The sequence below is a fragment of the Phragmites australis genome, chromosome 17 (genome assembly GCF_958298935.1).
Source record: "Phragmites australis chromosome 17, lpPhrAust1.1, whole genome shotgun sequence".
NCBI classification, from domain to species: Eukaryota; Viridiplantae; Streptophyta; class Magnoliopsida; order Poales; family Poaceae; genus Phragmites; species Phragmites australis.
Genome location: NC_084937.1, coordinates 18315649 through 18387737, shown reverse-complemented (window position 1 = coordinate 18387737; position 72089 = coordinate 18315649). Strand labels below are relative to the sequence as shown.

The 72089-nt window shown below is 43.6% G+C and overlaps 4 protein-coding genes and 1 long non-coding RNA gene across 7 annotated transcripts in view; 3 read left to right on the top strand and 2 right to left on the bottom strand.

Moving 5' to 3' along the window:
* Positions 1-159, top strand: part of LOC133897412 (potassium transporter 23-like) — a 4173-nt gene extending 4014 nt beyond the window's left edge. The window contains exon 9 of the mRNA XM_062338142.1: positions 1-159. This exon is cut by the window's left edge and continues 1148 nt beyond it. The gene's annotated coding sequence lies outside the window, so the exon portion shown is untranslated.
* Positions 160-21965: 21806 nt separating this feature from the next.
* Positions 21966-26971, top strand: LOC133897628 (probable alpha,alpha-trehalose-phosphate synthase [UDP-forming] 10). Of its 3 annotated transcripts, none has more exons than XM_062338423.1 (5): positions 21966-22229; positions 23362-23439; positions 23917-25909; positions 25999-26272; positions 26357-26971. In XM_062338423.1, exons 3-5 carry the CDS (start codon positions 23955-23957, stop codon positions 26687-26689), a joined length of 2562 nt encoding a protein of 853 aa, XP_062194407.1. In that variant the 5' UTR covers positions 21966-22229; positions 23362-23439; positions 23917-23954; the 3' UTR covers positions 26690-26971. The 3 variants fall into 3 exon arrangements, with proteins under 3 accessions (XP_062194407.1, XP_062194404.1, XP_062194406.1); XM_062338420.1 differs by having other exon boundaries at positions 23362-23453; XM_062338422.1 differs by lacking the exon at positions 23362-23439.
* Positions 26972-30516: 3545 nt separating this feature from the next.
* On the bottom strand, positions 30517-32282 carry LOC133896935 (RING-H2 finger protein ATL46-like; the record flags this gene model as incomplete). Its single annotated transcript, XM_062337562.1, has 1 exon — positions 30517-32282. A coding segment is annotated over one exon (1365 nt), but the record flags the coding sequence as incomplete, so codon positions are not given.
* A 16346-nt stretch (positions 32283-48628) lies between these two features.
* LOC133896723 (uncharacterized) lies at positions 48629-49160 on the top strand. Its single transcript, XR_009905822.1, has 3 exons — positions 48629-48762; positions 48830-48889; positions 48956-49160. It is a non-coding gene; the product is annotated as an uncharacterized LOC133896723 (long non-coding RNA).
* Positions 49161-66497: 17337 nt separating this feature from the next.
* On the bottom strand, positions 66498-70910 carry LOC133897531 (probable inactive receptor kinase At2g26730). The gene is made up of 2 exons (XM_062338292.1): positions 68759-70910; positions 66498-67208 (listed from the first exon to the last, which is right to left on the bottom strand). The coding sequence occupies exons 1-2, from the start codon at positions 70188-70190 to the stop codon at positions 66592-66594; spliced, it is 2049 nt and encodes a 682-aa protein (XP_062194276.1). The 5' UTR covers positions 70191-70910; the 3' UTR covers positions 66498-66591.
* Positions 70911-72089: the final 1179 nt, after the last annotated feature.

Genomic DNA, 72089 nt, shown 5'->3' with positions numbered 1-72089 from the left:
CTGATGAAGATTCACTGCTGCTACTGGCCATCTGCTTGAAATTTTAGTTGCAGAAATGGCTTTATCTTTTCTATTATATTCCTTTTATTCCCTTTGTTCAGTTGTATGTACGATATTTGTGGAGATTGAATTTGTGAGAACAGCCCTCTTCTGCCATCATCTCAAGTGTGTATTCAAATGCTCCTTGCATTTGTTGATATTATTCCCTGAAATCTTCAACACAACTGCTCCTAATATTGGTGCTGTGGCCACTGGCAACCATATCAGACTTGTAATCTGAGTGTAACATGGAACTGCAGGGATCATTTAGAAGAATTGACCTTGGTTTGGGAGGTTACTGAGGATCGAACATGCGACAAATGATTTTTGGACTCTTTATTAAAGCTCCATTTTCAGTAGCTTGACTGTTGACAATGAACTGACTAGTATGCTATTCTCCCCTTACAGGCTCAAACGACATCGCATGACAGACCATATGCTTTTGCTACTGAAACTCTGAAGCTGATTCTTTCATGTTCCATATGCCAGGGCATAATTATGCAATCAGAGGTGCTGCTTCCGCATAGCATCATGCTGACCTTGAACATCTTTTCTCACGACATAATCTGGCAACATGCCATATTTCTTCATATAATTACCAGCAATACATAATACTGAAGTAGGCAAAGAATAACCCTATATATTCCCTAAACCAAACATTTGGGCATTTTCCCCCACTTAGGGTTACCCAATTGGTGGTTCGGGGTCACCACTTAGTTTATTTTTTTCTTAGTTTAGTGTAGGGGTACAAAACTTGCACCCCTACGCCCACTGCATTATTTCCTTGTTCCTTCCTGTTCAGATATCCAGAAGCTACCTTCTGTGTATATCAATCATCCTCCTTGCCTCATCCTAGTAGCCTTAGATAATTCTATTATGGTATCAAGAGAATACTTCCATAACTGAGGGCAGCGGCACTGCACGCCTCTCTTGCAGTTGTAGGATACTCTTTTGGAGAAACTGAGCGATAGCTCAGTGGGAGGGTCATTGGGTTCGATCCTCTTGGTCCCGGGTTCAATACTGAGCTCCGGAATTTCAATTCGGTTGCTCCATAGGTAGAGTCAGCTTATTTATAGCCTCCAATAAAGACCGAGGCAATGAAAAATTAAATAGGCAATTTAAAAAACAAAAAAGAAAAAGGATACTCAATTGGATCAGTTCGTTCACGTGCCTCAGGCTGCATTTGCTCTTCCTGCAGTTGTCAATGAATGAAGTCAACTGACTATTTCAAAATGTTGCAACATGAACAGAAAAGAATACTTGTAGAGAACAAGAGTGTTGTCAAACAATAAGATCAGATTGTTTAGTAATGCACCTAACCACCATGAAATACAAATCATATAGATTTAATTGACTTGGGTTCAGGCCCTTGCAATCTGGATGAGTCATGCACCTTTGCTTCTCCGAGGAGATAGATGCTGCACTGATTGACGAAGGAATCGATGACACGAGGCATCAGATATCTATGCTCGTCTAGTGCTCCATTCCGTGGACCATAATAGGAGTACTATTTCTAAAGAACAGAGAGAGCTGGGAAATGGCCTGGGCATTTTCAGTTGTTCCTTTCAGCAGCCTTATCATACGATCATGCCATGCAGGTTAAGGTTTGCTTGGGAGCTGGGACTCTTGCTAATGATGCTATCCCGGTGACAGCGACCACAGAGTGTTAGGTTCCCAATGATCCAACACTTCAGTTGGGAGTACAGTATGGAGTAGAGAGCTTGCCTCCTTCATTTTTTTTTTTTTTTGATCCATGGCATTGGCATCCAGTTCAACAATGCCAAAGTTCATAATGTATGAACATCTAATAGTAGCATATACGTTAACTTTGATGTATCTTATGGGAACTCCCTGAATACTAAATGCTATCCTTTTTTCTGAATTTCCGTAGTTTTAGGAGTGTATCATTGGTACAAATAAATGTTTATTAAAATGTAAATACTTTATTTGAATTCTTAATGTATCAGTTTTTGTGTGTTGTTTAAGAGTTTCCCTATTTTCTATTTAAAATGAATCCTATGATTACACATTTATCTGATACATAGCGAGATTCCGTAGCCATATGTGGTTATCCGAGCCGACGCTATCTGAGAAAACACTATCTGCGTTTGTTATCAACTCGGACGGGGCAAGAATTATCCGGCCGGCTCATTCCTATTGCCAGCTTATGAATTCTTTCGTTAGGATAATGAGACTAGTAATTTTGTATTGTTAGATTCTATGACAACTTGTTGTTAGTATCTCAACGCAGAATATACATCTTGTTTTAAAATTATATCGAGCAGGATTCAGCAATGACTAACATCCAAATGAATCTTCTGGTTCACCAATGTTGATTAAACTACTGTATAGCAAATAAAAAGAGAAAAAAATCTTTTGCTTTTTTTATGAAGGCCAGAAAAGAAGCACAGCAGAAATTGTGCTCTCCAGACCCATTGATCCACTGTAATAGAAGTGCAAGATGGTCTTTTCTTTTTTCTTTTCTCTACAAGGCCAGTAACATAATTAATGTTGATCTAATCTTTGAGGCAAATATCTAAAATTAGACAACATATACGAGCGTATTTACTGAAATAGATAATATATAGTCGTATTTACTAATTTAGCATCCATATTTGGCACACGGTGTACCAAAAATTTATTTTCGATACACCGTGTATCAAAAAGGGATTTTCGGCACACCGTGTGCAAAATACGGCGCTTTTGCACGTATTCGGAATACCGTGTACCGAAAATGGACTGTATTCGGAAACATGGTGTGCCGAATATAGGCAACAATGCCGTATTCGGCACACGGTGTGCTGAAAATCACTTTTTTGGTACACCGTCGCGTCTGATTTTGCTTTGGCTGTCACGTCACGTCGCGTCTGCTTTATTCTTTCGGCCAGGTTACCTGCTTTCGGCATGTTTGCTGCGGAAAGCAAACCAAAGCTGCTGCACTTGCATAATGGTTCACTTGCAAACCAAAGCTTTTGCTATCAGGCATGCATGCTGGCTCACTTGCATGCTGCCTATAAAATGGCTCGAGCAACAGCCGAGCAGAAGCACAGCAGCAGCACAGCGAGGAGGAGTAGTGCAAGGAGAGAAGGAGTAGTAGCATTCGGCGTTTAGCAGCAGCGGAGCAGCGAGGAGGAGCAGCAGCGCGAGGAGAGAATTGCCTTCCGTAATAGTAAGTACTTAGATTATGTATATAATTAATATTTAGATTAGTAAATATAATTAGTAAGTAGATTGTTTATTCCGTTCAAATACATTGGTTAAATGGTATTAAGTTGATAAATTAGAGTACGTAAAGTATTTGCATAATTTTATTAATGAATTTGATTAGTCGGTGTAATGAATTTGATAAATTAGAGTACATAATTAGAGTATTTACGTAATGTAATCAAAGCTATTAGAGTTGTATGATTAATCAGATTAATTAGTTTAATTGAATTAATATGATTAATTAGCTTACTAACTTAGAGCACTCCAGCAGACTAGCTAAATTTGACTCCACATATGCATGTGGACAGGTGGTAGAGGAATGTACAATATGTGTGCTTGTGTGGTAATCGTAATTATGATCTCGTAACAGAAACTACCACGGTGTAACTATAATTATGATCCTGTCATATGCATGATAACCGGAGTTACGATCCCGCCACAGGCATCATAGCTGGAGTTACGAACCCACCATAAAAGCAGTTACGATCCCATAGGCATGATAACCGGAGTTACGATCCTACCACAGGCATGAATTTATGAAAGAAAAGAGAAAAAAATGGAGCTTTGAAGCAAATGCTAGCTGGTTTCTCGCTCGTCTCTCTACAGGATCGCGAGCTGGATAGCTTTTCTGCTGAAGATGCACTTATGTTAAGTAGAGTAACATGAGGTGCCGAATATGACACTGTAGACCAAATTAACAGAACTAATTTGATTGATTAGCTTTATCACTTATTTTAATGTATGGGGTGTAATTAGTTGTTTATCGTACATACATCTAAGTAGTTATTTTTTTACATTTATGTTTGTTTAGCAGAGACGCTATGATTGTCTATGTTTATTATGGAGAACATCCCGTTGTTTTGCATGGGAGGCTTGTATCAGTTCAGAACTGTCAGCACATAGAGAGTACGGTTGAGCTACCTATTGATCTAGATTACCTAAAATCACATGTTATGAGTCTTTTGCGTGTGAACCAGCAGTCCTATAATGTTGTCCTAGAGGGTCTGCAGCCACGACTTGTGCCAAACAGCTCGATCATTGTCCATATGTTGTTTGATTTGAGAAGGAACAACGCATGGGCTTTGTACTCATGCAAGGCATTGGAGAAGAACTTTGAAATGGGGGTGTATGTAAATATAATATCACGACTAGTGCACGGTGAAGCGGTGACTAGCGTGGAAGGATTATGCCATCATGTGATGCATGATGAGGAGGGAGGTCATGTCGGGGAGGGCAGTTCCGGTACAGAGGGACCTGGAGTGGATCCTACTGAGGTAGATGCAGGATGCATAGATGATAAAGCCGGTGGTAGCGGGGATGAAGAAGCTGCTGACAACGATGACCCAGTGTCGGCGATCCAGTAATTTCATGGTGATGGGCTGCTTAGATTGTACCATCGTTGAGTATAACACCTTATCTAACTGGGGATACTAGAATAGTGACATCCAGGTGAGACAACGGTTTTGGAACAGGGAGGAGGTTGTCGGTGAATCAGGAACCGGGGGTCCCCGAATCCCGAGGCTAGGCCAGCAATCCGCCACATGGCGCCATCCCGCGGAGTCTCCTCCGCGAGGTAAAAAAGATTAAGTCCCGGGAGAGGGCGCTCGGGGCCACAATCGGTGGTCCCCGAGTACCCAAGTTCCCCGATGATCCACGAAGTCTAAGTGCCGGGAAGAAAGTGCTCGGGAAGGTATACGGTGGCTCTCGAGCACCCGAGTCCCCCGACGGTCAGGAAAGCTAAGGACCGGGAGAAACGTGCCCGGGGCCGCGAGCGGTGGCCCCCTGGGCACCCAAGTATCCCGAGGACCCACTGAAGGAAGTTCCGCGAGAGAGTGCTCGGGGCTGCGTGTAGCAGCCCCCGAGCACTCGGTCCCCCGAGGATACGTACAAGCGTGCCCAGGGGGGTGCTCGGGGAGGTGAACAGTACCCCCGAGCACTCAGTTCCCCGAGGACCAAGAAAGGGTACTCTCGGGAGGGAGTGCTCGGGGAGGTGAACAGTTACCCTCGAGCACTCGGTTCCCCGACGACTCAGAGAGCCCCCTGACAGTGGCCCCCGAGGGGCCCACTGATGAGGTGTCAGCCAGTCAAATGCCCAAGGCCGCATTTAAAGAGCGCGCATGGTCTGTCAGCTCCAACTACTCCCGCCACGCTCAGTGTCAGTTCCTGCCACATTCTGGCAGAAGGGCGTGGGGTCATTGAATGCACGGGTCCCATCCCGTGCCATCCGGCCCGTCTCAGGATAACGTCGTAAGGGCTAAGGCATTCCGTCTGCCGCGCTGCTGTGGCAGGAGAACAAGACAGGGCGGGCACGCCTGGCCGCTCTGCGGCTGCCCGGTGGGCCCTCTCCACAGCGCCCGTTGCCAGTGCATTTATGGTGACGGATGACCGGGCGTGGGACGTATTTTTCACCTCCGGTCACTTCGCACAGAGGCTATGATGACGCCCTTTCCATTTATGGTGTCTCAGAACTCGTGCCCCCCCTCCCGTTCGGGGCACGCTACTGCCGGCGGGTATTTAAAGCCGCCGGTAGCACAGACAAAAGGAGAGCTCTCGGGCAAAAGAAGTTTTTTCTCTGAAGAAGTCTTTTTCTAAATTACTCTTTGTGAAGCATTGAAACCTCTGAGCAAGCTCGGCAAGTTAGACGATCCTTGAGAAGTTTTGGAAGTAGCGAAGAGAAGAGCAGACCGAAGAATAAGGAGCCCTAGGCTCTAAGATAGATAGACATTCTTGTAACCAGCAACATCCTTGAGGGATATTCTCAAGGTATTTATAGTATCCATACAGGAGTAGGGTATTACGCCTCCGTGCGGTCCGAACCTATCTAAACACCAGCCCATTTACTCCGTTCCGTATTAGATCATTCCACCCCACCAGCCATCGCATTCATACCCACTTATTCCTCCGGTGAATATATTCAGGATCATCCCCCCGACCGAATCTCTGAAAAAGGGTCCCTCAGAATCCCTGCGACAGGAGTTAACCCTCCAACAGAGGTCATCCACTTTATTAACAACTATGCTGTAATCACAAGAAGGAATCACAAGTGCTTCCAGTCTAACCCTACAGAGTATGAGGATAGGTGTATCAAGCACCCGAATTGTCCTTACTTCGTACAAGCACATAAGCCAAAATACGAGAACTATTTTGTACTGAGTAGACACACATCACATACATGCAGTGAAGAGGTAGTTAGGAATCTAAGCCACGCCGTTGATGTGAGGTTCATAGCCCAACTCCTCATCACCCTTGTTGGCACGAACATATGTTTGCCACCAAAATCCATTATGAAGGAGGTGCAGACTAAGACGGGTATGCTGATCAATTACCACACCGTGTGGCGAGCGAAGTAGAAGGCGTTGAAGATGTTGTTTGGAAGTTTCGAAGAGTCTTACAACTATGCCCCGAGGCTGCTGCAGAAGATTACCATGACGAATCCAGGGACTCAGTGGACCATGGCGGATGAGCCGATCAAGTTGGAGGATGGGTCATACAGCAACACTGACCGATACCTCATTAGATTTTTCTGGTCCTTTGCACAATGCATTGAAGCTTTCAGACATTGCAAGCCGGTTGTTTATTAGCGGCAAGTATCATGGTAATCTTATGACAGCGATGACAGCTGATGCAAATAATCAGATCATTCCTCTCGCGTTTGCAATGGTTGAGAGTGAGAACAATGATAGTTAGTTGTGGTTCCTCACCTTGGTGAGGACACATGTTGTTGGCAATAGGAAACGAGTTTGTATCATCTCAAACCGTAACAAGGGCCTTTTACATGCGTTGGACGCGCTGCATGACAGAACAAACTACTCCATTGCATGGCCTGATGTGGAGAGAAGGTGGTACATGCGACACTTGGATTCGAACTTGTACTCAAGGTACCACAACAAGGGTATTGTAAAGAGGTTCAAAGGGTTGTGTCTTCAGAACTAGCAGACGAAGTTCAACGAGATACGACGAGAGTTAAATGAGATCACTCACAAGATGATGGCAAAGCAGGAAGCACAGGAGGACCATATACGGACGCAAATGGTGGGGGGCCAAACCATCATTAGTCGTTCACGTGCTACGTTTAGCCAGTGGATAGCAGAAAAGCCGGTGGAGCGTTGGGCCCTAATCTATGACACTCACGGTGCCAGGTTAGAACATATCGTTTCAATGATCGTATTTTACTCTTGGTTATGCAAATATCCCATATAAAATTGTTGTCTCTCATGTTAGGTATAGGATCATGACAAGGAACATAGCGGAGGCGTTCAACAATATCCTAAAGGGTGTACGTGACCTCCCGTTGTGTGCCATCATTGAGCTCACATTCTATAGAACAGCTGAATCTTTCAAGACTGTGGTATAGCTGCAATGGAGTGCAGCACGCATTTTGCACCTAAGGTGGAGGAAATCATATCAAGAAGGAGGAATAAGGCATACTTTCATCAGACTAGGATCTACGATCGGGCCAACAATGAATTCGAGGTCATGTGTTACCGCCGGTACACTTCAGGGTATAGCGCAGGGGACACCGTGCAACAATGTCAAATTGGTCCTCACGAGGTGAAGTGCACATGCAATAAGCCAAAACTGCACCATATCCCATGCTCCCATGTCTTCGTCGCTTGCAAGGACATGGGCGACAACGACGGATCACAATACGTATCACCCTACTTCACGATCGATGTATTGAGGTGCACATGGCTTTCAAAGATGCGTTCCTTGAACATCAGAAGCAGCTACAAAGCGATCGGGGGCCTAAGTGGGTACCTTATCCCCGAGAACGACGCATAGATCTTGGAAGGCCTAGAGCCACGAGGCTGCAAGGTGACATGGATGCAGCAGATGCTGTTGATGGCCTATGTAAGTGCAAAATATGCAAATAATCTGGTCATGATAGGAGGACTTATCCGACCTGACGGTAAACTATCAGGCTATGATCGAACTGTATTGTATTAGAGTTGTTGCATTTTAGTTTGTTTTATGAAGTTAATCGCAGACATGGTTTGTATTGTAAATAGTTATTCACCTATTAGTTGTTGTACCTATTTTGTAATAGCTGTTGTCTTACATTATTTTTTTATTGAACCATGAGGGTTGAAATCATTGGCATGGCTCATGTTCATCTTCCTGAGCTTTTTCAGCTATGGTATGATGAGAACCACAAGGGAAGGATGATTTTCACAGGGCAACAGATACAATGATAATACGCGATTTTCAATTACCCCGATAACTTGGTACTTACTCAATAAATGTATTGATACCTTTGCAGTTGGTTCCGTTGCGTTCCAGGAGTGTGCGCAAGATTAAGGAGTTAGACACTCGATTCTACGAGCCACTCGCACGAGCAAGACTACTAACGTTCGCTCTCATGATGGCCGGAGCTCCCATAGAGGGCGATGGCAGGACTCCCCTCCCGCCGATTGAGGTGTCACTGCTCACAGGTCTCATCGATCGCTGACGTCCTGAGACACACATGTTCCACTTTCCTTTTGGAGAGATGTTCGTAACTTTGCGGGACGTGGCCATGCTGATCGGGCTGTCGATCAGGGGCACCCCATTAGTACTTTCGCGATCAGCAAAGGAGCAGTGGAAGAGTTATATTCAGGCCGGGTAGTTATTTGTTATGTAATGCACTTCATATGTTCTAGTGTTATTCATGCTTCATTGAGTCTCTTCATCTTGTAGGTTTGGTGTGTAATATGACATGAAGGATGTTGGTCTCTCCATGTCATGGATTCATGGGCTGCTATAGTTCGATCATGCCCACCGGATGCGGACGAGGCTACAATTATATAGCATTACGAGATGTACTTGTACATCATGCTGGGAGACATCATTTTCTGCAACACGACAGGCGATTATTTACTTTCTCATATTGTATGGTTAGCGGGTCAGCTCACGTTACATCCTTACGAGCCGGCATTTTACAGTTAGGGATCTGCTGTGTTGGCTGCTACGTACAAATGATTGTGTGCCGCAACCCAACTGTCAAAAAAGACGGGCTCTCTTTTAGGCTGCCTACACCTTTTACAGCTATGGAGCTCGGAGCACCTCCCGATTTGTCGACCGTGGGTGAGCAAGAACTACTATCCAGTCCCCATCTCTGATAGCGTTGCAAATGACATGAGGCCTACGATAGGGTATCGATGGATTCATGCCAGGCTGAGATGGACTCACCAGCAAGACCATGGTAACTACTCCCAGGTGATCAATGAACTGGACGTTCGTAGCGCCGATCTCGTGGAGTGAGATCCATGGCGTATGGAACAAGTGGCCAAAATTATGACTGGAAGCCTCATCGCATCCTCTTGTTTGTGTGACTTAGACTTATGGATGACCAAATGCTTCTTGTTGTACATAAATAATGTGGAAGTATATTCTCCTGAGCGTGTACAGAGGCAGTTCGATCACCGATAGTTGGTGCCAGTACCTCCCTCACGAGACGCTGGTCGGGCGAGTAAGTGTGTTATTGTACGTACCATTATTACGTTAGGTGATCTATGTTACGAAATTGTAACTGTTTATGTCACGTATAGGAGGAGCGCACAGGGGAAGCAGGCATGCAGGACTGATGTGTGATTAATGCGAAGCACATAAACAGGTGGACGGAGTCAGTTGCAGTGGATGTCGTCATTCCTACGGGACAGTACGACGATGGGACGTACTGGGAGTACCTTTTGTGGTACCGTTCCCGCACATGTGCCACCTTACTCAGTGGACTAGTACCACCGACCCCCAGACTCTTCCCCGAGGATCGTGCCTGTCTTATTCATCTGGTGGTAAGTGATGTTATACTTCTAACGATTTTCATTAGTTATCATGTGGCACGTTCTTGTGCTGAAGCCGAGGAGTTCATAGAGGCTCCTGATCCCGAGCAGTGTACACTGGGTTCACAACCCCTTCAGTGAACATAACCTCCTCAGACTACGATGATACCTCCACCAGTAGTATCAACTCATCACAAGGACATCATTGACTGCACGCAGCAGACGCCAACCTGGAGCGGTACACAAGATTTTGACTAGGCTACTGCATTACAGGCGGGCAGCTTCACCAAGCTCCTAAGCGGCCAGTACCCCTAATATCTCAATGCACTTGGGGGTTCACAGTGATACCAGCATGGTAAGACTTCGGAAAATCGAACTCCATCGGAGCACGTACTACCGGCGTCCACACTTCCGCATGAGGATCCTACATCATGGTACATGCAGGGCCGAGTTAGCGATTCTGGATACACGTTCGATGAAGGTGCAACAGGACACGGCGATGATGATGACGAGCAAGGGCACAAGTGGCAGGGGCCAGTGCATGCCGCTAGGATGAGGGCCACACCCGCGAGACGCTTACACTCCTGGAGATTGTGTGCAGTGTCATCATCGTTGACGAGCCAATGCAGTTGTTCGGTGCACTTGCAATTGTTAATGACACATGTGTTATTCACTATATTGTGTAGTCATCTGTACTATGTCTTATACACTGTAGTGTTAAAGTAATTACATTTAATTTACATAATATTTGTCAAATAATTAGGACACATAACTTCATTAATGAGTTACTTATTAAGCATATGCGTATATTAATTATGATATTTAATACTTATTTAATGTTTATTAAATAATCAGGGATTCATGCTTTAGTGCAAAGCAAGAACGTTGTAGTCAAAGATCAATACATATATGGTGGTATATTCTAGTACAAGCTATCCATGGACACCTACAATGATCGATATAGTACTAAATATCTTCTTGCAAGTTGTGCGTAGAGGGAAAAATGATCCCTTCAAGGAGAACAACCTAATCCAAGTTGTGTCCAAATTGCATGCAAGACTGTCCTATTCTGCTTTGACGGCTCCACTCCTACATATAACAACCAACGACCTCACGGCCCTCTTGCACGAGCGCTGCTAAATATACCTCAGGGTGTGCAAACTAGCCAATCATCCTTCTGTGCTAAGTTTCTCTATGAGGCAAAGAAGGATGGCGATGTTGCATGCATCCCACATACAGGTTCATTATTTTCTATTTGGTCACCCTGCTTATCTTATTATCATTGATTCGAATGCTCATCTTCTACGTCAGGCGTTCCCAGAAGACCCAGAGTTGAACAACAAAGAAATCCCACATTTCTTGGTGATGCATATGCTTTTCGATGGGGTGTGATGCCTGGTTCACGTAGAAGACGACGGAGATCAGCGAACCTAAGGGGTACAAGGGCGCCCTCTACTATTCTACTTGAAAATAACGAGACCGATGAGGACGATGATTTCATGCCATAAATGCCTCGACGTTCTAGCAGCCATACAGGAGAAGGTTCAACGAACACTACAAGAGGACGTTCACACACCACATCGACATGCTGTCCAACCAACAACGAAATAGGACGTGCTCCTACCGTGATAGCTCAAGATCACGACGACGACGAAGATTTCATGCCACTTCGACCCTTCCTCCGAGGCCTCCATCTCTAGAGGACACTGATGACTGTGAAGATGATGGTGGATTTGCTTGTACCCGTCCTCACAACTTCCAACCACCACCTTGGAGACGATAACCATCTTACCCTGATAGTCTTGACTGGCACAACTGTCATTCCTTCGCTAATTTACGTCATCACTTTCTATCGTCATCTTGAGATGATCAATGATACAAGGGTGAATGTTGTGCATGTTCAAACATACCTAAGTGTTAAGGCTGCCCACCGCCTTAGAGACTACATGCATGGTGAATTACGAATTTTGAAATGTACAGTTAAATTAGCAAATAATTTCAAATTTTGTTGAAAGTTGGTAATTATATGAAATGACAACACACCGGCAAATAATTTTAAATTTTGTTGAAATTTGCCAATTACATGAAATACCAACACACCAGCATCAAATGACAGTTAAATTAGCAAATAATTTCAAGTTTGGTTGAAAGTTGCCAATTACATGAAATAACACCATGCTGGTATCAAATGACAGAATCAAACCACAATCGGCCACGAACATATTTGGTAATTACATGAAATAACAACACACGCAAAAGAAAGCAACAATTTTATCAAGAAAAAGCGTTTTTCGGCACACTATGTGCCGAATACGGCACTGTTGCCCGTATTCGGCACAGTCCATTTTTGGCACATGGTATGCCGAATACGGGCAACAATGCCGTATTCGGCACACGGTGTGCCGAAAATCACTTTTTCGGTACACGGTGTACAAAAAGAATTTTCAGTACACCGTATACCGAATATAGATGCTAAATTAACATATAACTATATATTATCTATTTTGATAAATATGCTTATGTATGTTGTCTAATTTTAGATTTTCGCAAATCTTTGAAAGCTAGATGTCGCTGTTAAGTGCCAGATGGTCTTTTGCCTTTTTTTTTTTCTAGTTATAGTGTCCAACTAGACAACCATCTTTGTTAGTTCAGGATAAGCTAAACATAGGTCTCGCATATCCCATATGAAAGTGAAAGATTTGTGCAAGGCACCGAAAAGGTCACCAATCACCAGGTCTGGCGATTGCTAATTGCTGCAAGTAGTATAAATATATTGTATGTTATACTTATTATTGCAGAGACAAGACGTTGTATTTTATTATTAAAAATATATGTATTGCATGTTTGCATGAGCTATTAGTGATAAATCGCTAATAATAGGAGGATATATTATTAGTAATATAAGAGGAGGAGATATTTGTTCCTAATAATCTTATCTTCCCTTCTCGTAGAGAACAAGGAAAACAAGTTAACTTCTTTTGAAAGAAATAAAAATGTTGATTACCAGTAGCTGGAATCCGTGACGCAAAGCTTCGAAAACTTTTCTATTAAAAAATAATAAAGAAAAAGAAGTCGATGTCAATTAGTATAGGCAAACAAATAATTGACAAACCGCCTCATCTTGTAATTTACTTCCCTTTTTTTCTCTTGACAACCCATCCTATCCTTCAACTAAAAATCAGATAAAACAACAACTTACTCCGTGCCCAAGTCTGCGCATACACTTTGAAAATGAAATTAATTCTAAAAAATTGGGGTGACATCGATCTAATCCATGGCCAAGTCCACGCAAAAATTTAAAAATAATAAGAATATTATATATAATAAGCAAGGAGATTAATAGCTAAAGCACCTGCAAGCCCCAAGCTTCTAAATTTTTCAAATAATATTATTTTCTTGAAAAATTGCAAATATAATACCAAAATCCAATATTTTTCAGCATGCAGAATGCCTACTAGGTACATGTTGGTACTCAGGTGCTGACATCCTATGTGGTAGTAGGTCCAGGGGATTGTCGGTACTCCGTGTGCTGATGGGTCATATGTCCCACAGATGATATTTAAAGAAAAATTCATAATTTTTTATGATCTCTAATAGATATTATCTTTATATGAAAATTATGTTCCTAGACAAGATCTACAACTTTGTAATTGAATTTTTTTTCATTTGAATCATTTTATATACCAAAAAGTAGTTACAAAATTTTAGATTAAAAAATTAGATCTGAAACTTCTAACCAATTTTTGGTATCTAAACGAATTTGAATGAAAAAGTGTTCAACTATAAAGTTGTAGGTCTCAACGATAGATACAATTTTTATATAAAGATCATTTTCATCCGAAATCATATAAAAAAATTATTAATTTTTTAATATTATCTGTGGGACACAAGACTGTTGGCGAGCCTACTATCATGTAGGATGTTGGTACATGAAGGGCTGACAGGTCCCTAGTCAGCACTCTGCGTGCCCACAAATACTTATTTTTCCAAATATTGGATTTTAGCTATTATTTTTATAATTTTTTAATAAAATAGTATTATTTAAAAAAACCTCTAAGCTTCTGGCCTGAAATTTTTCTCCGAATATTGAAATAATAAAGATTAAAGTGCACAAAGGTCCTTAAACTTTTTTTATATCATCTAGATCCCTAGACTATCAAAATACAGAACTAGGTCTTAAACTCTTTAAGACCTCTTTTAAATTGCGGGATTTTTTTCTTGAATCCTGCGTTTTTCTTGTGAAATTAAACTAATTCCTGTAAAAAAAATTATTATTCCTATAAAATTCTTGTGTTCTAAAGAAACGCTAAGTGTACCACTGGATCCAAATCTCCCTGATTAGCAAGTCTCTACCTACGTGACACACCAGCGTGGAGCCTGACATGTGCGTAACTAAGTAGCGACTCATGTCTCTCCTTTCTCAGTTTCTTCTGTCTCCTCTTTCTCATTTCCTTTCATATTCTCCCTCCACACTAAAGATCTTGGAGCACCGCTGCCCGAGGTCTTTGATGCCGACACCCTACTGGATCTCTAGCCGCCGTCGCTAATGGATTCTACTGCTCTAGATCCTTGGCATAAGGGGTAATGGTTGGTCGACGGGACACTCGCACAGTGCCGCCTTCACCGGTGGCAGGAGGACTGGAGCGACGGCCGAAGGTGGAGAAGGCAGAGGCTACACCAAAACTTACTAGTTCTGCCAAAAATATATTTTGCTATGTTATCTCAATCACTGGTTCTGCCAAAAAAAAAAATGCTAGTTCCGTCGCTATCGCTCCAAAACGAGAAGAAAGAAAGAGTTGGTACTGTTTTAAAATCACGACATTTAGAATTTTTTATCTCTGCTTGATTGGTTGGCTATGCTGCGTCTATTCGTACTACGGTGTAAATAGAGGTGCAAAAGAAAAAAATTACATATAGAGGTAATTAAATAGTAGCATATCATATAGATTTATTGTCTAAAATTATTTTGCAAAAAAACAGATAGTACAGTAAGAATTAATAAAAATACTAATTTTAAAATTTTGTTTGAATCATTGTAGTGATCAAATAAAGTGGTGCATGCACACATTTTTTGGTTAACGGTCAACTGATGTATGCCATTGTTGTTGATGTTTCTCTCTGGTAAACTATTGGGTACATAACTGGATTTCAACGCTGGAGGAAGAAAACAGAAATAGATAGATCACATGAAGGATCAAGAAACTGAAATCCACCTATCTCATACGCATCAAGGATCATTTAGCACGGGCAACAAATTCAGATCACACAACAATAGAACGCTGCGTGAGTGGTTTGGAGCTCTGGGCAACTCCATTAAGGGAGAATTTTCTTGACGCAATAACTCAGGGTTTGCAACCAACAAACAGGCAGTAGTTAAGTCCAAATACCCATATGAGTTGATCATTGTATGATTGTAGACCGTTTAATACTTACAGTTGTTGCTGAAGTTAAACAGGTCAAACCTCATCAGAACCTGATCTAACTATTTGAAATTGCATCTAGCCCTTATATGTGATTTTGGTAATTAATGATAATACCTATGAACTAATAACATTGTTGAGAATTGTTAGTAAGTTGTTCTATAGATGATGCATAGAGAAGAAATATGTACAAGCTCTAGGTAAATGGGGAAATTGAAAATGCATCAAGATGAATGAGCTCTTAGTGATGCTTATAAGGTATAAAAGTTGTCAATTGAGTTTTATGGACTAACTCATGTGCTTTGTGCTTGAGATTGAGTAGAGATTAGAATCCATAAGAAGGTATGAGTTAAGTTGAGATATTTTATATGCCAAGAGTGAAGAACAAGATTGAACTCCATATATGATAAAGTGAATTTATTGAAGATGTCAACTACAAAGTGGTTTTCTTTGCAAGATGATGAAGAGCAAGCAAGACTCAGCTATGATTGACCATCTGGTGGTGAAGGGCAAGCAAATGTCTTGGCGTCGAAGGATCAAGGCGGTGATGAAGAGCGAGTGAAGGCTTTGCGCCTATACCGTGTGAGGTCATGTGAAACTACTAGTGATTCACATTAATCACATGAAAAATCAAGAAGAGATGGAGTAACGATGATATAAAATTTAGCAACCCTCTAAGTTTGAAGGAAAGAAACAATACTTAAAAGTATTCATAGGCTCAGTGTAATTCAAACGTATTTTATCATTGAAATTGAGTATAGGTATGCCGCATTATTAAGAGTGATGCAACATGAGCTATTTATCGTGTCTCAGTGCTCAAGAGTTTTCTAACCAACCCAAAGTGAGAGTTAGCTTAAGGAGCCCGGTGCGGAAAGTATGGAAGTGCCTAAATCTGGTTTCGGAGTGTTCCTAGTTTGATCCAATATGTTTGAGGTTATGAATTTAATTTTGATGTGTTGCCCTCTGAATAATCTTTTCATAGAGTCCAAAATCGTTGAAATAGGATTTCGGGATCAAAAGTTATCGTCGTTTTTTAGAGTACCAGTTGTGCTAAACTCGTATACTCCAGGTTAACCCGGATACTCCGAGTTGTCTGGAGTCTCCGGGTGAGATTCCGAGCCGAGTGGTCTGTTATGGCCTAAGTGTTTCACTCGGATACTCCGAGTTGACCCGGAGACTTTGGGTTCCGGACCCTCCGAGTTGTACTATGGCCAGGTCTCTCAGTTACGCGTTCTAGTGCCAACCCGGAGACTCCGGGTTGACCTGAATACTTCGGATCAGTAGAAAAAGGTGTGTAATCGCTAGTTTTTGGGGGTAGGGTATATATACCCTCTCACCCCCATTCTTTGTTGCTGCTGTTTGGGCATGAAAGAAAAACATTTTAGAGCCAAAAGAACTCTTCCCCATTTCAATTTAGTGTGTGATTTGAGAAGAAAAGTGAGTTGGATTGAGAGATTAAAAGATTGAGTACAAGTGAGATGAACTCTATTCTTGAGCACTTGAGTTCATCAGCGAGAAGTTCGTGAAGTGTTTGTTACTCTTGGAGCTTAGAGCTTCTAAACGGCTAGGCATTGCCGGTGAGCACCCAAGGTTATAATGTACCGCGAGAAGTTTATAAAGGCTTTGATTTTGCCTCCGAAAGGGAAGAAATCAAGAGTGAAAACCCAAGATCAAGTGTGATTGAGCTTGGCGAGGAAAAGGGTTGAGAGACCCGGCTCAAGTATAACCGAACCTCTTAATGGAGACGTAGGAACCTCTAGAGGAGGTGTTCAAACTTTAGAAAACAAATCGCGTGTCTCCTCTTTTATTTTCATGTTCTTGTGTTCTTGCTTAATATTTGTACATTTTGCTCGATCTACTTATTCATGTGCATTTAATTGTAGATTCTCTGTAGATTTACTTAGAATCATCACTTGGAACACATTACTTCACTTGATTTAAGCTAGAACCCTTTATACGCTATTTAATTTTAATTTCGAGTTCATTCTCTGTTAAACTCGGAGGTTCTGGATTTAACTTGGAAACTCCTGATGCTATACTATCAGCTCTAAACCCGAAGTATCCGGGTAAACTCGGAGTCTCCAGTGAACAGTATTTTCAAGATTTTTTAATAATATTTGTTTTGTATATCTTTTACTACATTTGAGTAATCTTTGTCACCTCAGGATTGTAACTTCCATACCTATTTTGGGTGATTGTGCACTAGTTGAGTCTAGCATATTTAGAATTTTCACTTGTAAAAATCTGTTAGTTTATTTTTACTGCAAGTTTAGACCAACGATAAAAGGAAATAATTTTTTGTAAAAACGTATATTCACCCCCCTCTAGGCAATATCATTGTCCTTTCACTATCAACAGGCAAGCCAAGCATCTTCAGGACTATTTTTTTGGATTAACTTGTTTGGCAACTAAGAAAAGTAGGCATCATTTTTATATTGCATTTATGTAACATGATCAATCATCATAACCAAATCTATCAAATGAATTTAGAGTATTGTAAGTTGACAGGTTGAACTCACTCAGATTATTTGAAATACAAATTGAGCTTCCTTTCCAGTTCTACAGAAAGAGGAAGAAACTTCCAAAACAATGGAAGGAGGTGAGTAAACCTAGTGGTTAAGGCTGGATTGGAAAATTTACTGGAAAAACAACATTTTGGTAAGGAGATACTTACAATTGACAAATAAGTATTATTACATGTTGACAAAAGCATGCCATATATAAATAATAAGTATCATCCAAAGGGAATAACAACAAAAATTACTGTCAGCAACAGAACTGTAAAACTTAGTGTAAAAAAATGAAAGTATGAATTTTAATATTCTTGGATCCTCAGTGGATTGCATTGGCCTGAAGAAGTAACATTTTGATCAAAGTGAGTATTATTACATATTGACATAACCATGGTATATACAAATAATAAGTATCATCCAAAGGGAATATTTATAACTACAAAAATTATTGTCAGCAATAGAACTGTGAAACTTAGTGTAGAAAAAAAAGAAGTATGAATTTAAATATTCTTGGATCCTCAATGGACATGTATTTCTTTCAACAAAAACATATATTGTAAAGATTTAAATCTGCTTCAGATGGTTGAATGCTAACCTGCCAACTCTCAAAAAATCCCAAACTGGCAGCAATTTTGCACGTTCTAATAACCTGTTGTCACCATAGCATTAAGATTTTGTAACAAAATAGAATTAAAGATCTTTTGTGTACGGTACAGGGGATGGGAAATTAGTCTCTAATCTAAATAAGTGAGGACAAATCTATATTTTATTCTAATTTCCGATGATTGGATTTCAACCCATGTAAGAAATCCTAAGCAAGTCTGTGACCTTGTAGCTGCCATAACGGCCAGTGGCGATATGAAGCGATGACGACACCATAGGAGATAAAGGGGCTCTTACCTCCTAGCAGCTCCGATGGTCGACACCAAGCAACAACCACGATGCCCCTCTAACGATGGCAATGGATAGACAACCACATGGACAAGCACTAATCAAACACCGACCTCAATAGAACGGAAGCACAAAACCCTCAATGACTAAGGGCAGTCAATAGCTGATCAACAACCCGCCATAAGGCATGGAATCGAGAATAGGAGATCCCATGAGGCCAGATCAATAGGAGGACACAAAGAAGGTAGATAAAAAAGTAAGGAGCCAGGAGGTACAAAAAGGCAACGTGCTAGGACGCATCCGACGAAAGGACACATGTGACGACCGGGCTGAAGCAACATGACAATGGTAGTAGTTGAGGTCTGCTCAATGGACGCCTGGGATCGAGGACGCATGAGGCATCAGAGGTAGAGGAACCGTGGAACGATGTGCTGGAGTGAAGTGGGGGCTCATGGCGTCAGAATCTTATTCGGATTTGTCCCAACTCGGCAGTGGCAGACGGCCTCGTCGAGGAGGCTGGATTAGGGAAAGAGGATTGCATAAGCGCCGAGGGCCACCCTCCAATGTTAGTACGGTACCACTGCTGCCCTCCACCACTAGTGCTGCCGTCGGCCCCATCGCCTTCCTCCTCTTCGCCTCCATCTTTGTAGTTATCGGCCGGCCCAGATCCACCATCACCTGAGCTAGATCTGGCCGATGCCGTCTCATTTTGCCGGTCGTCGAAGTCCATCGCTGCCCTACACCGCCAATGTCGTCGCCGTCCCCATCGCCTTTCTCCTATCTGTCTCAGGCTCGAGGAGGCAAAGAGCAGCGGGGGACGTTCACGAAGGGTCGTAGTGCACGATTCCTTTTGCTATTACCATGATCGTGATCTGATGGGCGACGAGCGGTGAACAGTATCTACAGTAACTAAGAGTTTTTGAGTGCATCGATTCTTGGCTGGTTAGAATATGTAATCAGATTCAATAGAATGACATGGAGACATCCATGCTAGCGCCACCTAGACATAACGATGCTAATAAGGGAGATTTAAACATCAGGTTACACACTTTAAAAGTTTATAGACCCATATTTGTATTTTTTAGAGTTTAGAGATCTCGCTAACAATGCAGAAAAATTTTAAAGACCGCGGTGCACTCTACTCAATAATAAAATAGTACCAGCTACTACCAGTGCGTTGCAACAAAAACACAAACATTAGATACGATAACATCAATCACAAACTCAAGATGTGGAGATGGATGCGCCATGGGAGCATTGTCGAACAAATACGTCGGGAGCGATGTCATAGCTTAATTTTAGATGGGATCCGAAAAATGAAGAAGAGATTTATCGCTGATTTTCGTTCTAATTTTTTTTATTATTAGTAAAATGAGTCTCATATTTGTAGTCATGAAGGATCGAGATACGATCTAGAGGGGGGTGAATAGACGCTTTTCAATAAATAAAACAGAACACCACAACGGAAACTAATATCGGATATTCCGATCCATATAATCAGATGTTCTGACACACACCGGAACTTCCGATATACATGATCGGAACTTCCGATTTGCTCAAATGTAGAACATACCTAAGTATAAGAGCATCAATGAGTTAAACTATGGAATTTAAGATGCAACAAGATAATATACTATTCAATTTGAAGTAAAACTACCAAGCATAATGTCTAACTCAAGATATTAAATAAATTGATCGAAAAATACATAAGAGGTAAGAAATAACCAAAGAGGGGAGACGTCACAAATTTGCTCCCAAAGTTCAGATCCTTGAGGGGATCCTACGTCTCTGTTGAGGGGCTCGATCTCACTTAAGCCAGATCTCTTTCAAACTTTTTCCTCGCGAGGTTGCACAAAGCACTCCTCGACTCCACTTAGTATTCCATCCCTTTCAGAGGTGAAATCCGGCCTTCACAAACTTCTCACGGCGCATCACAAATAAATTGGTGGCTCGTAAGTGACTTCTAGTCATCTAGGAGACCTCAATCTCCAAGAGTAATAAATGCACACGAAGAAAGCTTGGAGATGGAACCTAGTGCTCAAAGATAAATCAATACATTTTCACTAGATCTCTCACTCAAATCCCTTTCTCAAAATGTAGCACAAGGCAAGGGAGAGAAGAGAAGAACTTTAGGGCTCTAGAAAGGTCTTTAACTTCTCAAAAGCATCAGCAACCCGAAGAGGTGAGAGAGGGGGAGTATTTGTAGGGTACCTAAAAAACTAGCTGTTATGCACTTTTTTAGTCCACATCGGAACTTCCGATTGGATGATCAAAACTTTCGATTAGTGCAAAGTAACAGAAGATACTAGCCCTGCTCAAACCAAATCAGGAGAAAAACATATATCGAAACTTCCGATCTTAAACATCGGAACTTCCGATTCAAGTGAATTTTTCGAGCGCTAGAAATTTAAACACATTAGATACTTCGATATATATCGGAACTTCCGACCTAAATATCAGAACTTCCGATTCAACCTAAAACTTCCCGAGTGCTAGAATTTTAAACACACCGGACACTCCGACATATATTGGAACTTCCGATATCAACAGAACGATTTTCAAAAAGGTGTCCATGAACAAGAAAAGTGACTCTCATCTAAGGGTTAACTTTGAGCACTAAGTTCATAACAAAATCTCCAACATTGCATCCCTCTTAATAGTACGATATTCTTATACTCAATTCAAGATAAGATGCTATAGCTATAGGAATAACCATGCATTATCTTCTTTCTTCATTTTTGGGATCACTAACGTCATTTATCTTTCGTCATCGGAACTTTTACCTATTAAAATACTAATTAAACATATTAGTCACTTAATTGTTTGTCGTCAATCATCAAAGCCTATATAGGGGATCTAGATGCACTTTCAAGTCGGTAACAAGGTAGGAAAGCTGGAGGATGAGAGTAGATAGTAGAAGTGGATAAAATATTCAAATTTTAGTAGTTTTTATTAGGTAGAAGGAGAGCAGAAATAATATGGAAATCAAATCGTGTTTCACATAATAGAGATTATGTGAAAGCAAAACGGAGACGTGCAAAATATAAGAAGCACGAGGGGAAAAGCGCAATCTTATCTGCAGACCGCTGTGGCGTGCGCGTAGATCGGCATAAGAATCAGGGGCATAATCGTCCAGCGGATTGCAATCTTCCAAAAGAAAACCTCCGAATCCGCAGTGGCAAAGCAAAACCTCACGAGTCAGAACTGAGAAACATTTCTTGTTTTCCTTCCTTCCCAACATCTCCTGTAGTCCCTGTGTTCTTGTTCTCTCTCCCTCATGCTTGGGTTTGCTGTGTTGGGTAGAAGCAGAAGCCAAGAAACATCCAGAAAGAGAGGGGGAGAAGAGGAGGTTCCAAGGAACAGCCATTTGGAATTCGGGAGTGGCTAATTTTGTTGCTGTGGTGAGAAACGCTTCCGCTACTTCTTGATCCCTATGTTCATTGTGTCACAGCAATGTTCTTTCCGGTGGTTCTTGATTTCTTAGGTTAGAAAAGACCGATTTTTATTTTTGAATTAGGGAAAGAGCAATCTTTGGTGCCTACCTTTCTGATTAATTTGCTGGTATTATGCGATATGTTTCCTTATAGAAAATTTCGTTGGTTCCTCTTTTGTTTTTTTTGGGGGGGGGGGGGGGGGGCGAGTATTGGTGCGAAAAAAAGTCTTCTACCAATTATTAGGCAGCATCATGTGTTGTTTCCTTAGCAAAATAATCTTCAAGACCTAATAGCCATGCTGAATGGTGTTATGTTGGGCAATAATCGTTGTGCTGTAGGAGACTGTAGTAGAACATGTAATAGACTGGATTTTAGACATGTGTTACTTGTATTAATGGCAACACAAGTTGCATTCGCCAAATAGGATGAGCAGGATTGGGAAATCTCAAGTTTCCTTCGACCACCTTGCCTTGTCTGTATCATTATGTTGTAGGACAGATCTCACCAAGTAGGTGTTGAAGTTTGTGTACGAACCAATTCATTTGGCGTGATGACATGTCCTGATTGGCATGTCAGGTCGTACAGGTAGATACGTGACGTTTGCAAAGGTGGTATGCATTGTAGTTATAAGCTAATTTTTGTGATTTGAGGGGAAAATGATTAGTTCAAGTATTGTTTGTGTCATGCTGCTGTAAGGTGGTCCTTGAATTCTTCCTTCTGTGTTTATAACGGTAGGAGAGTGTGGTCCAATTTCTTAAATGATGGTTGTATTGAATATTGTGGTCCTAAATGAGAAGGTAGATGTGCTTTATCTTGGAGCTCTGGAGAAAAAAAAAATCCTGATATGCTTTCAAGTTATACTGAAACACCTAGGCTATAAACTGGAGTGTTGTAATTTCTTTTTTGATATGCTTTGCATTTACTCCCTGGATTAATTTTTTTGTTTTAGCACTGTAATTTTGTACCAGCTGGACATCCAAAGGAGACTTTTGTTCTGTTGTGCACTTAATTTGTGGAATTAGATTTTTTAATTGTGGGCACTCTAATATAATTTATTCTTGGACATTAATTGGTTACCCACTTTTGTTGGCTTCTACAGTTCTACCATCAAAATATCTTGAAGTCTTCCAATGCAAATTGAGAATGGATATTGTGAACGAGCTCAGTCCCTGATCATGTTAGCCAATAGCAGTTAGTTACACCTTGAGTTTTTCCTTTAACTACATTAGTTGGCTTGCATAACTGCTTGGTGGGGAATAGTGTGCTACATTGCTACTCTTTCACAAATCAAATTTGACTTTGAGCATATATTAACAAGAGATATTTTTACGTTTCAGTTGCTTTTCCTTATGTATTGAGTTCAAATAGTCCATTGCTGTACCCTTTTTGTAATTAGGGTCCACCAGATTTTTTGCTGAATGTTTCTAGTATTTTTCTCTCTCTTTTTTTGTCAAGGTCTGAACCATGTGTTAGACTATTTATTATATAGTGGTTGTTCAGTAAGTGTTTTTGATGTTTGGAAGATACAGAGTGTGTGCTAGAAAGCTCATATGTTATTTTCATAATTCATGTCCCTGAGTACATATATATATGAAGGTGATAAATTTTGTTGTGAAGGCCTAAATATTGGTATTATTTGATGTTCGCGTTGCAGGAATAACGGTTTTGAAGTCGTATTCAAATTTTCTAGATATGAGTAACGAAGATGTGTTTGACTTCCAACAACCTTTTAGATCTCTTCCACATGTGGTGACCTTTCCTGGCATCATATCTAATTCTGATTGGGAAACTACTAATGATGATGATTCAATTGGTTCTGCCCATTCTTATTTCAAGAGGAAAATAGTTGCTGCCAACTTCCTTCCTCTGAATTGTATGAAAGATGAAGCTACCGGACAGTGGTCCTTTGCAATGGATGACGATCAACTTCTTGTCCAACTTAAAGACAGTTACCCAATTGAGAATGAAGTTATTTATGTGGGTAGTTTGAAGGTCCAAGTTGATCCTAGTGAGCAAGACCAAGTTGCTCAGAAGCTCTTCAAGGAACTCAAATGCATACCTACCTTTCTTCCAGCTGACCTCCAGCAGCAGTTCTATCATGGCTTCTGCAAACAGCTATTATGGCCACTTTTCCATTATATGCTTCCTATTTGCCATGACAAAGGCGAACCGTTTGACCGCTCCCTTTTTCAATCCTATGTGCGGGCCAACAAAATCTTCGCGGACAAAATTATGGAGGCAGTCAATTCGGATGATGACTGTGTGTGGGTTCATGATTATCACCTTATGCTTGTTCCAACCTTTTTAAGAAAGAAGCTGCACCGGATCAAAGTTGGTTTCTTTCTCCACAGCCCATTTCCCTCCTCTGAAATCTATAGGACACTGCCAGTGCGGGATAAAATCCTAAAAGCCCTGCTTAATGCTGATCTCATTGGTTTTCAAACATTCGACTATGCTCGCCACTTCCTTTCATGTTGCAGCAGACTGTTAGGCCTTACTTATGAGTCAAAACGTGGTCACGTTGTTATAGAGTATTTTGGCCGAATGGTGAGCCTAAAGATCCTTGCTGTGGGTGTACATGTTGGCCGGCTTGAGTCTATGTTGAAGTTGCCTGCTACAATAAGCAAGGTTCAAGAAATCGAGAATAGATATAAGGGCAAGTTGGTGATGTTAGGTGTAGATGACATGGATATCTTTAAAGGAATCAGTTTGAAATTTCTTGGCTTGGAGCTTCTTTTGGAGAGAACTCCTATGCTTAGAGGGAAAGTTGTCCTTGTACAGATTGTCAATCCTGCAAGAAGCACTGGAAAAGATGTGGAAGAAGCAATAAAAGAAGCTGCCTCTGTAGCTGAAAGGATAAATGATAAGTATGGTTCTGCTGATTACAAGCCTGTTGTCCTTATTGACTATCTGATACCTTTCTATGAGAAGATTGCATTTTATGCTGCATCTGACTGCTGTATTGTAAATGCTGTGAGGGATGGTATGAATTTAATACCATATGAATATACTGTCTGTAGGCAGGGAAATGAGGAGATTGACAAGCTCAGAGGTTTTGATAAGAGCTCGCCTCGCACAAGCACACTGATTGTGTCCGAGTTTGTTGGTTGCTCCCCATCTCTTAGTGGTGCTATCAGGGTAAATCCTTGGAGTGTTGAAGATGTGGCTGATGCATTTTATAGTGCAGCAGACCTCACACAGTATGAGAAGAAGCTGCGCCACGAAAAGCATTATCGCTATGTCAGTTCTCACGATGTTGCTTACTGGGCATGCAGCTTTGACCAGGATCTGGAGAGAGCGTGCAAGGAGCACTATAGCCAAAGGTGTTGGACCACTGGGTTTGGTTTGAATTTTAGAGTTATTGCTCTTTCACCTGGGTTTAGAAGACTGTCTCTAGAACACTTAGCTTCGTCTTATAAGAAGGCTAACAGGAGGGCGATATTTCTGGACTACGATGGAACCCTTGTGCCCCAGTCATCACTCAACAAAGCTCCAAGTGCAGAACTCATTTCTATCCTTAACAACTTGTGCAATGACATGAAGAACACTGTGTTTATAGTCAGTGGAAGAGGAAGAGATTCCCTAAGCGAGTGGTTTGCTTCATGCGAGAACCTTGGTATTGCTTCTGAACATGGCTACTTTATCAGGTATCAATTACAATCAAATAATCTTTTGTTCATACACCATTATGTGACTTCCTTTCAGCATGTGTGATTAACAATGTTTGTTCTTACAGATGGAACAAAGCAGCCGAATGGGAAACAAGTTCATCAGGTCTAGATTCTGAATGGAAGCTCATTTCTGAGCCTGTCATGGAAGTATATAAGGAGACAACTGACGGGTCTTTCATAGAGCCAAAGGAAAGCGCTCTAGTATGGCATTATCAGAACACAGATCACGATTTTGGCTCCTGCCAGGCAAAGGAGCTAGTGAGCCATCTGGAGCGCGTCCTGGCAAATGAACCTGTTGTCGTGAAGCATGGCCATCAGATTGTAGAAGTTAAACCTCAGGTCTGTATCATTTCAAATATTCTACAACTGTTTGTTGTATTTCATCATTAGATGTTTGTTGGGGCTTGAAATACGTTGATACAGGGGGTTAGCAAGGGGACTGCTGTGGACAAGATCATTGGGACACTGGTCAGCAACGGGGAAGCACCAGACTTTTTGATGTGCATCGGTAATGATCTGTCGGATGAGGACATGTTCGAGAGCATCAACAACGCTACCTCCCGTGCTGTTTTTCCGGCCATCCCGGAGGCCTTTGCCTGCTCTGTTGGCCCGAAGGCTAGCAAAGCAAAGTACTACGTCGACAGTTGCAGTGAAGTGATCAGATTACTGAAGGGTGTAACAGCTGTTTCGTTCCAAAAGGATACTGTCAACCACAGCCATGTGACCTCCAAGGATATACTCGAGGTTGCCAGTTGATCCACGAGCAAATAGCTCAAATCACCAGCAGCAAGCTTGTTCAGGCCGTCGTTATAAAAAACAAGAATAGATGAAGGCGAGTATTTACCTTGATGTACAGATTCCTCGATGGCTCCTTCAGATCGAGTTGTTTTTTCTGTGAAGTTTTGCTTCAGTCTCTGCGGATTGGTACTGAGAAAAAGGGCGAGATGAATAGTCTAGAAGAGTCTTGAGTTTGCACGTTTTATCTCTGTGCATTGATCTGGTGAAATTATAGAAGGCTGAGTGCTTGATATTTCTTTACTTAACCTGGGCTGACCAGTTGAGAGTCCAGTGGTTACCATGGGCCGGCCTATGAGAGTGGGCCACAGATTCCTTTTCCAATCTGGGCTTCAGTTGTATTTTGATAACGATGAATTTTGGCCTTTTGGCTTATCTACTGATCTGATCAAAATGTTGATTCGACGGTTCCTCCTTTTCTACTTACGTGGCTCAACGTCGTGTCGAGAAATCGACTCCGTTTAGATATGAAGAAGATGATATCCAACGTCCGCTAGCTACTCATGATTCAGAAACAAAAACTATAACGTGAAGTTTTAAATTAGCTGACATGAAGCATCGCCATCGATGATGCAAACAGAAGCAATCGCAAACCGTAAGTTCCTCATTGAAAGTTAAGGTTACCGCCAACTAGTGGTGATAATATGCATTTGTAGGCAGTTTTGATGGCGAAACGAGGTTCCTGCTAGAGCCCCAACTCGCAGCACGAGGGAGGATAGCCCTGGACCTGTACAGCTCTACTGGTTTGCATCTACCTTCAGAATGATTGCTTCAGTACATCCATTCTCTGATGCTTGTGGTGCACTATTGTCAGTGTATCAGGAACTAGGAGTCCCTGAATCTCGAGGTTAGGTCAGCCACCCGTCACATGGCGTCATCCCGCGAGGTTTTTCCTGTAGGATGAGAAAAAGCCAAGTCCCGGGAGAAGGTGCTTGGGGCCACGGTCGGTGGCCCCTCGAGTCCCCTAGTTCCCCGATGATCCAAGGAGTCTAAGTATCGGGAAGAAAGTGCTTGGGAGGTGTACGGTCACCTCCGAGCACCCTAGTCCTCCGATGTTCAGAAGAGCTAAGTTCCGGGAGAGAGTGCTCGGGGCCGCGTGCGGCAGCCCCCGAGCACTCGGTTCCCCGAGGGTCCGTGTAAGAGTGCTCGGGAGAGAGTGCTCGGGGCTGCACGTGGCAGCCCCCGAGCACTCGGTTCCCCGAAGGTCCGTGCAAGAGTGCTCGGGAGAGAGTGCTCGGGGATGTAAACCGTACCCCCGAGCACTCGGTATCCCGACGACCCAGGAAGACCCCCGAGGGACCCACCGTCAAGGTGTCAACCAGTCAAAGGCCCGAGACCGTATTTAATGAGCGTGCGTGGCCTGACATCTCCAACTGCTCCCGCCGCGTCAGTTCCTGCCATGTTCTGGCAGAGAGGCGTGGGGTCATTAATTGCACGGGTCCCGTCCCGTGCCATCCGGCTCGTCTCGAGATAACGTCGTGAGGATCAAAGCGTTCCATCTGCCGCGCTGCTGTGGCAGGGGAACAAGACAGGACAGGCACGCCGGGTTGCTCTGCGGCTGCCCAGTGGGCCCTCTCCACGGCGCCCGTTGCCAGGGCATTTATGGTGACGGACGACCGGGCGTGCGACGTATTTTCCACCCCCGGTCATTTCGCCCAGAAGAAATGATGACGCTCTTTCCATTCATGGCGTCTTGAAACTCGTGCCCCCTCCTTTCCGATTCGGGGCATGGCTCGGTCGGCAGGTATTTAAAGCCGCCGGCAGCACAGAAGCAAGAGAGAGAGGAAGAAATATCAAAAGTCCATCGAAGAACAACCAACAACGGGCAACAAAGAACAAAGAGGAACCGGAGACGACGAACCGGGATCGAGAATAGACACAAAAGAAACACTGTGAGGAAGGCTGAGCTCAGTCCCAACCGAAGAACAAGGAGCTCCAAGCTCTTAGATAGGCCATTATTCTTGTAACCAACAACATCCTTGAAGGACTTCCTCAGGACAGTTATAGCATCCATACAGGAGTAGGGTATTACGCCCCCGTGCGGCCCGAACCTGTCTAAACTCCGGTGCATTTACTCCTTTTTGCACTAGGTCCACTCCCCCACCACCGGCCGTTGCATTCATTCCCATTTATTTCCCCGATGAACTTATTCAGGATCATCCCCCAGCCGAATCTCTAAAAAGGGGTCTCTCGAGATCCCTGCGACAGGAGTTAATCCTCCGACAACTATAGACTCTTAAAAAAACCCTGGATCTAAGGAGAGACATCTCGGAGGTATTGAGACGTGCACAATCTGAACTCTAACCTCGACACGATTACAAAACTCGATAGAGTCTAAAACAGTGACGCGGCACCTTATTTCTTCGACTCTGACTAAACTATAAAGAATATTTAATCGAGCATAGATCCATTAGAAATGACTTGACATAAGCTTTCTAGCAAGTCAAAAAACGCATAAAACGAATTTCGTAAAAGAGAGTTATGCCTATTTTATTGACATGCTATCTTGAGACTCGATCACGACCATGACTTCGACTATGTCCACGACTTCGACTAGAGTTCAGCCTCGAGTCTGAGTAGACTTAGCTTTCGAGGGGTGACATCCAGGTAAGGTTGTAGTACTTCTCCTATGTTTCTAAGCAATAAAATATCACAAGAATTTAGTAGTAATTTATCAAGGAAACATGAACAGCGAGAAACGAGTTCAGCTGGTGGTCTAATTGTCGTGCACATGCTCTTCTAATTGGACCTTGTATGATTTAAGAATTATTGGTAGTATTGATCGTATCCGAAGGAGCCATGGGCTCATCATCCTCCCCCTCTTGAATTGGAGTCGTCCTCGACTCAAGCTCATCTTCTTCTCCTAAGTAGGACTTCAAATCTAAAATATTAAATATGAGACTAACCCTAAAATCTACAGATAGGTCCAATTTGTATGCATTGTCATTGATTATCTCAATTATCTTAAATGGTCCATCAGCTCTAGACATCAACTTTGATTTTCTTAGTTCTGAAAATCTATTATTCCTCAAATACAACCAAACTAAATCACCCGGTTCAAATTTCATTTCCTTCCTACCTTTACTTCCAACAATCATATACTTTTCAGGCATGCTCTTTATAGTCTTTTTAGTTGTTTCTTACAACTTAAGAATAAATTCAGCATATTTCTTAGCATCTAAATTAAGTCTTTTCCTTTCTTATGTTTTATGACATATAGAAAAGACTCAATAAATTCAACCCATTTAGCATGTCGTTTATTCAATTTAGCTTGTCTCCTAATGTGTTTCAGCGATTCATGATCAGGATGTATAACAAATTCTTTAGGTCATAGATAATGTTGCCAAATTTCAAGCACACGAACTAAAGCATACAATTTATCATAGGTAGAATAATTCAGAACTGACCCACTTTTTTGTTTTACTTAACTAAGTATTTAAACAAATATTGTTAGTTAAAATTTTAATAGTAAAAATTAGAGTTATAAATTATTCTAAAAATTAAAGTTGCCAATTAAAATACAATCCATCATGCATGTCGACTAGACCGTGGTCCAGGGGCAGTGAGTGGCAGTTAGTCAGTGTACTATGCAACTAACTCCAACAGCAGGGAGCACGGATGTCAGCTAGAAATGGAGTGAGCAGCTTGCAGGGTTTTATTGTTAGTAGATGAGTTAGCTGGCGAGCTACTTTCATGAACCATTAAACTCTTTCCTAACCATCCTCTTCACCTTCCCTAATTACTAGCAGCAGTGAACATGAACATGACAGGTGAGAGGATACCTGTCAAACCACCATTGCAGTGGGGGTGGTACTGTACTTGGCAGTGCTAGTGCCACAATAAACTGACTGACTGAACAGGAACAGCCATCCTTTAGTTGCACAGTACAAACAAGCTCGATTGCTCCAGTATATGCGTAAGGAGATTGATCAAACAAGAATATTCCGGTGAAAGTACAAAATATATAGCCTAGCAACTGGGAATAAAGTCAGCTATGATATCATGATATTGTACAGTAAAAGATCAACACAAGATAACCCAAAAGGTGTTTTTGTCTGCATGGTTACTCGAATGATTTTACCTGCAAAATTCTGTCAAGAAACTCTTGTTGCTAGCCGCTAATCGACGAGAAGCTAGGCATACATGTGTGTGTATGTGTGTGTCGGTACTCGGTAGGTGTCTATGATGATCAAGTGTCATCGATTCCTCGCCTCGTGCGTGCGCTCGCCGGCGGCGCCCACGGCAGGCCGTTGTCCTCGCCAGCGCAGAGGCCCGGGAGCCGCTTGCCGCTGCCGCGCCATTGCCAGATCTTGGACACGGAGAAGCTGTCGCCGCGGGCGAACACCTTTTTGCCCTGCTGATCAGCATTGGTGCTCGCCACGGTTATAACACCGGCGCCGGTGCCCATGCTGCCGGCATTGCCGGGCCTCAGGTGTACGGAGACCAGCAGGTGCTCGTCGGCAAGCACGTACTGGTACGAACCCATGGAGTAGCACCTCCTCGCATCGAGGCGGCTGCTGGCGCTGGTGCTCGCCTCGGCGTCATCCCCGGCGGCGGCGTTCTTGAACCGGCCGAGCCTGACGGGGAGCACGACGCTGCCCGCGGCCGTGTTTGGCGCCTCCAGCTGCTTCTGTTCCTCCCCGACGTCCGGCTCGACGGACGACGTGTCCGCGGCGGCGAGGGCGCGCGCGGAGAGCGAGGCGCGGCAGAGCGGGCACGTGGCGCTGGAGCGGAGCCAGACGTCGATGCACGCGACGTGGAACGCGTGCCCGCACAGCGGGAGCAGGCGGAGCCGGTCGTCATCGGTAAACTCGCAGAGGCAGATGGCGCAATCGAACGGCCTGTCCGCGTTCGCCTTCCTCTTCCCCGGCCTCCTGCCGCCGCCGGCGGCGGACAGCTCGCTGTACGCGAACTCCGGCAGCGCGCCGATGGCGGCCTGGTCGAGCCCGCCGCCGGCGCCGTCCTCGTGCGGGGAGGAGAACAGGTGCTGCAGCTGCCGCTCGGCCCCACCGGCGTCGGCATGGTGGCTCTTGAGGAAGAGCCGGCGCAGGACGTGGAGCAGCCCCGACGCGAGCAGCACCACGGCCAGCACCACCGTGACTAACAGCAGCGCCGGCGTGATGCCCGCCGCCATCGCCGACGCCGCTGCCCCCGGCGGGGCCGGGTCCCTCCCCGCCGTCGCCGGCGCCGGAGCATCCACCGCCGGCGCCTCCGCCTCCACCAACGCGCGCGACACTCCAGCACCACCGCCGACCAAGAACCCATGGGCGCCGCCGGCCTTGTTCTCCCGCGCAAGAAACCGGCCGCCCGCCCTCCTCACCCCCGCCGCCATCTTGTTCTTCCTCCTCTCGCTCTCGTTCCGTTGCTCACCACCAATGCAGCCGCGCTCATCCACGGCAGCAGCGAAACCAGACAACCGGCCAACTATATACACGATCGATCGATCGATCAGTTGAGGTCGAACAATCAGGCACCAAACCCGACGACAAAGAAACGCCCAAATCACCAAACAAGTCAACCGGCGAGCGAGCGAGCTAAGCTTCTCCGAAACGAATCACGAGGCGCTCGTCCTGTTGGGATATATGCCGTGGCGCGTGTGCGTAGCTTGACCGTGCTGCGGTTGGGGAGGCGTTGGGGGGCAGCAGCAACGGCATGTGAAGCTCTCTCTCTCTCTCTCTCTCTCTCTCTCTCTCTCTCTCTCTCTGTTGTGTGCCTGTGGCCCACTGGCCCTGTGCTGGTGCGCGCTCGTGTTGGGTTCGGCTCGCCTCGCCTCGCGCTCGCTTGTGACGCACGGGAAGCGCGGGGAATTAAGCTCAGCGTTGAAGGTGGTTGGGCGCCCTTGCCCTGCACCGCCGCGATGCCGATTTGCATGCATCGCCCTGGCTGAAATCTCGGGGCCAAACCATAATGGCTGCGACAACGACGCGGCCCTTGACGGTGGCCTGCTTACGCCGAGCTAATAGCGGGGGACCATCGGATGGGCCGTAGAATGGTTAGGATTTCCGGTAACTTAACTCTACCCATAACTGCTGTCACTGTAGAGAAACCGATCACATCAACGGTCCTTTGGATCCGGTGTCACCGCTTGTTTTGTCTAACCGGGCAAGAAATCAAACATTTTGTCACGTACTTTGCCGCTTACTTTGCCTAATTGTAAATAAAATAAAATATTTAGTTCCTTTGCTAGCTGTCTCGATACATGTATTGTTTAGCGGACGAACATAAAGCCTGGATGAAACCGAGTCAACAGGGGTTCGAGTCTTTATCCCACACCTCCTGGATCTGTAACGAAGACCGTGCTGCGAGAAAACGCCGTTAAAAAACCATGTGCTGTTTAGTTTTTTCTTTGACAACTTAAATGAGTTAAATTGACTTTCCATCAAAAACAACCATAGCCTCGCTCGATAGAAAGCCGAGCGAAGAAACCAAACGTGCCCCGAGTTTCAACTTTCAAGAGCATGCTCGAAACAGATGCTTGGTACGGGAAACCCACAAGAGCTTCCTACGAAATTCCTGTCTCGACGTGCACGGACCACCTGTAGCAACGCTATAATCTCCCTCGAGTTCCCCACGGAAATTCGATTGGTGACCGGTTGATTCTGTGGCGCGTACGTAAGTACCGTGACGGGTCAGCATCTGATGGGCCCATGGGCACCGCACGTGTCAGGACGGTTGGGTCGGGCCGGGGGGTTCGGTCACATCTCACTCGACTCGTGGCTGTACTCGCACTGCTCGATCGACTCCATTCCCTGCTCTGTGACGCCAGGTCATCAGCTTGTTACCTCATGCAGCTCGCTGAACATGCCAGGTTTGGACGGCATAGTCAGAGACCGAGTGGTGTGTCGTGACCAGTGCTGGGCCTGGCTGGAGCTGCAAAGTAAACCCATGTTCATGATTATCTTATGGCTTTAATCTCATTGAGAATTTAGTTTGGAGTTATATGGCTCATATCTTAATTATTATAGATGATAGAGATAATTAGTTTCTATTTTAGAAAAAAGTTTAAAGTATTTTTTTTTATTATTTAAACATCCTTAATTTACGTCAAATCTAGTCTATTGATCTTATTAACAAGAATATTCAAATATAAGTATATAATATTAGCATTTTTATGAGGTAGTTGTTTGATGTTATTGAGCTTAATAACTAGCATATAATATTTTTTATTGCACACATCCTTTATACCTTCATGTATTTCAATGAGACTATTTTAAATACCATATATGTTGAGAAAATAAACATGATTAAATACATCAACGTATAAAGATGATAAATGGATACTCTTTGCTAATGCATCAAATTATCGTTCCTTATTGGTGACACGTGGTATCATCCCTTCTTCGATGACTCTTTAAATATCTAAACCTTTAGCTTACAAATAACAAGTCATTAAAAGTTTTCATCGGGAAAAATTAGTGTTATTAAAATATAGAGCGTTGTGGTTATCCATCCCAACCCAGGATGTCACAACTCTAGAATGTTAAGCCTATCAAGAGCACAAGTTTTTGATACTAATTGTAAGGAACAATAACGTCTTAAAAAAGAGGTGAATTATGACACTTAGAAACTAATAGGTCTAAACACTTCATAAGATAAATCTATCTTAATTTCTATCTAAATGTATTCTAGGTTGATCTAGTGTGTCTACTCTACTGCTCAAGAGAATTACAACCTACTCTAGTAAGGTAAATTATAAGTACGTTAATACAGAAATGTAAATAAGGTAGAGAGTTAAACTCGACACAAGAAATTTTTATCCTGTGATATCGGTGGCACACAAGCCACCTCTAGTCCACGTTAGACCTCCACAAAGGGTATGCTTACAGTCACCAAGTCTCTTTCGGTCATGACTTTTGAGCTTCTAAGTCACCAAAATAAGACCTCAAGTATGATGAGCCACCAAGCCACCTAGACAATAGCTCACCACTTATCTCTCTCCCTGTTACTTGTGTATTGTCTTCATTTCGGAGCTTTAGTCACAAGGACATGGGCATCCACGTTCCCACACAATCTTTTTACTGTCACTCCACACTAAGTCGGAGGGCCAACAAGTTACCGGCGAGTTGCTAAGACTCTAAGGCACCGGCGTATCTCTCAGTACACAGTTGAATCACTCCTTGATCCACTCTCTAGAATGCAGCACCTAGCAACACTTCTCTTTAGGTCTATAAGCACTAATCACTCTATAATAGTGTGCTTAATCGTCTTGGATGAACACTTTAAGCACTTGGATGGTTTGGATGTCTTCTCAGGTGTGTATGAGGTTCTTTGGAGGAAGATTCAAATGACTAAGTGGGTTGGTATTTATAACCTCAAACCTACCAACTAGCCGTTGATCTAAATGCTCAACTTTACTGTGAACACTAGATGATCCGATGCAGATATTTTGTACTCACCGGACCATTCGGTGTGTACACCATCACAAACTAGCCGTTGGAACTCCACTCAACAAATCTTCTGAACAACGAATGTTGCAATGTATCCCTAACTCTATCATCGGACTATCCGGTGAGTTATCTTGAGCCAACTGAGCCATTTCTCTTCTTCTCTGCAAGAAATACTTCGGTGTGTTAAACTCAAAGCGCCGGACCTTCCGGTGTGTTGATCTTCAACTCTCTTGAGAAAAATCCAATGTTTTATTAAATGCACTGGTGTTCTTACTCTTCTAACACCAGACCATCCGGTGAGGTGATCCTCACCCTCCATCAGAAATACTCCGGTGTGGTCACCGGGGCATCACTGGACCTTCCGATGAGTGCAACTTCACTGAACTCCACTGACAGAATACTTCAGCATTGCCAAAGCTTTTATCACCGGACCATCCGGTGAGTTTAACAGCTCTGGATAAAATGCTCCAGTGAGTGCAAACTCCTCTGCACCAGACTATCCGTTGAGAATAATTTCTCTGGTATTTCTCCAATTCAATCAAACTATGTCTCGGATGCGGTGGTTTCTTTATGTATTGCATACATGATACCTACTAACATATATTATTTACAAACATATTAGTCTTAATAACTATATTGTCATTAATCTCTAAAATCACAATTATGACCTAATATGGTCATTTTTACTACAATCTCCCTCTTTTTGATAATTGATAACAACACAACCAAAACAAGAGGCAAATGATACCAATTAAAAAAATACATGATTTTAAAAGTTCACAAGACCATACCTCTTTACTTGGATGCATGGTAAGACCAAATTATGATACAAATTGTAAGAACAACTATGTTCTTACCAACACTACATCTCCCTTTTTGCTACAATGTCTCTCAACATTATGTCTCCTTTTTTGTTGTGGCTGCCATGTAGATAGTTCTTCCTTTTTCTCCATTTTCACTATCTCGCTTGATCGACCCATGCAAGAGTTTCTTTACATTTGTCAATCTGAGATGTATCCCCATTTGTCAATCTAGCTGAGATAGTTCTTGCATCTTACTTCTCCCTTGCATCTTGCTGACTTCTCTTGCATCTTGCTTTGGTCTCAAAATTCTTTCTATTTCTTAGCAATCTCAAAAATGCTACAAACACATATTGAAATTAAGGAAAAATATTAGAGCATTTGGGAGAGAGCTTCATAAAATATGATGCTTATGAATGATACCACTTATGAAGAATTATGAGAAATTGATACCAATTGCAAGGATAGGAGACATTGATATCAATTGAAAAAGACAAAACAAGGATCATAATTCATGAAACTCATATTATATAATCTAAACTCCCCTTATATGTGTGCATATATATAATGGGATCCACTTGTGAATATCACTTGTAGGAATGTAACAATATATGCACAACTAGACAATAAAAAGAGGTAGAAACTTTAAGCCATATCATACATTGAGGTACCTTAAATGTAGAAAAACCTGAAGAGATCGAGGCTTGGCTCGACCTCGATGAAATTCTCGCATATATGGGCAAAGACGCTAAGCATGATAATAGAATTGGGGTCGAGGTGAAGGTGGCAGATCTCGTAAAAAGAAATAACGGTGATAAATAATTCAGATAAGGGCGACACGAGGTCAGCCAAGAAAAAAGGAAATAAACATCACGATCTCCCGCTGACAGGGGGCCGGCACGCTCTCGCTGGTGCGGTACCCCAAGGACAAGCAGCGAGGGAGCTGGTAGTTGTCATGCATTTGGTTCATCTTCGCCATGTTGCACTTGGATTTGTGGAAATCTGGCTCATTGCGGGTGCAAGTACGAGGACGGAGAAGAAGGGCTCTGAGCATAAAGGCTTGAAAGCTATAGGATGTGGTGAAAGGATTCGTGGGGAACTTTTGGCTTCCCAATATATATGGCTGACGCAATATCCTAACCATCGCAGAGTCTAGCCGGTTCAAAATTCGAAAGGGTGCGTGGGGGGAACTGAAATTCCCTCAGGTCCGACGGCACTTAGTGTGGGGAACTGAAATTCCCTTAGGTCCAGTGGCACATAATGTTTCTCTCTCCCACGATTCTCTCTCATTCACATTTTTCTTTCCCCCATGATCTCTCTCTGTTCAGATGTTTAGCCTCCCCTCGAGATGAGGTTTAAAAGCGGGCCGCATCTACGACAACTCCCTGGGTGAACTTATGTTCATGCGGGGTCAAAGTGATTCGACCAGGCCCAACCATGGCCAAATGGTGTCTAGCGACCTTAGAACCGTGCAGTGAGCCGCTCAATCCACCCCATCCATGATGGACCTTGTGGGATACTTGTCGATGCAAAGAATAAGGGGTCCCCTGTTAGGAGGGCCCACACTGACAGATACCAGCTGATAGTTGATATTTTCAAAATCATGGCTCTACCGCGTGACTAGGCGGGACTCGCGCGACCAGTCCCCTGATCACAGATGGAAACCCCATGACCATCCTTTGCTGGTCGCTGGGAAGGTACACACCTAACCAGTCTAATTGCATTTAATGTCATCCATACATTCATTTTCCTTCCCCAGGCACCCTTTCGACAGACAAAGTCATGGGCTGGCTACATGATGGCCTGATAGGCGAGCGTGACGAGCTTGTAGGCAGGCAGGACGACCAGAGCGGGTCAGGTGGGTCCACTCCCTATAATGATGACCTAGGAGTAGCTGTATTCGTCAGGTACAGGATAGCCACCGTATTTGGTATGGTCTACTTAAACATACACCTCATCTCCTGCTATATAAAGGGGGAAGGACCAGGCTTGTAAAGAAGGACACTCTAGATATGTTCATCCAACTCATAAGAAAATACACAGGATATAGGGCTATTATCCTATAGGAGATATGAACTAGGATAAATCTTAGTGTTCTTAAGTTCCTTTGACACACATACCCACTAAAAACGTTGATCGCACACCTATCGTCCGGTATACCCTAGATACATTATCAGGGATTAACCCGTGACAATCATCTGTCTCACTGACGCATGAGGCCATCTATATCAATAATATATGAATCAATATAGCAAATATTCGAACACAACTAGATTAGTGGCATACAAATAACTTTCCCACATTATTTGCCAGCAAGTAGCCATGATTACACATTTGGTTGGATACAAATGGAGAATTGGAGACACATGAGTGGGATCGGGATAAAGAGGGAGACTAAGGGTACGTTTGTTTAGGCTTCTATTTTTAGATTTTTCTGAAAAGTTATTTTTGAAATAGGTTGTTGTCTTCTACAACAAATTTTTAGCTTCTCAGCACATAGCTTCTCAACGAGCTTCTCAGCTTTAGTTCATTTTTCTTAGAAGCAAGCTTTTGGCTTCTAAAGCTAGAAGCTAGAAATCACTTTTTCAGAACTCAGTTTGTTTTGACTTTTGATTTCTGGCTCTTAGCAGCACTAGAAATATAACCAAAAGCAGAAAACAAACGGAGCCTAAATGTTGAGTAGTGGTTAACTCTAATTTATTTTTTGGCATGTTCCTAGGTTGGCAGCGTTCTTTCTTTTTGGGTTCTTGGCTTATCCGTTGGGCACAAGTAGAATGAAGTAACATGGTACATCCGTTGGGCGTATCTAAGAATCCATGTTAAAAAGTTGCTAGCTGAAACATAGTTTGGTGCCTACATATTAATCATCTTGCTTTTGTCTGGTGCACATGTGAAATGCAACCGCAAGGAGAAATCTTAAGAGAAGAAAAAAAAGACTTACCTAAGCGGCGAAACTCCAACCATTTCAAGTTAGCTGTGCTCACAAGTGACTTCTCGTATGTATGAATTCCCACAAGACACTGAATAATCTCCGCAAATCCCACAGATGTATAAACAATCTAGAGGAAAATAAATTATTATTGCCGCTAACTGATTTCCATTATTTCAGACTTCCTGGTGATGTTGTTTGCCCTAAGAGGGATGTCATTTTTTTCTAGTTATTAGTGTCTTCACTTCTCTCCTTATGGCAAATTTGACTTTAGGTTCAAGTGTTGGCTATTGGTATTTCCATTTCTCAAGTAGAAATTACTCCACTAATGAGTCCTTACTGGAAAAAATGGAAATGATAGCAGGCAGCCTAAATGGGTAAGTGGGGTATTTATAGGCATACATCAATCATTCTCGTTGTTATTACACATTTACCCTTTATCTATAAGAATATTCCTACTAATGATAGGGAATATTTCAGGGTATCTCAAAGGATATTATGGTCATTGTCTATATATATTGCCCTAATCTTGAAACGTGTCTTGGGGTCCCGCACTGGATACTTCATCGGGACTGCTAGCGATCTTACTTAAGCCACCCCTTGTAAGGTCCTAGCTGATTTGCGGGTCCCTCTTTAAGCTAGCCTTCACTCTACTACCAAAGGGTCTCGTGCCGTCTCCCTTCAGTCTCAGGACTTGTGCTGGATCCTTTGTCCTTCGGGCCTCGTCGCACCCCTTTAGCCTCAAGGTTTCGCTATACTTTTTGCCCTTCGGGTTTCATTGCACCCCTTTTGCCTCAGGCTTCGCTACACTCTTTGAGCTTCGTTCCTTAGGTCGTTACGCCTTATCGAGCCTAACTCTTGTAGAATATAAAGTGAACTATTCCTACCTTGACGTCAGTCTCTGTTTTTGGTTTTTAGGATTTGACCATTATGGTCGAAGTCAACAAACGGGGATCCACGTGGCACCATTCCCTAAAAATCATTGTATTGTAGAAATTAGTGATCAAAGTTGTCCAAAGCAATACTCTTAATATAGAGCTGTTCTACGGTGTCCTCAAATGAATAAGAATCATTCATTTTCTTCTATATCTCAATGGCCAAGATTAGTAGGATTTTCATATACTCCACTGCTAGGGAAATGGCCCGATAGCCTACAATTAAGCCCATGAAAAAAGTCAACTCAATCATATGTAATAACACAAGTTGTAATTCTCGTATATCATCAAGATAAGAGAATAGATTTACCTCCCCTCTCTCTCTATATAAATAAAAGATCCTAAAGGGTCATGAGCTTACGAGCTCATCCACTTGCTCCACTTTCACACTCTCTCTTGGCCTGGGTCATCATAATCTTAGCCTTGAGGAATCTCCGATAGTTTCAACATCCACAAAATAGTTGACATAGTACAACCCTTGATGGGTAGATCCGTACATTTGCAAAGCAATTAGGCAAGGGACATGTTGCACCCGATCAATTTCCACAACCATTAGTCTTAGACTTGAAACCCTAATATCTTAAAATTAGATATCAATGGCGCCATCATCACCGCTCCGGGAACTGGACTGGGTATTCACCCGGAAAAAACTAGGTGGAAAGGGGAGGCACTTCGACAAACGCCTCCATGGAGGGGAACGGTGCCCGAGGGTGTCATCGTCATTGGCACTTATAGGAGCTGAGCAAGACTTTCGCCCCGATCTCTACCTATCCAGCTATTGTGAAGACAGCCTGACCCTAACCGCCCTACCTTTGTAGCGGTCGCCGTCCACGTGGGTGCACCACACCCCAAGGCCTCCCGAACGTCCAATTTCTCCCCACAGGCTGGATCTAGGGGAAATAGACAAATTCGACGAAGGGAGGAGACCGTAAGCAAGTCAGCCAGAGACAACCGCACCGCGAGGGGACCAGCAGCCACAACAGCAAGCGCAAGCTAGCCAGGAAAATCCAAAAGGCGCCCAGCCATCGCTGGCACGAACCTCGCCATAGGAACCCGACCAGCAGATCATGAGGCCAACACAAAGAACCGGTCATCGACATGTAGGAACATGATGAAGGGGCTGGGAAACACATAGATTAGCACAACAGCACGATGACTTCAAAATCTTATCTTCACCAACGGCTTCTCACGGAGACGGGCAACAGGAGAACGACATGACAACAATAGGTTGGGCAGCATCAAGCAACAACCCACCAAACATCGCAGCAACAAAACAAGAACAGGATGACGACGGCACTGGTCAACCTCATGTCTTCAACATCGGTGATGACCGTGCAATAGATAGGCAGTGAGGGCAACATAAGACACACCCTGTCAGCCGACGGTGGGAAAAGGCAGCGAAGAGCTAACCTAATAGAGTCGAGGACCCACCACAGTGGATGACGACGATAGTCAATCTCTCCATTGATGGTAGTGACGAAGATGCCTGCACATGCTGTCTCGCAGATCCCTGCCTGGGCGCACAACAACCGGTGGTAACAACCAGAGCCCAACAGTAGCACGTAGATCTAACGACCGGGCATTACGTCGACACGCCACCAGGCCAAGCCAGGTGCAACAACACGGGAAGCCAAGCGTAGAACCCAACGGCGGGACAAAGATCTGACCTCGCACTCGTGCATCGAGACCATATCCCAATGGAGATGATCAGATCCAACCGCCACCAAGCCGGCCAACTTCGCACATAACCTAGGAACCCGCCGACGTGCTGAAGAAAACGGCAGAGAGGAGGAAGCGCAGAAGAGGAGAACAGAGGGAGGGGGACATGAGACGCAAGGCCAGGGGCTACAGCGGCGACGAAGCTTGACGGGGTGCGGGTGCCGCGCCGCTCTGTCGCTCCTCATCCCAGCAGATAAGCTTGCGGATTTCTACAAACACGGGAGCCGCGGCCATGAACGTCGACTCCGATCGATGGACGCCACTGAATACGAGATGGATCGAATGATAGAAACCACACAACCCCTAACGCTATATCCCATCTCAGGCGCTGAACAGAGGCGCCGAGATAAGGGAGTGTACTAGGGCGTTAGGGTGAGCATGGGCGACGATGGTAGAAAAGGCTAAGGGCTTATTTGGTTTCTAGCGAAAGTGAGCGAAGTCAAAATTTAGCCATACCTTAATAATTTGTTTCTGTTTAATTTGAGGTCAAAATTTAATCATACATCCAAAAAATTTAGCTGGCCAAAATTTTTATATTGTGTTTCTGAGTACAACTCGGGCCAGGAAAATGGGCACTCGAGGCTTGACCTCAAATCAAACATCATTTTGGCAGCTAAAATTTAGCACTGGCCTAACTTGGTCTCTGACTAAATTTTGGCTTGGCTGGACTGGGCACAAAACCAAACAGCACTAACTGTTTGTTGATGTGCAAATTAGGTTTAGATCCTGTTTATTTTTTATTTTGATTATAGATTTTAGCTCTAAAAATAAAAGCAAAAACAAACGGTCACACTTTAAAAACTGAGTCTCACAATTCATAATCTATGTTATACTACAAAATCTTACAATTCATAATCTAGTGATAAATAACTTACCCACCAAATTCAAATTATGACAATCCACCGAAAAACCAACCGGGCCTTAGACATTGACTAAACCAAAAGGTCTATGATACCCCTACAAAATGAATCGCTCGATCTGATTTCTACTTGGTGCTCTTTGTAGGAGTAGAAGGTACTGTGAAACTCTTAATTGTTACAAAGAAGCCCACTTAATTAGTTGCAATTTTAGTAGCACGATGCATTTGAGCTTATTTGGTCGCACAATACTTTTTTGGAATCAGGAAGGAGTTCGGCTGCTTCATTTAAGATAGGAAGGAAATGCGGTTTTTTTTTACCATGCGACCGTCCGACAGGCCACGGACGACCAAAAGGCGCAGAGTGGACTCACGCTAGGGAACCCAAAATCAGCGCCTAAAAAAAAAGGAAGAAATACAAACTGGCAAACTACTTGAAGAAGAGGGCGTGCCAACTTTCCTTTACATCTTCCATAATGATATTAGCGTCACATACTACTTTCTGTAAATACTATTCCCTTAACTGAGGAATATATATATATATATATTCCATTACTTCCCTTTCCTGTATTATCGATAAAACCATCTGCTAGTGATTGCTTGCTGGACCATTTTTCATTAAAAGAACACAACAAAACCAATAAGGAATACAGATGTACATGATGGACAAAGAAGCAATATCATACCTTGAACCATACTCCATCTACATGATGGGCGTTCTTAAATGTATGTCTTCTGGTGTAATTAGGTGTGTACATGTTGCTTTCGTCGACGTACGCAAACAGCAAGAGGTGATCCAGGTCGATCAGATGACAGTTAACAATGAACCTATTGTGTCCATTGCTGCTTTTCGGTAGACAAGGTCTTTTTATATAGTACCATCCGAGATTTTAATATTAAAATATTTATCAGAGCACTGGATAAGTCGAGTGCTCGACCCGTGTCACCCTCCTCGAGGATGGCGTTGGCCATGCCACGACTTCCTCTTCTTTTATGCGTAAAATATCTAATCAGGGTGACGAATGATTGCGGAAATTAAATTTAAATTTAAATTTATCATGACAAAATATTTAACTTAATTGCGAAATCAGTTCAGGATAGACTGCTATCACATCACTAAAATCGATGTAAAAAATATCCAACCGTCAAATTGCCCTCAAATTTTTTATAGTAGAAGCTAGGCAATCATGTAAAACTATGTCAATAAGAATCAAGTAAATCGAATATTTTGATCTAGAGTTATGATTTTCTCAAACAGACTTTAACACATGGGGACAAAAATAGTTTAAACACCAATTTGGCAATTATGCAAGAATTACGAAAATTTCACCAGCCAACCAATCAAACTTTTCAAAACGTTACCTCGATACTTTAGAATAATTTTGGATAGATCAAATCATGACAAATTGTGATCAAAAGATCCACCGATAATCAATATCGAGAGACAAAACGAAGAACACAGAAAAATTTACGAAATTTAATCTTCATTGTATGAAGGGGTTCACAATATGCATCTCAAAGCATCATTAAAAGTTTCCTCCATGCAACCCTATTTTTCTATCTAATTTTAATCTCTTTCTTCTCTGGTAGATACTATTCAATTACGAAAAAACCTACTTTCATCGGCATAGTACACAACCTATGTAAAGTCGATCGAAGAGTTTTTTTTAAGCTAGATTGCATTTCTTTCATACATACATACATACATACATACATACATATATACATAATATATATACATATACATATACATATATATACATATACATATACATATATATACATATAATATTACATCATAGTTCTTATAAAGACACCTCTGAAAATTCAACAATAACATCTTAGTCTTTGCAAAGAACTCCCGCTCATCTTTGTCACAGATAACGGAAGCTTGTAGCCTGAAGCCAAATACCTTCCTGACCAAGAAATTTTGAAATTTTTCTTTGCCACAACAATAAGCACATCAGACTCAGATATGCTCTTGAACCAGACACTTCATTACGGCCATCGGCCGTATCATCGCTGAGACAAGGAATCAGATGCCTCAAGTAGCGCAACTATCCCAAGCTGTCAAACGACTAAATAACCCAAAAGAACAACACCTCCACCCACAGCAATGCTATAGATAGAGTGTCAAACTATAATTTTGACGCCGATGGTGTGAGAACCGACGATCCAAAACCAATTTGTACTGCTGGTGTGAGAACCAACTACCCAAAACCAACAATCTAGACACAGAAACCCACACATACATACACATACTAACCAAACAAACTAAATTACGGAAATAAACACTAAATACTACTAACCACCGAGGGGTCAGGCCACCCTCCAACCATATCGCTAATCCGACGGGGCAAGGGGGCCGGCTGAATGGCCGCTGCATCGCCTCAGTCGCCTCTCTCGAGTCTCCTCTGGAACCTCAGCCGATCGAACAGCTTGTAGTCTAGTCCAATTCAACCTCTGTTCGCCGACTGGGCCATGGGAACGGACAATCGAGCCCACCTGGGCCATGACGTCCCTCTGGCCCACTGAACCACACCAGCCAATTGGGCCTCGGCCTCCAACGCAGCGCACCTGGGTTCTCCACTCACGCCGAGGCCACGTCCTGCGAGTTTTTTTTATATATATTTTTTCGAGTTTACATTTAAATAAATAGATTCCCGGCGAAAAGATTTGCAAAAGTAGGCGCCCACCGCCCTCTCAGAGGGCTGCAGCCCTCTCAGAGGGTGGGTACGGGTGTTAACCACCCCCTGAGAGGGCGGTAGGCCTTCCCGCCTGGGCCCCACAGCTTACCGCCCCCTCAGGGGGCGGGTAGAGGTCCTTACCGCCCCCTGAGAGGGCGGTAAGGGCTCCTCCCACCCGCCGTCCCGCGCCGGCCCCCTGCGCTCTGAGTCTATAAAAACCCCGAAAATTGGAGAAAAAATCAGAAAATTCGGAAAAAAAGAAAAGTTGAGAAGAGAGACGAGAAGAGAGGAGAGGAGAGGGGAGGAAGAGAGATCGGTGAAGCCCTGCTGCATTTGGGCTGCGGATTTGGAAAAAAATTTCAGGTCAATCTTTTTATCCTTTTTATTGTTGTTAATTAGTGCAGTAGTAGTATATGACCTAGATTTTAGATAGTTAGATCTAGGGTTTAGAAAATTGTAAAATTTAGTTAGAAAATTGCACGATAATAGTTGAATATAGAATATTATTTTTAGTACATTATTTTCAATTTGTTACCTGTAGTATATTATTTGTAGTATATTATTTTCAGTATGTTGTTTGTAGTATATAGTTTATAGTATATTACTTGTACATGCAGACGTATGAGTCAACAGTAGATGATAATTTGCGAACCTAGGGTAGCATTTAAAAACTATTTTATCCGATAATCAGAAATATAGTTTGTTGTCTTAACATGTGTTATGTTTGCGGGTGTTTCTAGGAATGGGAGATAAATTAATTTTTCAGATATATTATGGTGAGGGTGAAATTATGTACGGTTCCAACGGTGTAGATCTCTCTGGATTTCGCCATGTTATGAAGGGGCTTAGTAAGGCTAATGAGAGGACTATTGTGGGGGTGTGCAAATGGCTCATGCGGTTTTTCCAACTGGATCCGCAGCAATATGAGATGAAGTTGAAAGGTGTTCTGAGTCGTGCTAGTCATGGATACTTTGGTGAGCTTGTTCCCATCGAAGCCACATCAACTTGGAGGCAGTATGTAGATATTTGCTGTGAACGTGGCATGCCGCTTGTTTTATTAGCTGCGGCGTACCTGAAAGATCAAAATGAGGTGAACTCTGAAGAAGCAGTAGCAGGACCAAGTGAGGCAGTGGAAGATGAGTCAGAGGCGACTAATGTAGGGTCCAGAGAGGAGGTTGGTGATGTTCCAGACCTGGAGCCGATGGGTGTAGCTGATGAAGGGGAGCACATCCCTAGCATCATTGAAGATATGGATTTGGAGGATGAAGAGTTGGAGAAAGATCTTGCCGATGGGGATTCTTCTGATGAGGAGGGTAATGCTGGAGTTCTCGCGGAATGGCGGGATCAAGAATTTTTGAAGTTGGTGGTTAGCGAGGATGACCAGACACCGTGGCCATACCATGAGAATGAGGTGTCACAGGGTGCTATGTACCCTATAAAAGAGGCAGTTATTGATGCTGTGAAATTCTGGTCGTTGTCTCTTCGTAGGCAATTCAAGGTTGTTAAATCAAGTAAAAGAGAGTACGATGTGAAGTGCTTGGTTCCTGAGTGCCCTTGGCGGGTGCACGCATTTAGAGGGAAATGGGCAGACTACTGACAATGCTCAATAGTTAAGGAACATAATTGTCATATTGAGAAAATAGAGTTCGCCCATCGGAACCTGTCTTCTGCTTTCATTGCAAATGTTATGTACGGAGAGATTGTGGACAACCTAAGGTATGAGCCACGATCAATAATCCGTGCTATTGAGCAAAGGTTCCAGTACACAATAAATTATGCGAAGGCATGGAGGGCGAAACAAAAGGCTATTGAGATTAGGTTCGGTACATATGAAGATTCGTATCACAATCTACCTCGTCAATTAGCCACAATTTGTGCAAGAAATCCAGGCAGCTACTATGATATCAAGCATTACCCCTCTACTGATGTGGAGTACAACGGAAAAAGAGTGTTGCAGCGTGCTTTCTTTGCATTCGGTGCAACTATCAAAGCATTTAGATATTGCCGACCCATCATATGCCTAGATGGAACATTCCTAACTGGGAAGTACAAAGGGCAGATATTGTCTGCAATAGGGGTCGACGGTAACAACCAAGTGCTGCCACTAGGGTTTGCGTTCGTGGAGAGTGAGAATGGGGACAGCTGGTATTGGTTCCTAGAGCGGGTGAAGCATGCAATTGTTCTTGACCGACCAGCTGTGTGTCTCATTCATGATAGACATGCAGGATTGTTGCAGGCTTTGCTGGATATGCAACACGGTAGCGTGCGACGGGGTGTACCAGTACAGTGGCCAGATCTCAAAAGCAGGTGGTGCATGCGCCATATGGGTGCGAACTTCTACAGACAGTTTAAAAACAAAGAGTTAATGAAGCTCTTCAAGAAGTTGTGCAGTCAGAACCAACAACGTAAGTTCAATGCATTATGGGCAAGACTTGATGAACTGACTCTTAAACAAACTGCGGAGGCCGCACCTAACCGTGAGGAACCAATAGCTCTCGGTCGGCTCCCAACCGATACTCCGCAGATTGTACGGAGATCTGGCTCATCTATTAGGAGCTTTTCACAGTGGATACGCAATGAGCCCAATGAAAAATAGGCTCTGTTGTACGACAGTGGTGGTGCCAGGTATGGAGTAATGACTACAAACCTTGGAGAGGTTTATAACTGGGTCATGCGAGGAATGAGGTCCCTACCACTAGTTGGAATTATAGAAGGCATTTTGCATGGCACCTGCAAGTACTTCATTGATCGGTTTGCAGCTGCTAAGGTTGTAATGGAGGACAATCGTATGCTTTATGGCCGGATGCTATGTGAGTACATGGAGAAGGCAAATAGGAAGGCCCACATGCATCGCGCAAATCAAGAGGGCACAGCAGAGCACAGGTTCAGTGTCCTGTGTCGGGATAAGGGTCGGAGGGGGGGTAGACGTGAGCGGCATGTTCAAGAGTGTGTGCTAAGGAGTGGGACATGCATATGTAGTTGTCAGAAGCCACAATTACTCCACAAACCTTGTACACATGTCATAGCTGCGTGCGCGGAGCACCATATGCTTCCAAGGCAATATGTGTCACAATATTTCACGAAAGATCAAGTACTGAACACCTGGAACCAGAAGCTGTATGGTTACGGCATTGTTGACACTTTTACAAGTAACCCAGGGCCTTCAAGAATATATGTGCCTGATTTGGGAAAGATGAAGAACGCACTGGGCCGAAGACAATCTCGGCGGATTCGTAACGATATGGATGAATCCGAGGCTGGCCCTAGGAAGCAGCGATGCAGTCAGTGCAATGAAGTAGGTCACACTTACAAATATTGTCCCAAAAGGACGCCGCTTTAGCAGTAAGTCATTTTTTGAAGTCCGTACTACATATTGAATGAACATAACCGTATACTTTAATTGTTCACTATTGTTCGTATTCGCAGACAGATATCATTTATGATGTAAATAGGGATGCAGCTGCTGCCATGGACCGCGTCCGGCAAGGGCATCACCTAAGTGCGTCGGATGTTGCGAGCTTCATTAGACGAGTTTTCGACAAGACGACGCGCGCCCTGAAACTCACCTCCTGCCGATCTACCACAGATGTAGCAGGGCCGCCTCCCAGGACGAGTGGTGCACACGCCGAGTCGTCTCAGCCGTCAGACGTGCACCGACGTTCTTCAGTGTCGGCACCCACACGACCCCTTCTATCACGTCTTGGAGGGTCCGAGCAACATGGTACGAATTATACTTTTGAAAATTATTGATCAATATCCTTTACTTATTGTTATTAAACATTCATTAGGTCCGTCTGCACAAGTCTCGACGCAGCCTCGCAGATTGAGCCCTGTACGTCCACAGTCAGGTACTCCGGGAATCCTTCTTCCTAATTTCTAGTACTTTCAGCAAAATAAGTTACAACTGTGCTCAGATTACTTCGGTGACGAGGCCGGTCCGTCTTCGGCGGCCCCACACCCTACCCCCCCCCCCCCCCGCAACGTACTACGGCACGTCAGCGTGGCCTTCTTCTGCTGCACCGTCGTACCACGCAGGTACAATTATACATTTTTTACTACTACTTTCAATACCATATTGTTCGTATCTAACGTGATTATTTGTTCACAGGCCCCTCCAGCCAGTACACATGGACGCATGCCGAGCCTTCACAGTCCTCCTACCCTAGTCAGGAGGATGAGGCTGGCCCCGACACCGCATACGACATCGTCCGTGACTTCTTTGGGGGCACATCTGACTACGACGTCCTTCAGCGGTCCCAGGTTTCCAGTGCACCGCTTCGGACCCAGCCCACGCATGACGAGCCCTTGACACCGGTGGTCCCTACTAGGCCTAGCAGACACGTCGGCCCACCTGACCCCCTCACCTACTCCAGGGGTCACGTGAGGGTTAACCAGCGGCATCAGGACCACGATGGGGCGCACGGACAACGGCAACGAGGGAGGCATGAGTAGCATTTTACATTTTTTGTAACTAACATATGCGTATTCGCTTCGTGATGTGCTCATATGTATTAAGACACGTTCACTTTGTATGGTCGACTTAGCATTTCGTAAATGCATTTCATATTCAGACACGTTCAATGAACAAGTGACCACACCACTAAACTTTAACCATGACTTGACAACACATGCCTCCTGCCGCAGGCTTTAAACAAGATGTGACAACACTACCCAGCTTTTTCAAATCAGTAAATGACAACACGGGTACCAATAAACGTGGAATCTCTGACCATGGGCAACGACAAAACTGTCCTATTCTTCAAGATGGAATCCGATGCTCCTCCCGCCAGCTACGCCGATGCCCTAATTCCTTTCTTTAAGAGCGAATCCAATGCTCCTGCCTCCCCCAACTATAAGTAGCCAAACCTCCTTACGGAGAAGAATCGCTCATTTCTCAAATATCTCAAGTGCAATGTCTTCCTCAGCTCCATCGAGCCCACCAAAGAAACATTGGGGGACTACCGTACCTGAAGGTCTCGAACCACCAATGTGCTTCTGTGGTGACCTTTGTAAGCTCCGCGAGTCGCAGGACATCTCATACACCTATGGACTACGCTTCTTCATGTGTGCCAACTACGAGTATGACAAGCCTCGCAATGCAACAACTGGTTATCGACCGGTACGGTAACAGATGTCCGCCTCATCTCTTCCGATTACGCACCCTCTTTTACTAACCGCTCATCTTGTTCCATTTGTTCAGTCCCCTCCACCGCTCTGTGATTTTATTCAGTGGCTCGACAATGAGCAAAATGACTCACAGAAGCTGTGGGTCGACATGAACATGAGGTGGAGAAGGGAAGCGTACGCACGTCGGGAGTACGAGCAATAGCAAGAGGAACTTCGTCTCAAGCGGGAGGAAGAAGAGCGCATGAGGAAGGCGGCGCACGACCGTACCGTGGCTCAGGCTCGAGAGGCTGAGAGGGAAAGGAAGCGGGAGAGAGCCCGCCGTGCTAAGGCGGCAGGTCCCGATGCCCTCCGAAAGGGAAAGTATCCTAGATGCACATAGTAGAGAGTACCTAATGTAACCCGACATACTTTCCTTCCCTAAGGCATGTTATGATTAGGATCGGCGCACTAATAAGGTCTTAGTGCGAACCGTACATGCCACCTTTATTTCCTCATCGTGTCGTCGCGGTTACAGTGTATTGTAATATTTTCACCATGTGTTCAATACTATGTTTGTCCTTGTTCGCACCCCATGCCCACGTAAAATGCTGCAACTACTAATTACTGATTTTTTTCCTCCCGTTATTACATAACCTACTCCAAATTTAATTTCTTAATTTCCTTACACCTCTTCTTTTTTTTCCTTCAATTAAAAAATAATACATTTTTATAGGATAAAATAGAAAAAAATTAATTTTACATGAAAAAAGCCCCTAACCGCCCTCTCAGAGGGCGGCTAGGGGCTAACCGCCCCCCCAGGGCCTAACCGCCCCCTGAGAGGGCGGTTAGCCCCTCTTGCCGCCCTCTGAGGGGGCGGTTAGCACCCGTATCCGCCCTCTGAGAGGGCTGCAGCCCTCTGAGAGAGCGGTGGGCGCCTACTTTTGCAAATCTTTTCGCCGGGAATCTATTTATTTAAATTTAAACTCGAAAAAATATAAAAAAAAACTCACGTCCTGCTCGATGCCTCGCCTATCGCCTCCTGGACCCCGCGCCTGGGCCGCCTTCTGCCACACATTAGCGCGCTCTCGGCCGAGTTTTTTTGCTTTTATATTTTTTATCATTAATATTTAAATAAATATATCTCTGATAGCAATATTTACACAAAGACGCATTTACCGCCCTTTAAAAGAGTTGTAGGATATCACGGTGGTAGTACCACCTCTAACCGTCCTCTCAGAGGGTGAGTAGGGCCCACCCCCGAGAGCTGTCGTGCAGCGCCCCCTTATTGCCCTCTGAGAGGACGGTTAGCCCTCGCCACCCTCCCGGGGGCGGTTAGTCCCGACGCTTGGAAATTTAATTTTTTTTAATTTAATTTTTATATACGTCAATTTAAAAAATAGTGCACATTCATTCGACGGTAAATGTTAGTTGTGCAAAAAGTGGTCAAAACGGCATCACAAAGTAGTTACGTTTTAGAAATTTTGGATCAATATAAATTTGTCGATATTTGTTTATTTATTTGATGTAAAATTATATGAGTAATTTTTTAGTGACTTAATTTTATGAAGATACAAAATCTAATTTTTTTAATAATTGTTGTTGTGAAGCACTATTAGCATAATACTCAACACGGAGGTTACATATGCTGACAAATATTACATATGACATGGGGTTTACCGTTGCTGTGTGAATGGACCCTAACCATAAAGACATGATGACAACAAACGTTAGCATGTACGGTACTCCTAAAGACTAACCTAATAGCGTGTCGCTGCTAATCCTAATATGTCTTAGTGAGTGAAAATATGCCGGGTTACAGTAGATGCTCTCTACTGAGTGCATCTCAGATATTTGCTATTTCTCAGGGCATCGAGGCCACCTGCCTTAGTGTGATGAACCCTCTCCTGCTTTCTTACCCTCTCTGCTTCGCATGCTTGAGCCGCAGTGAGCTCCTCCGCTGCCTTCCTTATGCGCTCCTCCTCCTGTTGTTTCAGCCGTAGTTCCTCCTGTTGTTACTCATACTCTCAGTGTTCGTACGCTTCCCTCCTCTACCGCATGCTCATGTCGACCCACCACTTCTGGTCTTCATTTTGCTCCATGTCGAGCCATTCCCTGAAGTTATAGATAGGTGGAGGAGACTGAACAAATGAAACAAGATGTGAGATTAGTAAAGCAGTGCATGAAATCTTATGGAAAGTGCCACATTAGTGATCTATGCCGCTATACCGGTGGGTACTCATATGGTCCATGTTGAGACTTGTCATATTGGTAGTTGACACACATGAAGAAGTGTAGGCCATAGGTGTAGGAGATGTTCTAGGACTCACGAAGCCTACAAAGGTCGCCACAGAAGCACATTAGCGATTCGACTCCCTAAGGGATAAAAATCTCTCAATATTTCTTAGGTGGGTTTGGTGGAGCTGAGAAAGACATTACAGTTGAGAGAGCTAAGGAAGGAGTAGTCTATCCATGGATGAGGGTAAGGGTTATTTATGGTGGCTAAGGGCTGGTGCATAAACTGAGTGCATGAGCTTGGCTGGGGGCTGGAGCATACGATTCTTTGTGAAAGATGGAAAAGTTATGGCATTGATGTTAAGCAGAGATTTCCTATATCAGAATAGAGGTGTTGTCATTTAATTTATGATTAAAGCTATGTTGTGTGGTCATGTCCAAACAAAGTAGACACGTTCGAATATGTAAGTATGTAAGACTAGTTCGTAAATCGAAGATGCATCATGAAACAAACATGTAAGTTATAATAGCAAAGGTAAAATCCTACTGTTGTCTCCACCGCTGCCGTCGGCCATTCCCACCATCATGGTCCCGTAGCCGCTGCGCTGGTTCGCCCTCACGTGGCCCCTAGAGTAGGTCAGGGCTTCCGATGGACCAACCTGCCTAGTAGGCCCAGTAGCGATCATAGGTGTCGAGGCATCCTCTTGGGTCTGCTGTGTCGGTAGTGGAGCACTGGGCAACTGAGATCGTGTGACGACATCGTAGTCCAGTGTAGCACCGAAGAAGTCCCTCATGAGGTCGAACGGGGGGTCTGGCTCAGGCTCAGCCTCCTGACTCGAGTATGACGACTGTGATGGTACCGCCGTCGTCCATGTATAATCACTTGAGGGGCCTGTGAACGGATGAATTTATTAGATATAGTAAATGTGCAAATGAATGTATTAGTATAAAATACAATGTTGTACCCGTATGGTATGCAGGTGCATCAGTAGATGGCCAGGTGTGAGTGCCGAACGGTGGAGGTCCGAACGGTGGACGTGCGAATGGTCGAGGTGCAGATGAAGATATCCCGGCTTCATCACCGTAGTAAACTGCAGACTATATTAGTTATACTATTGAATATATTGAATGCGACAATATATTAGTGCACATTACCTGAGAGGCATGTGAACGGTGAAGGTGTTGGCACTGTCCATGGTCTAGATATCAGCGTCGATAAGTATGTAGGTGAACCTAATACATTTTTTGAAATTAATGCATCAGTAACAATAGAATATCATTAATCACCATGCGTATGAAAAATACGTACCTATTGTGTCCAGCCCTAGAGGCCGTGGTCGAGGTGGCAGTGTGGATGTCGGTCCCGGTGGAGGTCGTTGTACATCAGACCTCCTGGATGACTTTGCGTGGATCTCACTCGACCTGGAAGGAGCATCAGCAACGTCTACGGTGCATCAGCATGAGGTAAGCTTTAGGACCCGCACAGTGTTGTCAAAAACCCGCTTGACAAATCCTGCTACATCTACCGCACTAAGTTGCATCTCTTGCCTAAGGCGCTTCATGGTTCCAGCCGTGTCCCTATAGATATCGTATATGATATTGGCCTGTTGAAACAAACGTGAAATGAGAATTTTAGTTTATAGTGGTTTTTATGGGATTATATGATAAATAAACGAGACGTTAATTAAACATATCGCTAATGCAAAGTCCTCATCCCAATGTCTTGGGTAGGCCTCCATAGTCAAAGCAACGTGCTACTGGACAGTATCTGGGGTGTAGGTGACCCGTGTAAGTGTACGCGGGACGTACCACCGCGGGTACTCCTCGAAGCTTGAGTCAACGAAAGGATGAGGCTCCTCGATGACATCCTCAAGGGCATAGGCCCATGCCGAGACGTATGGCGCCAAGCGATTTCCCCAGAGGTTGCCACCTAGTTAGCTCGGGGTCAAGAAGCTCAGGGGTCTGTGGGTGCGTTATATCTGCATTGAAACCAAATATAAGCAGTCTATTACATAAAAATATATACATAGTTACACAAATAGCATATAGCATACAAGTAAACAAAGTTACATGAACATATTACAATATATAGGTACACAATCAAATACAAATGTAAGGTCTAAATACAACGTACATATGTAAGACAAAAACCTTACAAATATAACATTGAGATATGCTAAATACATTCACATTTGACCACCGTCATGACCCCATCTACACATCAGGTGCATTTTTTGATAGTACTTGTATGTGTGACCTATTTCATCGCACTTGCTGCATTGCTTCACCCTTGGTATTGCCTCGGATTCATCCATTTCATTTCAAATCCGTCGATTTTGTCGACGTTCCAGCGTGTACTTCATCCTCTCAAAGTCTGGCATATAGATTCGTGAGGGACCTGGATTACTTGTAAACGTATCAACAATGCCGTAGCCATAAAGCTCATGGTTCTATATGTTCAGTATCTAATCCTTCATAAAGTAGTGGAAAATATATTATCTGGATAGCATATTGTGCTCCTCATATGCAGCTATGATGTGTGTACACGATTTGTGTAGCAATTATAGCTTCTGGTACGTATAGGTGCATGTTCCAATCCTAAGCATGCATTCTTGCATATGGCGCTCACGTCTGCCACCCCTACGACCCCCTATAATCCGATTGTAGATCTCAGCAAGATTAGTTGTCGTTATCCCATACCTTGTCCCTCTAGTGTCATACATCAATGCCCCTCATTTTGTATCCACTGTGAAAAGTTCCTAACAGCTGACCTTGATCTCCTTACTATCTGGAAGTATCTATTGGGATGGGTCCAAGAGCAACCAAGTCATCTCCTGTGTCTGCTAGCTCAGCTATCTACTTCGTGGTTAGTTCGTCTAGTCTTACCCATAGTGTATTGAACTTTCTCTACTGATTTTGTACTGATTTTGACTACATAATTTCTTGAAAAGATTCATCAAGTCCTTGTTTTTGAATTGTTTGTAAAAGTTTGCACCCATATGCCTCATGAACCACCTGCTCTTCAAGTTAGGTTACTTTGCTCTTACACACCATTGAACACTGTCGTATTGCATATCTAACAAAGCCTGCAGCAGCCTTGCATGTCTATCATGAATTAAACATACATTAGGCCGATCTAGAACAATAGCATGCTTGACCCGCTCAAGGAACCAATACCAGCTCTCCTCGTTCTTACTCTCCACGAAGGCAAACCCTAGTGGCATGACTTGGTTATTCCCGTCTATCCTAATTGCAGATAATATCTATCCTTATACTTTCCAATGAGAAACGTCTCGTCCAAGTAATTGATGGGTCGATAGTGCCTAAATGCTCTCCTCTCCTCCCCCTCTCTTTCTTTTTTTTCTAGATTTAAATGGTTATTTTGGCTGATTTTCAGCCTTTCCATGCTGTGAGGGTAGTGGGGGAAGCGGGGGGCTAACCACCTCCCTCTCTGTGGGTGGTAAGGGGCGATACGGCTGGCGGGCGTGGGGGTGGGCCCTACCAGCACTCTGAAAGGGCGGTAAGGGGTGGCACTGCCACTGTGGCATGCTTACCACCCTCTGAAAGGGTTATTGCCATTAGGTATCTATTTATTTAAATATTAATAATAAAAATAAAAAGTAAAAAACTCCTCCTGGTCGATCCACCAGCTGGGCCTCACCCAAACCTCTACTCGGCCTGTCTCGTCAGCCTGGCCACACCAAGAACCATGTTGCGCAGGCTTGATATACTGGGCCACGCTCATCTGCCTACCGCACACCCTCTACCGCATGAACTCTTAGAGTTTTTTAATTTTTATATTTTCTAACATTAATATTTAAATAAATAGACTCCTGATAAAAAGATTTGTAATAATAGAACCCTACTGCTCTTTTAAAGGCGGTTAGACCCTTACCACCCCTTGAGAGTGCGGTAAGCACCCATGGTACCGTAGCAGTGCCTTAGCTGGGGCAGTTAGCCCCTTGCCGCTTCATCAGAGGGTGTGAATAGTACTGTGCTAGAAGTACTGCACATAACTCTATTTTCTTCTCCTATCTTCTCTGTATAAAACAGTAGTCTTTTGTTACTCAAAAATCCTAGGAATTTTTGTATGTATTTTATAATCTATGTGCAACCCATTTTAATTGGATTCATTCAAAAAATATAAGTAGAATTTAAACTAAAATTCTCAAAATATGGCTACATTTATAACTTTTAACAATTGTTAGGGCCTCAAATAAATTTCCAAAAATCTAGAAAAATTCACTAATATTCTTATTATGTGATGTGCTAATTTCTAAAATTATTTTTAGCTCTAAGTTATATGGTGAAAAGGTGAGTTCCTTTGTAATACTCTATTTATATACATTTTTATCATTTCATGTGATATTCTTCTTTTTATTCAATGTGAATTCAAACATGTACATCCCTTGACTGTGCTAGAAATACTGTTCATAGCTCTATTTTTCCCTCTCGTCTCCTCTCTGACCTGAGATGTTAAAGTACTAGTCAGTTCCATTTATTTCTCATTACATTAAGATTTAACATTACACTGCATGTTAATACTAAATATAAGCACAGACACCATTATCTTAAGGTGGTTAAGACTCATTTCCATTTCATTCATTTTCATGGGCACTTTCTTCAAAGCAGCCAGTTGCAACCCCATGTCATGTATAGCTTCTAATTTGTATCCTACATCTGCATTCTGGTTCATCGATAGTGTGGCTTTTATTGTCCTCCAACACATCTTCCCACATGAAAAAGTTGCATTTCTGCAACTCATGGAGAAAACAATAAGAACCTTCAAAACCCAACGGATGTTGCACACAGGAATAAAACTCACCCTAGCATAGCATCTGAGGAACACCCTATCATAGTTGGCCAGAGTTCCAGTCCTCCACCTTATAACTTTGCTCTTGCTCTTGCAATCGTAACAAAATCTAGACAAGTCCAAATATGCAGAGCCCTTGGATCCACTAGAAGCCTCTCTCTCTCTCTCTCTCTCTCTCTCTCTCTCTCTCTCTCGCTTCTGTTATGTTTTGCAGCCATGTTCCCACCGTCGGTTGGCTATTTATAGTCATGCAAGGGTAAAATAATCTAGTTTCTAACTTGATGCCATGAACCGTCCATTGCAAAGTAGGGGCAAGTCGATGGATTCAAATCGGAAAAGCAGGGGCACTGACGTTTTTGCCCTATTAAAGAAACTAGAAGAATTAGGGAAATGAGTTCAAATGGAAGATAAAAATCATTTGCTAAATGAATCCCAATTTGTTGAACGCTAATTATGAGACATTGTTCTACTATCTGGTTTGATCTTGTAGTCCAAAAAATTCCATACCATGACATATTTGGGATAGTAGTCATTAGTGAAAAAGGAATAGTTAAATAAACGAGTGAAGTAAACCCATCTCCAATAGTCTAATAATTATTATCTTTAGATCAAAGGTATATTTATTTAAATATTAATGTTAAAAAATATATAAAAAACTCAACTCACTGCTGCACACTGGGGGAAGCTGCTCCAAGGCCAACCCACAAACGCAACCACCTGGGCCATCGCGCGCCAGCACGCCAACACCAACACCAACATAACCAGCAACAATGTCATATATACTGTACAAATACCACAATACCATGTAACCTTTTCCATAGTGCGCATGCACATGCATGCCTACAGAATAATATTTCCACACCATACTTCACGTGATGCTCTAATCCTCCACATTACAGATTTAACGTGTATGTCTCTTGATATAGTCTATCTCCATCACATCATAGCATGTATATCTCATATGTACATCTTATGTTATGATTATATTCATGTGCATCGGTATAGTCTAAATATCCTACGTGACGTCTTTATCAGTTTGACCTTAGTTCCTTCCTTAATCTAGTTCTGATCCTATCACTGACCATGTTCGTCCTCAAGATAACACATACGTATGAACAAAACCAACAACCAATTCCAAACATAAGTTTTCACAAACTTAATTTATATCAATCCACACAACATCACTCGTACGAATATATTACATATATTAAAACCATAAATATCACTATACTAGCAGACACATATTCATCTTATCATTACATGCACCTCATCTAAATATAATGTTGGGGGTAGGGTGGTGGGCGTCGACGCATCTCATGGCAACTTGCAGCAGCTGTACCAGGCGCTGGTCGCTGGACCCGTCGCCGTCGGCGAGCAGCGCACGATCGAACACCGTCAGGCGAGTACGTGGCGTGCGCGCAGTCACCGCGTCCTTCGGGTCGTTGTGACTGCATCGAGTCTGTTCGGCATGTCCGCCTCTATGGGATCAGAGATCCATGACGTTGTACAAATGTTGTTATAATAGAACACGATCAATGGATTAAATGGTGGTTTGGCGACGTCCTAAGGTGGCTGTGATCTATGTCAGATTGGAACTGGTTCCTGTGTTTGTGTAATTTAGTTAATCTCTAGGATTCCTTTTTAAAACCAGGATTGTAATCACTTTATTAATTTAATATAATGCATGTCCTGCTTGTTGACACACCAGGATTGTAATCACTTTATATTAATTTAAAATAATCACTTTATTAATTGTAAAAAAGACGTAACAAATATAATTTGAAGAAGAAAAGGACATGTGCTTACTGAAGTACATTTCGTAATAGCTTGTGCTTTGTGTTAACTAGGTTGATTGACGCGCTTACTCGCGCCCATGGGACTTTAGTACTTGGATTAGAGCGGAGGAGATAATATCTGGACAGTGCGTATATCGTAATGTTATCTGAAATTAGATGGATGGGTTAAAAAAGCAATCAATATTTTTTTTAACCTGAATCATGTATTAAAACTCCGAAGACGGAAAGATATGAAAATTTACATGACACAGAGCACAATTCTTTAGCTTTAGCATAAAACATAACAAAACATGGCTGCTACTTTTCATAAGTTCATATAATACTGCCAGTACAGTGTAAGTACTAAAAAAGCAAAATTCAGTGCTAAATAAAATCTACGGACATAACAGGGCAATGTCGAAATAGTTGTGTTTGTCTACAATCCTATTGTAAGTGTTTCACACATCGATATGAAACGCTAAACACCGGCGACGTATCGCATTGGCTGGGCCAAATTACCTTGACCCCTGCAAATCGCACCTTTCCTGCAAGCAATCAAGCATAATAAACTCAGAGCATGTAGATTTGGCAATGAAAGTTATCCAGCAACTAACAATAGTAAGTCGACCAGGAGATGTGCTTCTGAGGCTCAGGTTCAAAATGATTATTCTTGAGACAAAACAGAGCAGATCAAGCACAGTTTAACCGGTAACATAATTTTTAGGAGGCTATGCTTCATTTAGCAATTTCCGTGAGTACATGGGTTACGGAATGTAGATTTGGCAATGAAATCTACCTAACGACCAACAGAACAGAGGAGCACTTGGCTGCTGGGTCTCTGTCCTGTGCAGCTCGGGTGAATTTGTTTGTTGAAGAGGCCGCAAAGCAAAACAAAACACTTATGGCCTCACCTCGGCGCCGCAAGTGTCCCAGTTGTCCAGTTAGTCGGTGTTCTTGGGGTATCGATTAGCTTCAGCTACCTGCTTGGCTCTATCGCTCATCGCTTTACTTTACAGCTGCTATGTGCTACTCCTACTTCACAGGCCAGCTGGTTCCACCGGTTGGAGTTTTCTCAAGGCAGGGCACGGTCGACGGTATCATTTCATCGAATAGCTAGCGAGAGAAGGGCAATAAAGCACAATCTCAATATCTCACGTTGTCAGCAACACAGAGCAAAGGAGGCAGCTCATCACCTGATTCTTGCAGCGCTATAGGCGCACAACGATCCGGGTGCTGGAGGAGCCGGCGAGGAGCAGGAGCACGTGGTCATTGCTCGAGTGCTTGCCGCGCTGAAGCTTCGAGATGACGGTGATGGCAAGGCGTTGCCTTTGCCGAAGTGTTGCGGCACAGGCTCTTCTTCATCCACTCTTCCGAACCCATTGCTGAAATGATACGCCTCGGAATGCCCCAGCTTAGCCGAGGACGGTCCCCCCGCAGCCGGCTGGCTCCAGGATTCTGCCTCCTCTTCATCTGCTGCAGCAACCGGCGTCCAACTCCAGGGACGTTGTGGCAGCTGAGTTGGTGCGGCTGCTAGAGATGGCCATGGTGAGGGACAAGGCCGCAGAGGCAGTGCCACTGTCGCCGTGCTGCTATGCGCCTACCTCGGCGTATCACCACAGCGGCGCGTCGAGATCCACGCGGTCATCCAGCGCCAGCGGGTGCTGCGACTGCTAGCCACGCTCTTCGGTGAGGACGACGTCGTGCGCCTATGGTGCCTCCACGAGGTCCTCGAGGACCCTACCTCCACGTCCTAAAGCTGTAATTACATAATTAAATTTAATTATATTTCATAAGTATTAAGTTTAACTTTGAGTAATTTTATTTCAAAGTATTAGAGCACTTATTTTAAATTTATTGGACGAGAGAAAGAAATTCGGAAGAGAAAAAAATTAATTCGCAGTTGAAACTGACTACTTTCTCTAGTATATGGGTGGCCAACCACTCCCATCTCCTCTGGGGGCAGCAGCCTTCAACAACTCTCTCTCTCTTCCTCACTCTCCTAGCTCTCACTCCCACCGCGCAGCCCGAGCCCCTCCCTCTCTCAAGCACTCCTTCATTCTCTCCAAAATTCCACCTCAAAGAAGGAAATGAGTTATACACTTGTTATTAATGCGATCCTTAGCTCCTAAGCTCCTTATCCATTCAATTTATTTTCGTTTTTTCGAAGAATTTGAGCCAGTTTTGATGTCTTTTGTATTATTGGTTGAAGCACGAGGAGTACCGGCGTTCTTCTTCTTCCCGAGCTTTTCCACCTTCCATCGACAGTCACTAACCTTGGCAAAGCGTCTTGAGTGAGTCTCCTAGGTTCTCATGGCAAGGATGCGCATTTTGGCGGGTCAATTTCGAATTTGGAGCTAAGTTTGTGGAGTTCTCAAGTTCTTGAGCTTTGGAGAAAAAGAGAGGATTCGAATGAGATTTGTGCTAGGAATCGTATTGCTAGCTTGGTGAGTGAGTTCTAGACTCTATGAACTATCTTAAATATATTTTCCTTTGGTTTGGAGAAGCTCGCAAGTCAAATCAATCAAGTTTTCCCCCTCAAAGCAATCTCTTTGGACAACCCGGATAGTCCGGGTAGCCCAGTGAAAACCCTGATGAATTATGCTAAAAAATAGTTAGGGTTTAGGGTGCTAATTGAGTCTAGAACCTTTTGTATAGTGTATATGTATATTTATGTAAGATAAATTTAACATGCGAGTGGAATCGGCCGAGGAAGATCATTGAGAAGTGCAAGTCTGCCCAACTCGAATAATCCAGGTTAAACTCGAAGGGTCCAGATAATTAGCGGTGCTTTTAACCGAGCATCCTCACTTGGATAATATGTCCAACCCGGATAGTCTGGGTAATACCCAGTGGGTCTGGATTAATTCAATTTAGGTTTAGCAGAGAACCCTCGCTCGAGCCTCACTCGGACATTTCGGCCTAACTCGGAAGTTCCAGACTCAGCCCAGACCTTCCGAGTTAATTCAAAAATGGCTAACCGAGAACCCCCGTCTAGAGTACAACCCCGATGTTTCGGAACTCAAAGGTTTCGAGTTCAACCTGGAGTCTCCGATCTTCTGTTAACTTTTCAAAGTCGTTTAAATCGTAAAGTTTGCTATTATTTCGCATGTCTTGCACTTTTAGCTTGTTGTTATGCATATTGTAGCAAACACTGTTGCACTTCATTTATATTCATTATTGCATGCGTTTTTCTTTAGTGAACGAGGATCCGGAGCGTGATGCGTGTGTGGTTGAAGGTGACACCGAGCCACACAAGTTCTATGAATTCTATATGGGTAGCATCAGATAGCCACCTAAGCAGCAAAGGAAGCATCTAAGTATATTCTCCCATTAATTTGGATCATATGTGTCTAATATGATAAAATATGCTTTATGTATGTTTGCATGTTATCGAGTTAGCATCAGGTTTTGGTATAGGTAAAACCTATATTGATGTATTACATCCCTTGTCTTGAGATATTGATGATCCGTATCCTTATAACCAGGGTTTAACTTAATGTTGTCTAATTCAAAGGTTAACCTAATTGCTTAGCCATGATTAGGTTCTTTGGTAGAAGTCGAGCGGCGAAATGAATTCATCGCTCGTGAGCTATAGGCTTTAATTATTGTCACATTGATAACAATGTTGGATTGATGGTGTTGGTTGGTTGAGTAGTGAGGATAAGTGAGATGTGGTCGGTGCTAGGTGTGTTTCTCCTGCCCTAATGTGGAGTTCCCCGAGGTAGGTCAGGAGAGGAACCCGAACACAGTTGATCGCTTGCATCGCTTAATCATCGATCATTGTTACAGTTGACTCTAGCACTTACCGTACTTATCACATATCGATCTAATGGTAAGATAAGCCGAATATCTCTGTAGCTATGATCATTTGAGCTTTCATATCGACTGTGTGAGTGGACGGACTTGTAAGAGACAGTTGACGTCGTTCCAGGAGTTAACCTAAGTGGGCTCCGCACAGAGCGATTCCTGATTCAAATGGTTAAAGCTTATTGGAAATGAATGACACAAGTACACCCTTGGGTGGACCTGTGTGGTCACTCAAGCTGTAGTGTCCTCGAGTCTTGTAGGTAAAGTTGTATCTCCTGCAGGGTGTAAAAATATTTTGAAATGACACACTCTCGGTCATGAGCATGCTTTTGTCAATTTGCAGGAGTCGTAGAGTTTCGAGTTTGATTTGAGGTGGTTGATGGGTTGAAATGGTTCTTTACAGATGTTATTACTATGGTTCTTTTTATATATATGTTCAGTTGATGGTTATGGGTTTGATAGTTGTATTGGTTAAGTTTAGATTCTCACACATGTTTTTGTCAAATTTTGCTTTCGCATATAAATTTACTTAACCATGTGGTTGTATTCTTTCTAACATCCCAATTCATAATTCTTGAAGTTGGGTTATCTTTAAGTACATAATATAGATTAAGTCTTGCAAGTACCTTCGTACTCACGTTACTCTTTCAGTTGCTACCGGCGAGTAGGAGTTGGTCTTTGGCTACTTTATGCCCGCCGAGGATGGTGACGGGCACGAGTAGGCAACTACTTAGAGGTCGTGCTTTTGTGATAGAGCCTAAGGATATATGGCTCTATCCTCCTTTTTTGTTTATAGTTTTAGCTTCCGCTGCATAGTTCTCTTCTGTCTAGGAGTTGGTTAGTTTCAGTCTCCTTCTAGCTCTTTTTTTCTGTAAATTGTAAGAAATTATTGATGCTTAAGAACTTATAATATAATTAAATTACTCGCTCTTTATTAAGCCTTTTTGTGATGTAATATGTTGAAAAGGCATGTGTTCCGATCTTGGGCACAAAATACGTGTTGGGACTACCGGAGCGGTATTCTGATTAATTATTGAAGTCATGATTAAGTAAATGATCGATTTAATGATTAATTAGAATACTGTTTGAATTGTTCCTTACACCCACCATGCTCGCTGACGTCGATGCTATGGAGATCACGGAGGGGCACACCAACAACTTCCTTCGCGACATCCAAGCGTTACGGGCCGCGGATCTAGCCACTGTCGAGCGGGAACTGCGGATCTAGGCGACGTCATGCCACTACAAGACCTCCACCACCTGGGAAGGGTTGGAGCACCCGTGAGTTGAGCGGACCGGCCGCCATCTCGAGAGCGGCGGCAAGCGTCAGGGAGGCAGATCCGGGCGGTGGCGGCTCGGATTTAGTGGCGGTAGCACGGTTTCGCGTGGCGACGACGCGAGAGGAGGCGGAGGTGAGGATTTTTGGCCCGGCTGATGGAGTCTGCGGAGGAAGGCATGGTTTATTCTGGACTCGCGCGGGGTGGGAGATGGCACCGGGGCTAGGACCCACCTGTCATAGACTTACTATAGTAACTACAGTAACTCGATGCCATGAGGAGTCATCGATTCTTGACTCCATAGTATAGTTACTTGATTGGTTGGTGTATAAATAAAACACATCATGATACAGTAGGTAATTGTATGGGCCACAAACTCACAACGTTTTGAATTCCTAACTATTTTGATATCACATCACATATCATTCCTTCTCTTAAAAAGAAATGGGAGAACAAACATGTCAACCGAGGACAACTTCTTTGAATTCCCTTCACCGCAGTCATTGAGTTGAGTTCGGTGAAACTATTTCAACTTTGGCAATTGATATATTGAATAATAAGTTTGAATATCTGAAAAATTAATGACTAGCTTTGTTTCCAAAAAAAAGTCTCATAACGTAATAATTTCACTATTTCAGTATTTATTTATTTTTTTGGAATAGGGTTGTAATTATATTAAGCTTCAAAGAAATACATCCTCATATTACATAGAGATCTTGGAGAAATAAAGACATTTCAAAGACAATACAACCAGGTTAACCTTTGTGTTGTTCTCCTTCCCTTGCAGTAGTTGAGCGAAGTAGAAAGTCAAAACCATATATGTAGTATAAGTGGTGATCAAAGTTTCATGCCCAAAATTATACCTTTTCAATTCATAATATTAATTTCTTTATTATTTATCTAATGTACTACAACAGAAATTAGTGAGCAAAGTTTTATGTCCGGAACAACTCTTTCTTTTTCCGAAGAGAGTACCCGTTAATCAATGGAACCCCGTATAAGCTCAAAGGTTAGCAGAAAGGTGCACTTATTTAAGTAATTCACAGAATCTTTAGGGTCTAAACAGCCATCTGATCATCTCGATCTCCTATTGCTGCTTGCGTACGTCCATGAAAGCAACATGTACACGCCTAATTACCGCAGAAGTCATACATGTAAGGAGTACCCATCATGTAGGTGGAGAATGGCTCGAAGATATGATGTTTCTTTGTTCATCATGTACATCATGCACATTATTGGTTTTGTTCTGTTTTTTTTTTAATGAAAATGGCCCAGCAAGCAAACATTATGGTAACACAAAACTATAAGTATTGTGTACCAATTTCATATAAAACCCGATTTTAATTAGATTCATCCAAAAAATTATCTTATATTTCTCCAAAAATCCTAGAATTTTTTGTAATTGTTTTATAATCCATGTACAACCCATTTTAATTGGATTCACCTAAAAAGCATGTGTACAATTTAAAACAAAATTATCCAAAAGACTATTTTTATAACTCCTAACAATTATTAGGGCATCGAATAAAATCCCAAAAATTTAAAACTATTTACTAATATTATTCTTATATAACGGAATAATTTCTAAAATTATTTGCAGTCATAATTTATATGGTGAAAAAGTGAGTTCTTTTGTAAGTATATAACTCACTTTTTCACCATATAAATTAGGGCTTGAAATAATTTTAGAAATTATTCCATTATATAAGAATAATATAAACTATTCCATTATATAGAATATACAAAAGAACTCACTTTTTTACCATATAAACTAGGGCTTGAAATAATTGTAGAAATTAGTCCATCATATAAGAATATTATTAATGAATTTTTCTAGATTTTTGGAATTTTATTTGATACCTAACAATTGTTAGGAGTTATAAAAGTAGCCCTTTTTTTTGAAGAATTTTAGTTTAAATTCTACATAATATTTTTGTGTGAATTTAATTAAAATAGGTTTCACATGGATTATGGAACACGTATAAATTTTATATGATTTTTGGAGAAATATAAGACTATTTTTGGATAAATCTAATTAAAATCAGGTTTTGTGTGAAATTGTCATACAATACTTGTAGTTTTGTGTCATTAGTCACAATACGTGTAGTTTTGTGTTAAAAATAGTATAATACTTGTAGTTTTGTGTCATTAGTCACAATACGTGTAGTTTTATGTTACACATAGCATGATACTTGTAGTTTTATGTAATTCACTCTAATTTTTATAAACAATCTATATTTAAGCTGTTAGAGAAGTTGTCTATAATATTATTTATTAGTGACAAGTACAAATAGATAGTAGTTATCCATATTGTTGGAGATATTCTGATACTAAAAAAGGGTTAATTAAATTAATATACATTATCCTTTGTGTTAAGCAAATAATAGTTACAGAGTGTGATCAAATAAGCTCAAATGCATCATACGTGCTACTAAAACGGCAACTAATTAAACAGGCTTTTATCTAATACCATTAGAGATTTGAAGATTAAAATATTTAGCAGAGCTCTGCACTGCACGAGTGGAGCTTCGGCGCTTGTGTCACGCTTCACAGGAGGGCGACCTGTAGTCCTCCTCGCGAATGGCGTTGACCATGCCGGCGACTTCCCTCATGGTCGGCGGGGCCGCTGCGGGGGAGGCGTCGACGCATCTCATGGCGACCTGCAGCAGCTGCACCAGGCGCTGCTCGCAGGATCCGTCGCCACCGGCGAGTAGCGCGCGGTCGAACACCTCGGCGGTCCACTCCTCCCGGATCACAGAGGTCACCCACCGCGCCAGCTCCGCGCCGTCACCCTGCGCCGCCGCGGCCTTCCCAGTCAGCAGCTCCAGCAACAGCACGCCGAACGCGCGCACGTCGGCGCGCAGGGCAGCGCTGCCACTGGCACCGTAGTTGGGCAGGGGCGGCGCGGTGACGCCGTACTCGCTGATACACGGGTCCATGCCGGCCGTGAAGAGGATGTTAGAGGCCTTAAGGTTGCCGTGGGCTATGGGTCCGCCTTCGGCTGCCTCTTCCTCGCCGGAGGAGGGAGAGTTGGAGTTGGAGCTCGTGCCGTCGCCACGCAGCGCGGCGTGCATGAACGCCATGCCGTCGGCGACCCTGGCGGCGATGTGCAGGCGCGCCGGCCAGTCCAGGGGGCCCTGGCTGCTCTCTATAGAGCCTGCAAATTAGCATTTCCCAAGAGATGAAACATTGTTGGAAACTCGAATGCTTTTCTCTTGACTCCAAACATATTCCACCACTAGACTTGTCAATGATACATTAACCAAACTTGCACAAGAAAATGGTCTCAAACAAATTTGGACAAAGAAAAAGATAGAGTTTCAATGTGATTGAAACTTCAAACTGGTGACCGATGTAGTGATGTGGCTTGTCTTGCATGTACTAGCATTTTAGGATATGTGGGCTGAATGGCCAAGTGAACTGGACTCACACTATAGCTGGGCTAGAATCTAGCTAAAACGCAAACGGGCTACGCCAGTCGTCACCTGAATATGGACCAAGCTGACGCCGTCACCTGAATATGGCCCATTCCATGAAATATAGTTCGGTTGGGGTGCTCAGCCCAACAGGCCGGACTACGATAGGTTCGGCCGTCCTGACAGTAACTCGGCTTTTGGGCTGCAGAGCTTGGCAAAAGTTGAGTAGAGGTGGAAACAGATCAATGTCTACTGTTCACATTGCTATCTATATATACGAATATGAACCTGCTCGAATACGAATATAAATTGGATTATTCAAATACGAATTTGTATCCGAATACATACTAGATTCAATTGTATGCAAATATTCTACAACTTTAATGACAAATTGTGAAATAATAAATTTATTTGACACAAGTATGATAGAAGTTTAACATAAGGAAGTTCATTTTTAATGGATTAATCATCTACCGTAAGGCAAAGAGTCATTTTTAATATAATATCATAACTATAGATAATTTTGGACTATTGGACGGGAGATGAAAGGGCCAGATTTATCACTATAATATATATGGTACAATACCAAATAATAAATAATAGGTAGGATCGAAATAATTAAGTAAGAGAATAAGATAAAATAATATGATTTTATGTTACTCGTATTTATATTCCATTGAAGTATTTCTACATATTACATATTCAGATACGGATATTGTCCATATTCATATCTATTTCTGGGAAAATGGATTCGAATATATTCATATTCGTATCTAGAAAACGAGTCTGGATATATCCATATCCGTCTGTTGTTAGATACGAATTTTTCTTACCAAATTTAAATTTATTCAAATACAAATATCGGATAATACGAATATCTATTATCTATTTTTCATCCCTAGCTAGCTGGAGCAAACATCCTTTAAAAAATCCCATTCTTGTTGCAGATAAGCTATGCTCGACTAATTAGTGTCCTATTTAGAGTAGCCTTTTTCTGATGAGTTTTGCTGATAAATTGTTTTTTTTCTATAAAAAAAAGTAACTGTTTGGAGAATCCGCTGGCTAAGAAGCAAGCCATTTGGGTCCGTCCGCTCTTTTCTGGCGAGAAACAGCTACAAGTAGAAACAAACCGGGACTAGGACTGTTTACAACGCGCGAATTTCTTATGGAATCATTTTTTCTTCGTGATCTTTAGTACCTGTGTTGGACGGGGAGGTCGTGTTTGATATCCTTAAGTTTTTGTTCAACTAAAAATTTCTAGAGCAATGCTTCCATTGGCGAAGAAGGTTACCGTGCAGGAGCTTGGAGAGGCTGCCGTTGCTCTGGAACTCGTACACCACCAGCTTCTCCTGCATGGCGCAGTAGAACGCCAGCGGCGGCAGTACGGCCGGGTGCTTCGCGCGCCCCACCCGCTCCATCCGCCGCCGGAACTCCTCCTCACCCACCGCCGCGTCCTTCACCCGCTTCACCGCCAGCGCCGCGCCGCCCGGCACCACCACCTTGTACGAGCTCCCGAACCGGCCCCGGCCCAGAAGCTCCGCGGGGGACTTGAGCAGGTCCTCGAACCGCAGCTCTTTCGCTGCCGCGGCCGCTGCCGTCGACGTGATCGAGGCTGTGCCCGACCGACGCAGCACCACCAGCGACGCCGACGGCGCGCCCCCTGCGCCTGCCGCCGCCGTGCTCTGCTCGGCCGACATCGGCAGCGAGTAGGCCGACTTGCTCGCGCTCGCCGACGTCGTGACCGTCGTAGTGGCCTTGCTGGTGTCGTACGCGCGCCTGCCCCCGCCCAGCTTACTCCTCTTCTTGGAGCAGAGCTTGTACAGGACGAAAGCCACTATGGCGGCGCCGAGGAGGACGTACCCAAGGTACATGACGATTCGTCGCACTGTTCTTTTCTTGCTCTTGCTCTCCCCCTGTCCATCCTCAGATTCGGAGTCGGAACTCGGCGGCGGCTCGCGAAATGGAGAAGGGGACGACTTGCACGGCCCAAATAACGGCTCGCCGCACATGCCGGCGTCGTTAGGCAAGAATCTGTCCTTGCCGAATTTGCTGGCGTTCTTAGGGATTGGCCCAGTGAGGATGTTGTTCGACACGTTGAATATATCGAGTCCGGTGAAGTTGAAGTCCGGGATGGTGCCGTTGAAATGGTTGTCGTTGGCCAAGAATCTTTGTAGCTCGAGCTTGCCGAGATCGCCGGGGAGCTCGCCGGAGAAGTTGTTTCTGGACACGTCGATCACGTGCAGGCTATCTAACTGGGCGAGTGAGGTCGGCAGGCTGCCGGAGAGCTGGTTTCCGCCCACGATTAAGTGGGTGAGGCCCGAGCACGCCGAGATGCTCGCGGGGAGGCTGCCGCGCAGATTGTTGTCCACCACGTTCACCACGCGGACCTCCGGCGCGACGCAGAGAAGCGCCGCGTCGATGGTGCCGCTCAGGCCATGTCCATCCAGATCGATCCTCTTGACCCGGCCGTCGTTTTCGCTGTCGCTCCCGAAGCACGTGACGGTTCCGCCCCACGGCGAGGTGCTGCTGCCGCGGAGGCACGGGTCGACCGACACGTTCCATCCGAGGTCCCGCGCCACCATGTCGTCGCCCCCGGCGAGCTCGCGCAGGAAGGCGACAAGGGACGCCCGCACATCAGGCGCTTCGTCACCTCGCACACCGCAACAGCAACAAGAGAGCAGCACTACCAGCGCTGCCGCAAGAACAGCGATAACCTTCGCCATGAACACAGCACAGGAGCAGCAACGAGTGCCAAGAACTGATCAACCTGCGCGGCGCTCAGGAGCAAGGGCGCGCGCGTGGTTCCTGACTGGCTAACGCTACGAGCTGGACATGGCAAGTATGTGAGGTTAAGATGCCGCAGGGGTTTGAAGCGGTTGCACGCGCACGGGTCAAAAGCTCGCTCGCTAGCTCGCTGGCTCGTTCCAAGCGGACGAGACGGCGGAGGCCCCGAAGAATGGGAAGAGTCAGGCTGCGCTGTGCGTGTGCGCCGGCAGGGCATCGTAGGGGACAGGCAGGTGTGGCCAAATGGCAGTGCTGGAGGCGCGCCAGGAGACCGGAGGATCTCTTCAGCCGCTTGCGCCGGCCGGCCGGGGCGACGGCACGAAGATGTCGAGCATGTCTCCGTCGTCTCTGCAGATGTTGTTTTCTGAAATCTGAAGTCGACGGATATGGGATCCGGCTTGACGTAGCTGAGTTTGACATTTGTCTGAAGCTGTTGTTACTTGCGATCACTCTTCTTTTCTTTATTTTGAGATAATCATAACTGGTTGTGCTATTAGCTGGACTGATGATGAGTGGCGAGTATGATCTGGTCAGGAGACTGAGAAGGCACATCAGCTGCCTGCAGAGGTGCTGATTCAGCGCTTATTTTCTGACAAGGTCGTGGTGTAATGGTGTTATGGCTGTTAGATACTCCTATACAATTTACAAAATGCTATGTAATTTTTTTTTTGATTCTAGGTATATTTTCTCGTGGTCTAATTCCATGGGAAAATTGATTTCGATGAAACTTCACTGATTGCGATGTGCATCATCAAGTCACACGTGTTCAGAGAGTTGCATACAAAACAATGGAAAATGGTGTCTTGGGCTTTTCATGAACCCAACGGTTGACCCATTATTCCGATTCCTTAAGCATCCTGGAAAATACATCGTCGGCCCGTATGTTCTTCAAGTCAAAAGATATAAGTAAAAAGGTCCGTTCTTTTTTCTTCTGAGAAACGACCCGTCTATTTTTTGTTACCCTTCCTCAACGAACGAATCAGAACCACCGGCAATATGCATCTTCATCGACAACGTTCCTGATCTCCTAGTAAATATGCACTCATAGTAAAATATATATATATATATAGTTGAGTACATATGTCATATGTGCATCGCATAGTCATATGAATGTGTACATAGACCGTACAACATGCACATAGGTACTATGCAACATTTATAACATCGTCTACGCATGGATGTGTCACGACCTGTGCTGCCTCTGACAGCAGGAGGGTGACTGACGGCCGGCCGGCTCAAGTCCTGGATCAGTGCGGAAAGCATACGGTAAAGCATATGGCGTGAGATGTTTCCGTTGAGGAGATGACAAGGGTTGTGTGGTGAGTCGCGTGCGTGTGGGCCCACGCCAGAGAGGTCGGAGCTATTAAAAAAACTGAATCGGCTATGTTGTTTGAACTCGGACAATTCTGATGAAACCGAAGAAGGTTGAAGCCGAACGGCTCTTCCTCTTAGAACCCTTCTCTTCAATCTCTCTATGAACCGGCTGGAATTGAACTTGTGACCGATGACGAGGTCTGTAACAATTGGTATCAGAGCCACCACCACCGCTACCCCACGCTTCACCGCCGTTCATCATCCTTCGTTGCCTTTGTCGCCGTGGAGGACCCCTACGCCAAGCCGCACTACTTGTCACACCAACAACAGAAGACCATCGCCATGGAGGAGCAGTTCGCCGCATTCCTCACGTACAACAAAGATCGGCTATGGGTGCAACAGATACAAGAGTAGATGGGAATATTGAAGCACTCGCTGGAGGATTGACAACCCGGGATGGAGGCGCGGGTGACTGACCTGCATCACGCGGTCGATGATCTGCGGCAACAAGTTCAGAAGATTGA

What these genes read in the sequence shown, in the direction of transcription:
- LOC133897531 (XM_062338292.1), bottom strand. Translation starts at nt 70,190, where the DNA reads ATGGCGAAGGTTATCGCTGTTCTTGCGGCAGCGCTGGTAGTGCTGCTC. An exon ending in CCTCTCCAAGCTCCTGCACG is followed by an intron (nt 67,209 to 68,758) that starts GTAACCTTCTTC and finishes GCTAATTTGCAG; the next exon opens with GCTCTATAGAGAGCAGCCAG.
- LOC133897628 (XM_062338420.1), top strand. Translation starts at nt 23,393, where the DNA reads ATGCAAATTGAGAATGGATATTGTGAACGAGCTCAGTCCCTGATCATG. An exon ending in GAACATGGCTACTTTATCAG is followed by an intron (nt 25,910 to 25,998) that starts GTATCAATTACA and finishes TTGTTCTTACAG; the next exon opens with ATGGAACAAAGCAGCCGAAT. An exon ending in TTGTAGAAGTTAAACCTCAG is followed by an intron (nt 26,273 to 26,356) that starts GTCTGTATCATT and finishes ACGTTGATACAG; the next exon opens with GGGGTTAGCAAGGGGACTGC.